The sequence below is a fragment of the Carcharhinus amblyrhynchos genome, chromosome 34, assembly GCF_965287045.1.
Source record: "Carcharhinus amblyrhynchos chromosome 34, sCarAmb.v2.hapA, whole genome shotgun sequence".
In the NCBI taxonomy this organism is placed as follows: Eukaryota; Metazoa; Chordata; class Chondrichthyes; order Carcharhiniformes; family Carcharhinidae; genus Carcharhinus; species Carcharhinus amblyrhynchos.
In genome coordinates this window covers 16,529,835-16,601,319 of record NC_137357.1, presented here as the reverse complement: position 1 = coordinate 16,601,319, position 71,485 = coordinate 16,529,835, and the positions used below count along the sequence as shown (strand labels likewise).

At 47.7% G+C, this 71,485-nt stretch overlaps 2 protein-coding genes across 5 annotated transcripts in view; one reads left to right on the top strand and one right to left on the bottom strand.

Moving 5' to 3' along the window:
* Nucleotides 1-37,904: 37,904 nt before the first annotated feature.
* LOC145361272 (matrix metalloproteinase-21-like) lies at nucleotides 37,905-48,309 on the bottom strand. The gene is made up of 6 exons (XM_080216903.1): nucleotides 47,694-48,309; nucleotides 46,492-46,631; nucleotides 43,345-43,486; nucleotides 41,445-41,702; nucleotides 40,252-40,424; nucleotides 37,905-38,201 (listed from the first exon to the last, which is right to left on the bottom strand). Exons 1-6 carry the CDS (start codon nucleotides 48,307-48,309, stop codon nucleotides 37,905-37,907), a joined length of 1,626 nt encoding a protein of 541 aa, XP_080073029.1.
* A 15,341-nt stretch (nucleotides 48,310-63,650) lies between these two features.
* Nucleotides 63,651-71,485, top strand: part of LOC145361361 (triacylglycerol hydrolase DDHD2-like) — a 28,038-nt gene continuing 20,203 nt past the window's right edge. Inside the window, exons 1-3 of one of the 4 annotated variants that reach the window (XM_080217043.1) lie at nucleotides 63,654-63,714; nucleotides 65,301-65,395; nucleotides 69,310-69,650. In XM_080217043.1, coding sequence (XP_080073169.1) covers nucleotides 69,327-69,650 — 324 coding nt within the window. In that variant the 5' untranslated portion in view covers nucleotides 63,654-63,714; nucleotides 65,301-65,395; nucleotides 69,310-69,326. Of the gene's footprint in view, nucleotides 63,715-64,177; nucleotides 64,341-65,300; nucleotides 65,396-69,309; nucleotides 69,651-71,485 lie in introns of those variants that run through there. The other 3 variants (XM_080217042.1, XM_080217045.1, XM_080217044.1) reach the window with 3 other exon arrangements.

Genomic DNA, 71,485 nt, shown 5'->3' with positions numbered 1-71,485 from the left:
ATGGCGGAGCAGGCTCGAGGGGCCAGATGGCCGACTCCTGCTCCTAGTTCTTGTGTTCTTCGATGTCCTTCACAGCTACAGCTCACTGGGTAGCATTCTAATAGGGTTCAGAATAATTTAAGATCCAAGTTTATAACCAATGTAGAACCGGGAGAACAACAACAGAAAATGCTGGAAAAACTCAACCTGACTGACAGCATCTGTGGAGAGAGAATAGAGCCAGCGTTTCAAGTCTGGATGACATTGTCAGAGTTCAAGGCAAAGAAAATAGGACAAGATTTGTACTACATGGGCGGGTGGGGAGGTGGTGGTGCTGTCATTAGACAAAGGGAATGTAGATGGTAAAGGCGGAGAACAGTGCGAATAGCATCCAGTAAATGATCCAAATGTTTGAATAGCAGAACAAAGGAGCAGATTGACAACCTGAGGAATGTGGGAGTGGTCCCTGGGAGGGGAGTTCAGAGACCAGATGGAGAGTGAGATTTCAGAAGTGGTCAAAATGGATGAATGAGATGAAAAGAAGAAATAAAATAAATGGAAATGGGGAGAAGGGAGAATTGTCACTCTGAAATTGTTGTACTCAGTGTTCAGTCCAGAAGGCTGTCAAGTGTCCAATCGGAAGATAGAAGGTGTTCTGAGGGAGTGAAGCAGGGTCGGGAGGGGAGGAATATTCTGGAACACATTAAACTAATATTAAGAGATCCTCAAGAGGTGTGATCATGACACAGTGGTAAGCACTGCTCCGGGTTTGATTGCCAGCTTGGGTCGCTGTGTGTGTGGAGTTGGCACGTTATCCTCAAGTCTGCGTGGGTTTCCTCTGGGTATTCCAATTTCTGGGTTAGGCTGACTGGCCATGCTAAAATTGCCCTTAGTGTCCTGAGATGTGTAGGTTAGAGAGATTAGTGGGTAAACATGGAGAGATATGGGGGGGTAGGGCCTGGGTGGGATTGTGGTCAGTGCAGACTCAATGGGCCAAATGGCCTCTTTGTGTACTGTAGGGATTCTATTCTATGACATGATAGAATTTCACATTCAGTTTGAGGGTGGGAAGAGTGGGTTTGAAACGAGTGTCTTATGCTTGGAATTGCCTTCAACCAACTCCATCTTCATCAACTTCAATAACGCAGATTGAGAACTTAGGTTTGAAGGGAAGATGACCAGGGGACAATGGCAGGTATATTTCAGCAGCTATTTCATAAACCCTGAGCAAAGATATGTTTTATTCAGAAAGAAGTACTCTGTGAGAAGGCTGCACCATCTGCAGCGAACTCAGGAAGTTCAGGATGGTATCAACTTGAAAGGGACAATTCTGCAACGATTAGTGCAGGCCAGAAAATTGGAAATTGAGCCAAGGATGACTTGAACAAAAGCAGGAGGGTGAGAAATTTTAGTGTGAGAGGGAAAAAATGAGCAAGAATTATACAAATAGACGATTACAGCTTTGACAAGAGAATATTTCTCCCTTTAGAGGAGGAGACTGGGTGATTGCTAATGGGGAACCAGGAAATGGCAGAGATTTTGAACAAGTATTTAATATCTGCTTCACAGCAGAAGACACAGATTCCAGAATTTGGGGCAGAAAGGAGATGAAAATAACCATAATCACGAGAGAAAACGTACTCTGGAAACTAAAGGCTGATAAGTTCCCTACACCTGATGACATGATCATCATTGGATCTTAAAACCCGCGAGGCATGCCAAGTGGTATTATCATGAGACTATTACTCCAGAAACTCAGCTAATGTGCTGGGGACCCGGGTTCAAATCCTGCCACAGCAGTTGGTGGAATTTGAATTCGATTAAAATAAAATTTGGAATTAAGAATCTACTGATGACCATGAAACCATTGTCGATTGTCAGAAAAACCCATCTAGTTTCACTCGTGTCCTTCAGGGAAGGAAATCTGTTGTCCTTACCTTGCCTGGTCTGCATGTGACTCCAGAGCCACAGCAATGTGGTTGACTCTCAACTGCCCTCAGGTGACTAGGGATGGGCAATGAATGGCGACAAGCTGGCACAGTGGCACTGCTGCCTCACAGCACCAGGGACCCGGGTTCGATTCCAGGCTTGGGTCATCTGTCTTTGTGGACTTGGCACATTCTCACTGTGTCTGCGTGGGTTTCCTCCAGATGCTCCAGTTTCCTCCCACAGTCCAAAGATGTGTGGGTTCAGTGGATTAGCCATGCTGAATTGCCCCTTAGTGTCAGGAGGATGAGCTATGGGGTTACAGATGCAGACTCAATGAGCTGAATGGCTGCCTTCTGCACTGCAGGATTCTATTATTCTAAGATTGTATGCAACACCCATGTCCAATAAATAAAAGTGGCTGCAGAGACACTGAATGCATTAGTGTCACAAGTCGTGTTACGTTATCACTGCAATGAAGTCACTGTGAAAATCCCCTAGTCACCACACTCCGGCGCCTGTTTGGGTACATTGAGAGAGAATTTAGCGTGACCAATCCATCCAACCAGCCTGTCTTTGGTACTGTGGGAGGAAACGGGAGAAACGGTGGGGGGGGGAATGTGGAAACTCCACACAGTGACCCAAGCCAGGAATCAAACCCGGGTCCCTGGTGTGTGAGGCAACAGTGCTAACCTGCTGTGCCGCCTCTGTTCCACGCAGTGATGTCTGAATGTTCCTTGTCCTCTCGGTATCAACGAAGGTGAATTTGACGTGAGACAGAGACAGAGTCCCAGCCGTGATATTAAATTTACTGTCCTGCCAGATTGTCTGTGATCTGACCCTGTCTCTGGAAACAGAATGGCGCTCAGGTGAATGGAGATGAATGTTTGATGTCTGAAGTGGAGTCTGGAGGATTTGGCCATTAATGGCAGTGAGTGTCTCAGCTGTTTACTCAGCTGGTCACGTTTCATTAACAGCAGGCTGACAGAGCAATCTCTCTCTCTCTCTGACACACAGTCTGCTGAAGTGTGTGTCCCGTCCCCCTGCAATCGGAGCCTTCAAACTGACCTGTCACCTGGTGTGTGTCTGCTGTGACTGAGTGAGTGGCATCCCTGCTGCTGAGTCAGAGGGTTCAAATCCAACTCCACAAAGAGAAGAATCTCCACCCACGCAGCATCTGCTGTGACCTCGGGATGTGTCAGAGAGCTCGGTGGCACTGTGGTTAGCGCTGCTGCCTCTCAGCGCCGGGGACTCAGGTTCGATTCCCACCTCGGGTCACTGTCTGGGCAGAGTACGCACGTTCTCCCCATGTCTGCGTGGGTTTCGTCCAGGTGCTCCGGTTTCCTCCCACAGTCCAGGAAACAGGCTGGCTATGTTGACCATGCTAAATTGCCCCTAAGAGGGAGACGAGGGGTAAATACGTGGAGTGACAGGGATAGGCCCTGGGTGGGATTGCTGTCTGTGCAGACTTGATGGGCTGAATGGCCTCCTTCTATACAGTAGGCATTCAATGAAGTTGTTCTTTTTTCTTCTTTCAATCACTTTTATTGCCTGTTCTCTCTCTCTCTCTCTCTCTCTCTTCCCCCCACACCACCACACCCCCTCAGTTTCGACCCCCCACACACTCTCTCTCCCCCACCCCCCACACTCACTTACTCTCTGTTGGAAAAGCCCAGCCTGTGTGGAGAGAGAATCACCATTTCATTTCCACTGACTCCCCTTCTGAATTAAAGAGAGTTTGTATCTCGGATTTTATTTCATGAAAAGCTGAAGTCAGCTCCATCCCTGTCTCGATACAAGACCTGATGTCCCACAGTCAAGTTGTTTCCTTAGCTGAAGGGAGGGCCTCGGGATTGCAGAGGTTCGTCAGTAGCTGTGATGGCTCCTGCAGTTGATCTCCTCGGAGGTTGTCTTCAGGCAGGCTTGAAGACAGGGCAGGTTAGTGTTCCACGTGCTGGGGCATGATGAGAATGGGTCAGGTGAGATGGGACTCGAGCTCCACCTGGGTGGAACTAGCCAGATTTGTGCTAAAGAATATGATGTGTGAATAAACAGTTGCAGTTAGCTGACCTCATGGCCTTTAACTCATCTCGATATCAGACCTGCTATATAATAGTTTGACGAGTGAGGGGGGGGGGGCCAGTTTCTCTTCCAGAATACTGCAGCAAGTTAGTTTGTTGCGTTGCTTGCAGTGGTGGTCGTTGCCTTTCAGACCCTCCTTTCCCTGACGGAATTCTGTACGTGACTCCAAAGATGGCTCTGAGGAACAGTTTGAGGTCTATATCATTAAGATGGCCACTGGATCAAGCATCCCTCCCTCAGAGTCATGCCATGGTCTCAAATAAAGGATTGCGGTCATGCAATTGGCAGTCAGCTATCTTCCCCTCCACGAATTTCTTCCAGGCATTTTATTAACTTTTTAAAATGTATTTATTAGTGTCACAAGTAAGGCCGACATTAACACTGCAATGAAGCAACTGTGAAATTTCTCTCATCGCCACACTCCAGCACCTGTTAGGGTCAACGTACCGAACCAACACGTCTTTCGGACTGTGGGAGGAAACCCACGCAGACACGGGGAGAATGTGCAGACTCCACACAGACAGTGACCCAAGCCAGGAATCGAACCCACGTCCCTGGTGCTGTGAGGCAGCAGTGCTAACCCACTGTGCCACCCCATAGGTTTTGGATTTGACAGGACGTCTTTGCATTTTTAATGATGATGTTGATGGAGTTTTGTTTAATCTCCTGATTAAAAAACCACATTGAGTCAATAACAGCAAACGTCTCCTTGTCCTCTTTTGTCCTCCTCCAACAATAAAAAGTGTCCACTCCCTCTCGGGAGCCGCCTTGTGTTCCAGCCTTGGATATTTTTAAAACGTCGTCTTATAAAACTTTAACTATCATTAACAACTTTAACAACTTTAACAACGTCATGAGCCCTCTCACTGCAGAGAAGAAATCTTCCTCGTCTTATCTCTCTTTGAGCACTGCCCATTTCCATAAGACGAAGGATATTGGAGTAAATTAGGCCATTCAGCCCATTGAGTCTGCTCTGCCGGTCAATCATGGCTGATAAGTTTCTCATCCCCATCCTCCTGCCTTTTCCCATAACCCCTGATCCCCTTACCAATCAATAATCTATCTACCTCTGTCTTAAAGACACTCAGTGACCCGGCCTCCACAGCCTTCTGCGGCTAAAAGTTCCATGGATTCACCGCTCTCTGGCTGAAGGAATTCCTTCTCATCTCCGTTCATTGTGGTTTGCTGTGAATTTGAGGGAAGGAGGTTTCCATCGGTGAAATTTGAATGTGGAGGCAATGGCGTAGGGGTTTTTTTCACAAGACTATTAATTCCGGAAACTCTGCTAATGTTCTGCGGACCCTGGTTCAAATCCCACCGTGTCAGATGGTGGAATTTGAATTCAATAAAAAATATCTGGAATTCAAGATCCACTGATGACCATGAAACCATTGTCGGGAAAACCCATCTGTCCTTCAGAAAAGGAAATCTGCCGTCCTTACCCCAGTCTGGCCGACATGTGACTCCAGAGCCACAGCAATGTGGTTGACTCTTAACAGCCCTCCAAGGGCAACTAGGGATGGGCAATAAATGCTGGCCCAGCCAGTGATATCCATGTCCCAGGAATGAATAAAACAAATCCTACAATTGACAGATCCGGTCGAACTCTGTCCTCGGATAACGGGCTCTGGAAATCACATGGAGATGAAGAGGGATATTTTCAGAGAGAGTTGGATTGGATGTCCAAAGATGTGCAGTTAAGGTGGATTGGCCACGCTAAATTGACCCAAGCACGAGGGGATGAGCAGGGTAAATATGTGGCGTTACGGGAATACGGCCTGGGTGGGGTTGTGGTCGGTGCAGACTCAATGGGCCAAATGGCCTCCTGTACAATGGGGATTTTATGAATATACTCTCATTGGTGCTATCAATGTTGCCGGGTCATTGCTTTCAACTCTGAAATGAAGACAGAAAGTGCTGGAAATACTCAGCAATATTTCAGATAGCATCTGTGGCGGAGGAAACAGGCCCCATGGTTTGAATCTAACCTGAGTCTCTACGGGACCTGAACCACAGTCATGTGCTATTGGAAATGTCTGCTCCCTTTCTCTCCACACACAGAGCCAGACTGGAGTTTTTCCAGGATCTTGCATTTTTATCTTAGTTTTCCAGGATCTGTTGTATTTCACTCTTATTTCCAACTCCGATACTGCAAATTTGTCAGATGGAGGAAAAGTCTGGAAAATAATCAGCAGAAAGTCATTGTCACAGGATAGGATAAGAGGAAGAAAGCTTCAAGTGGTTAGAGCCGTGGGCAAGGGCAATAATAAACCGAGGAGATCAGAAATTCAGGAGAAACACCTCTCCCCAGGAAGTGGGGAGAATGTGGGACTCATAAGAACATAAGAACATAAGAAATAGGAGCAGGAGTAGGCCATCTAGCCCTTCGAGCCTGCCCCGCCATTCAATAAGATCATGGCTGATCTGTCGTGGCTCAGTTCCACTTTCCCGCCCTCTCCCCATAACCCTTAATCCCCTCTCTTATCAAAAACCCATCAACCCGCGTCTTAAAAATATTTAGCGAGGTAGCCTCCACCACTTCAACGGGCAGAGAATTCCAGAGATTCACCACCCTTTGCGTGAAGAAGTTCCTCCTCAACTCTGTTCTAAACCACCCCCCCCTTTATCTTGAGGCTGTGCCCCCTAGTCCTACTGCCCTTTCTGAGCGGGAAGAGTCTCTCCACCTCTATCCTATCCATCCCATTCATCATCTTATATGTCTCAATGAGATCTCCGCTCATTCTTCTAAACTCTAACGAGTACAAGTCCCGTTTATTCAGCCTCTCCTCATAGCTCAACCCCCTCAACTCCAGAATCAGCCTAGTAAACCTCCTCTGCACTCCCTCCAAGGCCAAAATATCCTTGCGTAAGTTCGGCGCCCAAAACTGCACACAGTACTCCAGCTGCGGCCTCACCAATGCCCTATACAGCCGCAGCAAGACCTCCCTACTTTTATATTCAATCCCCCTCGCTATGAAGGCCAGCATCCCCTTCGCCTTCCTGACCACCTGCTGCACCTGCAGGCTGGGTTTTTGCGATTCATGCACAAGGACCCCAAGGTCCCTCTGCACCGTCGCCTGCTGCAGTTTTTCGCCACGTAAGTGATAATCCTTCCTACCATTATTCCTACCAAAGTGGACCACCTCGCACTTGCCAACATTAAATTCCATTTGCCATTTCCTGGCCCATTCGCCCAGCCTATCTAGATCCTTCTGTAGACTCTCCACACTCTCCGCACAATTTGCCTTTCCTCCAATCTTGGTGTCGTCAGCAAATTTCGACAAAAGAGTATGGGACTCGCTCTCATGTGGGAGCGAGGTGGAGGGTGGAGACTTGCTCCCACGAGCAACATCCAAGCCGCAAATATCAACCAGCAAGCAACACACCACCCTGGGCCCTGTTACTGCTGCTGTATCCCCACTGCTGGTAAATCAAGCATCCACCTTCCTTCCAAACAGAATGTGTGGAGAATGAGGGGAGATCTCATTGAGACGTATAAGATGATGAATGGGATGGATAGGATAGAGGTGGAGAGACTCTTCCCGCTCAGAAAGGACAGTAGGACTAGGGGGCACAGCCTCAAGATAAAGGGGGGGCGGTTTAGAACGGAGTTGAGGAGGAACTTCTTCACTCAAAGGGTGGTGAATCTCTGGAATTCTCTGCCCGTTGAAGTGGTGGAGGCTGCCTCGCTAAATATTTTTAAGACGCGGGTTGATGGGTTTTTGATAAGAGAGGGGATTAAGGGTTATGGGGAGAGGGCGGGAATGTGGAGCTGAGCCACGACAGATCAGCCATGATCTTATTGACTGGCGGGGCAGGCTCGAAGGGCTAGATGGCCTACTCCTGCTCCTATTTCTTATGTTCTTATGTGTGTGAGTAGAGAATGAAGGAAGAGCTTGATGGCGCAGTGTATTTGTGAGATGTAATTCTTTTGAAGTGTTATTAGAATGGGGTTAATAATGCATTGCAGCACAGATAATGAATATGGAATTATGATAATATCGGGGCTGTCTGCTTTTCCAGTTTCACCAGTACTGTTTTTTAACAACCCAGCACTGCAGTCTTACAATGACGCACCAGTCTTTTTTTTATATAGACTGCAGCCCTAGTTCTTCTGTACGATTGATGGGACTCTTGCCTGTCCTGGTCTGCAAGCTCTGAGCCAAACGTGCAATTGCTGAGATCAGCAAAGGGTTGAACTGACCGTGGATGGGAGCTGCAGCTGCCTGGGTCACTAATGGAGCTTTTGTTTCCTTCCCCCTGGGGAGATGATGTTTAATTTGATTGAACGCCCTGCCCCGCTTTGCAGCTCCTGCTTTTTTTTTTCCTGATGTATATCTGTCTCTTAAACAGCTTCTCCAGAGCTCCTAGCCAGATCCATTAGCATTAAATATTGGCAGCAGGACCTTGGAAAGACTGCAGTAATTGTCTTTAGTAAGCAGACGTGATGCTGAGGGAGGCAGCTTTGCTTAACCTTAATGGAAGTGAAATCGTGAATAATTATATTTGATGCCACAGCTTGGGCAATTTGAGAAAGCGCTCAGTCTCTGTCTCATATCCCCCAGCTTGTAATTCTGCCCTGATTAAGATGATTTCAGACTGGTGAGTAGGTGGAGTGTCAGCGGTCAATCTCTCTCTAATTTCAGGATATATCTGGACAGTTTGAATTCGATGAAATGCAGAGGAAGATGGAAGGAAGGGTGGGGGCAGGGGGTGGGGGGGTGACCATGCCATGAGACCATCTTGTAAAATACAAGCGAATTTACACCTTTTTCCCCGTGGCCCCCTGCAATCCAAGTATCATTGGCTTTGTCCTCCACTACAGATGAGGTGTCTGAAGACTGGAGGGTAACAAATGTTGTGCTTTTGTTTAAGAAGGGCTGCAGGGAAAAGTCTGGGAACTACAGGCCGGTGAGACTCATATCTGTGGTGGGTAAGTTGTTGGATGGTATTCTGAGAGACAGGATCTGTAGTTGTTTAGAGACACAAGGACTGATTAGAGACAGTCAGCATAGCTTTGTGAGTGGAAAATCATGTCTGACAAATTTGATTGAGTTTTCTGAGGAGGTAACCAAGAAGGTAGATGAGGGTTGAGCAATCAATGTCATCTACATGGGCTTTCAGAAGGCTTTCGACAAGGTACCGCATGGTAGGTTGTTGCATAAGGTTAAATCTCAAGGGACCCAGGGTGAGGTAGCCAATTGGATACAATATTGCCTTGATGACAGAAGCCAGAGGGTGGTTGTAGAGGACTGCGTTTCAAACTGGAGGCCTGTGACCAGCGGTGTGCCTCAGGGATCAGTGCTGGGCCCACTGTTATTTGTCATTGATATCAATGATTTGGATGAGAATTTAGGAAGCGCGGTTTGTCAATCTGCAGATGGCACCAAGATTGGTGGCATTGTGGACAGTGAAGAAAGTTATTGAGGATTATAATGGAATTTTTATTTAATATTCATCTGTGGGACATGGGCATCGCTGGCTGGCCAGCATTTCTTGCCCATCCCTAGTTGCCCTTAGAGGGCAGTTGAGAGTCAACCACATTGCTGTGGCTCTGGAGCTACATGTAGGCCAAACTGGGTAAAGACGGCAGATTTCCTTCCTTAAAGAGACTAAGTGAACCAGATGGGTTTTTCCAACAATTGACAATGGTTTCATGGTCATCAGTAGATTTTTAATTCCAGATATTGTTTCACTGAATTCAAATTCCACCATCTGTCATGGTGGGACTCGAACCTGGGTCTCCAGAACATTAGCTGAGTCTCTGGATAAACTGCCATCACTTCCCCTAAATTGGGCCAATGGCCCAATGAATGGCAGATGGAGTTTAATTTAGATCAATGTGAGGTGATGCATTTTGGTAGATCGAATCGGGGCTGGACTTAGTCAGTTCATGGTCGGGCACTTGTGAAAGTTATAAAACCAAGAGGTCTTGGGGTACAGGTTCACAGCTCCTTGAAAGCGGAGTCCCAAGTGGATAGGGTGGTGAAGAAGGCATTCAGCATGCTTGGTTTCATTGGTTAGAACGTTGAATACAGGAGTTGGAATGCCTTGTTGAAGCTGTATGTGACATTGGTAAGGTCATACTTGGAATACTGTGTACAGTTCTGGTCATAAGAACATAAGAAATAGGAGCAGGAGTAGGCCATCTAGCCCCTCGAGCCTGCCCCGCCATTCAATAAGATCATGGCTGATCTGTCGTGGCTCAGTTCCACATTCCCACCCTCTCCCCATAACCCTTAATCCCCTCTCTTATCAAAAACCCATCAACCCGCGTCTTAAAAATATTTAGCGAGGCAGCCTCCACCACTTCAACGGGCAGAGAATTCCAGAGATTCGCCACCCTTTGAGTGAAGAAGTTCCTCCTCAACTCCGTTCTAAACCGCCCCCCCTTTATCCTGAGGCTGTGCCTTCTAGTCCGACTGTCCTTTCTGAGCGGGAAGAGCCTCTCCACCTCTATCCTATCCATCCCATTCAACACCTTATACGTCTCAATGAGATCTCCCCTCATTCTTCTAAACTCTAACGAGTACAAGCCTAGTTTATTCAGCCTCTCCTCATAGCTCAACCCCCTCAACTCCGGAATCAGCCTAGTAAACCTCCTCTGCACTCCCTCCAAGGCCAAAACATCCTTGCGTAAGTACGGCGACCAAAACTGCACACAGTACTCCAGCTGCGGCCTCATCAGCGCCCTGTACAGCTGCAGCAAGACCTCCCTACTTTTATATTCAATCCCCCTTGCTGTGGTCACCCTATGACATAAAGGATATTATTAAACTGGAAGGCATGCAGAAGAGATTTACTCGGATGCTACTGGGACTTGATGGTTTGAGTTATAAGGAGAGACCGAATAGACTGGCACCTTTTTCCCTGGAGTGTAAAGCAATCTAATAGATGTCCATAAAATAATGATATGATAATAATAGATGAGGTAGATAGTCAACATCTTTTCCCAAAGATAGGGGAGTCTAAAACTAGACGGCATAGGTTTCAGGTGAGAGGGGAGATACAGAAGTGTCCAGAGGGGCAATTTTTTCACACTGAGAGTGGTGAGTGTCTGGAACAAGCTGCCAGAGGTAGTCCTAGAGGCGGGTACAATTTTGTCTTTTAAAAAACATTTTGACGGTTACATGGGTACGATGGGTATAGAGGGATACAGGCCAAATGCAGGCAATTGGGATTAGCTTCAGGATTTAAAAAAAATGGGCAGCATGGACAAGTTGGGCTGAAGGGCCTGTTTCCATGCTGTAAACCTCAATGGCTCTATCTCATCCTGCACCAGGTCTTTGTGTCAACTTCATGCCAGCTCTTCAGTAATTTCAGCTGCTCTGGACTCCAAGAATCACTTTAGCAGAGGGAGCGTCTTTCTGGTGTGGCTCTGGGTGACATTCCTCTATGTAATCGCAGCACTGAACACTAAATCACTCCTAATCCACCTTCTCAGCATGTTTATGAGGGAGATATCTGTGCCTCCCCCACCCCTCCTCTGCCCCTTCCCCTCTCCATCTCTCTCTCTCTTCCCCCCCATGTCTCCTCCCACCCTCCACCTCTCTCCCCCGTGCCTCTTCTCCCCCGCCCCCCCTCCCACCCCCACTCCGACAGCAGAGACCTGTATGTTCCCCTTCAGCTGGTCAGCCACTCTTGACACAGAATGGTTCCTGTCTTCACTTGTCTCCAGGGGCAGTGAGTGGGAGACAGCTGTGCTGCGGTTTAGGGAGTTGACCCTACTTCTTCGGACACTGCAGTCAGGAAGAGAGAGAGAGACACACACACAAGCTGGGAATCAGCTCGAACACTTGTCCATTTTATTTTCCGAGCATACATCATCCCCCGCCCCCTTACCCCTCCCCGATCATTGGTCACTGGCACTGCTCCTCAGCCAACCCCACCCCACCCAAGTGCCCCTGACTTCAGAAGAGGTGAGGGTGCGGGGGATACATCTTTCCCCGCCCTCTTTCCCAAAATTTCAGGGCAATCTATTTGTCTTTCAATGACAGACGGCACAATTCTTATTGCTGCACAATAATTCTCTCATATCTTTCCCCTTCAGCGATTCCCTGTCCTGCTCCTGGTTTTAACACTCCAGTATTGATGGATTTGATAAGAATCGTGGCGCTGTAATCATTTTCCAGCATATTGTCCCATATAATTTACCGGTGGTGACAATTTACAGCAGCGCCAGCCCCTGAGTGACAGAAGGAGGACACTCAGCACTCTCAGCCTGTCGCTCCATTCAGTGAGACCTTGGTTGATTTGTGTCTTAACTCCATCTAATCCCCTCAGCATCATCGCCCCTGATGTTAGAGCATTAAAGGAAAATAAGGGTGTTAAATATGCCTCATGAAGTTTAAGGTTAAGTTAAAAGTTTATTTATTCATCACAAGTAGGCTTACATTAACACTGCAATGTGAAAATCCCCTCGCTGCCACACTCCAGCGCCTGTTCGGGTACACCTGAGGGAGTATTTAGCACGGCCAATGCACCTAAACAGCACGTCTTTCAGACTGAGAGAGGAAACCTTTGACGAGGCAGGTTGGAATTTGCTCGCGCAAGATGTTCGAAATGCCCCCGCTTCTTAATTTTCAATTTTCTAGTCAGAGATTTGACAGGGATGAGAATGACTCAGTGTTGGGAGTTGACTCTGGGTTTCATTGGGGATTGCAGACGGGGCCATATTGAGTGTGTTCCACCGGGAACTGGCTTTGTGCCCTGTCCACAGAGTGCTGCAGTGCCCCTCAGTGTCGGCTCCAACTGGTTGCAGACACCGTACAGTTTTGGCTAACTGACGCACGACAACAATAGGGGAGGCGATGGCCTGGTGATGGTATCACTGGACTATTAACCCAGAAACTTGGCTAATATTCTGGGGGACCCAGGTTCGAAACCCACCACAGCAGCTGCGATGTGAATGAGATAAACCCATATCTGGGATTCAAAATCTGACCACAAAACCATTGTCAAGTGTTGGAAAAACCCATCTGGTTCACTAATGTTCTTGAGGGAAGGAAATCTGCCGTCCTTACCCGGTCTGGCCTACATGTGATTCCAGAGCCACAGCAATGTGGTTAACTCTCAACTGCCCTCTGAAAAAGGCCAAGACAACTTGGGAAAGCCAAAACGCCCAAGTCCCAAGAACGAATAAAGAAAAATAAATCACATCAGGACAACTATCCCAGCTCTTTCTCAACAACGGAAACATCTGATTGGTTTCATTTTGACACCCCTGCCCCCGCCTTCTATTTTTTTAACTCGATACTGATTCCAAAATAAGGGCCTCACTTTATGCAGCACAGAATCATAGAATCCCTACAGTGCAGAAGGAAGCCATTTGGCCCATCAAATCTGACTACAATCCACCCAGGCCTTATCCCCATAACCCCATGCATTTACCCTAGCAAGTCCCCCTAATACCAAGGGGCAATTTAGCATGGCCAGTGCACCCGAACCAGCACATCTTTCGGACTGTGGGAGGAAACCAGAGCACCCGGAGGAAATCCACGCAGACACAGGGAGAGTGTGCAAACTCCACACAGGCGGTGACCCAAGACAGGAATCGAACTCGAATCCCTGGCACTGTGAGGCAGCAGTGCTAACCCACCGTGCTGTTGACCCAAAATATCAGCAATCATTTATCACCGTGCGCCATGGAAGCCGAGGGGAATTTCTTTAGTTCGATGTCTCAGCAGAGGTGACCTGAACATGACTGCAGCTTCCTCTTGGTGAAGAGGCCACTTCCTGTTGGCATTGGGGTGTCCCGGGAAGGAGGGGGCTGATTGCACCAGACTGTGGGATCATTCTGTTGTCTTTGAAGAGTTGCACAGTGACATTTATTCTAAGGAGCCAAAAAATACCCACCCAAATGCTTGGTCATATCCCCTTCCAGGGGAACTGGGCTCCTTGAGACTTCCAACCCATTCTGCTCCAGCGGATTCCGAGAAAGGATCAAGGAATTTCATGGGGTTAAAATCACAAGTGATTTAAAAGGGAGGAGCCCTGTTTCAAGTCTGAGAACACTAGAAAACAGATAAGTCAGCTTCAAAAAGGATCAGCAAAGTCACCAAACCAAAGGAAGGATGTGCTGACCTTGGAGGGGGTCCAGGGGGAGTTCACAAGAATGATCCCTGCAATGAAGGGGTTTTTGTATGAGGAATGGTTGAGGACTCTGGGTCTGTACTCAATGGAGTTCAGAAGGATGAGGGTGGGGAGATCTTATTGAAACTCACAGAATACTGAGTGACCGAGATAGAGTGGACGTGGAGAGGATGTTTCCACTCGTGGGAGAGACTAGAACTCGAGGGTACAATCTCAGTGAAGGGACACTCCTTTAAAGCTGAGATGAGGGGGAATTTCTACAGCCAGAGGGTGGTGAACCTGTGAAAGTCATTGCGACAGAAGGCTGGGACATTGAGTGTCTTTTTAAGACTGAGAGAGCTCGGTTCTCGATCAACAAGAGGTTCAAGAATTGTGGGGAGAAGGCAGGAGAATGGGGATGACAATCACATCAGCCATGATTGAATGGCAGAGCAGTGTTGATGGGCCGAGTGGCCTAATTGTGCTCCAATATCTTATGATCTTATGAGAAGATGAAGTTGCCATTGTCCCAGGTGACCAGAGGCTAATTTCCTCTTTGAGGGAAAGAACTGACTGGTGAGCGATTTAACCTGAGGATCACGACACCTCAGGAGAGCAGGGAAAGTTGAGAAGGTGGGACCTTCATGAGTAATCCCAGCCGATACGGCAACTGAACCCATGCCATTGGTCTTGCTCTGTGTCATGAGCCAGCCATCTTGCCAACTGAGCTAAAGCCACTCCCCAAAACAAGTTTAAAAAGACTGGGACAGAAGACAAAGTCAATCAAAGTCTTCAGATGAAGCAAGCCTTCAGTCCGAGGCAGCAGGATTGCTGAGATTGAAGGGGGTTAGATGACTCAAAATGACTTTGGGACTTTAGTATTGGGTATGTTTCCAAGGTGAAGGGAGGTTTGATAAAGATATCTGAGATTATGAAGAGCTTTGATCGTGTCATGAAGAGGAACTGTTTCCACTGGCAGTGGAATCAGTTGCAAGATGACACAGGCTCAGGCGAGGCAATGTGAACATGTGGAATGTTCTTCCTGTGAGGTCGGTGGAGACGGAACCAGATGTAAGTTGCAAAAGAGAACTTGTGAGAGGAAGGAGTTGAGGGAAAGTGAGGTTCATTGTGAAATAACCTCCTTCCTGTTTCCAGCATCCACAGTATTTTGCTTTTATCTTGGATTTTTTTTAATTCATTCCTGGGACATGGGCATCGCTGGCTGGGCCAGCATTTATTGCTCATCCCTAGTTGCCCGAGGGCAGTTGAGAGTCAACCACATTGCTGTGGTTTTGGAGTCACATGTAGGCCAGACCGGGTAAGGACAGCAGATTTCCTTCCCTAAAGGACATTAGTGAACCAGATGGGTTTTTCCGACAATCGGCAATGGTTTCATGGTCATCAGTAGATTCTTTCTTCCAGATATCCCGGGGTGCAGGGGACCCTCGGCATCCCGGGGCGTGGGGGACCCTGGGTGTCCTGGGGTGCAGTATGTTGAGCCTTGTGGACTGGATTGTCACCAATTCTACAACATTCCTGAGTGATTTGGAGAAATGCTCTCAGATACAGGCCGTATTTGAGCAGAATTCTAACAACTGTGGTTTGAAAAGTGGCTGAAAGGAGCAAATGTATGTCATTCTGAGTAAAAAGTTACTGCACCCAGTTCTTCCTCTCCATTTCTCTCTGTTCCCTCTTCCCCTCTCCCCCTCCCTCTCTCTCTCTCTCTGCCCCCCTGTACCCCCCGCTCTCTGTCCCTCTCTCTCTCGCCCTCTGTCCCTCTCTCTCAAGATCTCTCTCCTATTGAGTTATACGAGAGCTCCCTCCCATGGCCAGTGCTTGGAATTCCCACTGCCTGTTCGGTTTGCAGAGGACGTGTCTTGGTGTGTTTAATAATGCAGTTCCTTTGCTGTTCATTCTTGCCTCATTTCCACTTGAGAGTGTTCAAATTCTGAGACACTCGCCAGCATCCAACGAACAATGGGACAATGTGATTCCCAAATCGTGGCGAGGTACCAGTGCCGGTCATTTGGAAACGAGGACAAGTTCCAATCTCAGCCAGCAACGGTTCCGCACCACTGTGGAGGGGCAGATTGTCAAGGGCAGAGAGTTGCATCATCCATCCGATATCCCAATCAGTGTTCTCTGAAAAGTGTGTATCTTCAAGACCCCAGATTCTGTATCTTTTTCTCCAAAGATGTGCAGGTCAGGTCATGTTCAATTGCCCCTTAGCATCAGGGGGTGAGCAGGGTAAATGCGTGAGGTTATAGGGATAGGGCCTGGTTGGGATTGTTGTTGGTGCAGACTCGATGGGCCGAATGGACTCCTATTGCACTGCAGATATTCTGTAACTCTAATCCCATCCAGGCCCTATCCCCGTAACCCCATAAATTTACCCCACATATATCCGCCTGACAATGGGGGCAATTTAGCACGGCCAATCCACCCAACAATCACACCTTTGGAGTGTGCAAGTCATTATTCGATACATTGTCATCAAAGTGCTGATTGTGGGTCAGTCTATCACAAGATTTGGAGGGGGGGGTTCGATGATGACTGGGGTGGGGGGGGTGGTGGTTATCTGCTTGGGCCAGAAGCCCCAGCCCCTGGTATGGCCAGAATGCCTCGAGAACAAGAGGCCCATCATTGTCATTGCAACCTGGTTGGCCAATTCCACTGAGTTGCTGGAATCTGATTCAGTGACTGCACCAATTTGATGTCAACCTCATTTCGCTTGCCTGCTCTCTGAAGGGTTGACTGTTGGTTTGAATGATGAGTTAATGTCATGCATTTGAAAGCTAATACATCAATATTATTCGCTGATAAGTGCATGAAATTGGCTGCGATCATTTCTAAATGTAATTGTAACTTTTTTTCTTCTCCAGAAGCTTAACAGTACTTTCCAAACTGAACTGCAAAGCTTTGTTGTCACATCTGATTTTCCTCATTGATCTTAGAAGAACATAAGAACGAGGAGTAGGAGTTGGCCATCTGGCCCCTCGAGCCTGCTCTGTCATTCAATAACATCAGGGGTGATCTTTTCGTGGACTCAGATCCACCCACTCACCATAACCCTTAATTCCTTTACTGGTCAAAAATTTATCTATCCTTGCCTTAAAAGCACTCAATGAGGCAGCCTCAACTGCTTCACTGGGCAGGGAATTCCACAGATTCACACCCCTTTGTGTGAAGAAGTTCCTCCTCAACTCAGTCCTAAATCTGCTCTCCCTTATTTTGAGGCGATGCCCCCAACTTAGAGTTTCACCTGCCAGTGGAAACAACTTCTCTGCTTCTATCTTAGCTATTCCCTTCGTAATCTTATATGTTGCTATAAGATTTCCCCTCATTCTTCTGAATTCCAATGAGTAGAGTCCCACTCTACTCAGTCTGTCTTCATAAGCCAACCCTCTCAACACGCCAAGGTCCCCTTGTTCTTGGGAACTTACCAGTATCAGAGCTTTCAAATTACTCCTTCCAAACCTCTCACTTTTCAGGGTTAAATTCCATTTGTCACTTATCCACCCACTTGACCATCTCGTCTTTCTCTTCCTGTAACCCAAGGCACTCAACCTCACTGTTAAACACCCAGCCAATTCTTGTGTCATTGGCAAACTTACTGATCCTGCCCCACATAGTCATCTACGTCATGTATATAAATGACGAACAATAGGGGGCCCAGCACGGTTCCCTGTGGTACGCCTCCAGTCACTAAAGCAGCTGGAATCAACTGAGTGAATCTCCTCTGCATCCCCTCCAGTGCCAGTATATCCTTTTCTTGCAGAGGAAATCTGCCCTTGTTCACCTCGACGTGCAGTGATGACGTGGCAGGCTTTGCGGGTCAATTCCTAACTCAGATTGGGTTGTTTCGAGGACAAGTGGACTTGCAATAATATGTTCAATTCTGTTATGAGGAGAGGTTGGAGAAACTTGGTTTGTTCTCACTGGGACAATGGAGGTTGAGGGGCGAACTGATGGAAGCCTACAAGATTATGAGAGGCAAAGACAAAGTGGATAGTCAGAAGCTTTTTCCCAGAGTGGAAGAATCAATTACTTGGCGGCACAGGTTTAAGGTGCGAGGAACAGGGTTTAAAGGAGATGTACAAGGCAGGTACGAGGGTGATGGGTGCCTGGAACTTGCTGCCTGGGGAGGTAGTGGAAGCAGATACAACAGTGACTTTTGAGGGGCATCTTGACAAATGCATGAAAAGGATGGGAATAGAAGGATATGGTCCCCGGAAGGGTAGGAGGTTTGAGTTGAGTCAGGCAGCATGGTCGGTGCAGGCTTGGAGGGCCGAAGGGCCTGTTCCTGTGCTGTAATTTTCTTTGTTGTTATTTGTTCTTTGTAAAAAGGGGGATAAAGCACCAAGGAGCATGCAGCAATGGAAGCTATCAGGAGAAGGTTACCTCACTCAGCAAACCTTACAACATCCATGAAGATTTGAGAAAATCACAAGCCTTTGGACTTTGAAGAACAGGAACTTGTTAACACTCTCTCTCTCTCATTCCTGTTGGAGAAAAACCCGGGGCAGAATTCTCCTGTCCCATCAGGAAGGACATAATATTGCTATGAAGTGGAGATTGATCCCCTGTCTGCAAAATAAAGCTTAACAACTCAAACAGGAGTACCGCACTTTATAATCTGTTAAAGTGAGTGTGAGAAGGGGGAATATCTGCACTTCAGCAACTTTTACTGGCTAAATCAAAATAACTACCTGAGACTATCTCTGCAAAATCGACAAGTAACTAACTAAATCTAACAACCTGTTCACTGTTAGTTAAACTAAACTAGTAACAAAGCCAATAAAACACTGTTCTAATGGAATGCTGTTTAGATAAATACAATTCCCACTTATTGACAATAAAATAAAATTTTGAGTCACTCTCTAAACTAGAACCAGGTTTGGTGTCTTCTGGAATCTTCTGTCTTCTTTGCTTTCTAGATGAGGCTCTCTTCTAAGACATAGATGAATTATGGCAGAGGACAGTTGCTGTCTCTGTTTATTGCCCCACTGCCTGTTCTTTTCTACTTCTGATGACACATCCATATCCCCTACAATATGATTTGTTCACAGGAGACCAAAATATCAATTTCAAATCTAGTAAGTTGCTGGTAGCTAAGTGCCTAGCTTAAGATGATTGGCTGAAATTCAAAAACAGCCTGTTGTCTTGGCAACACTACTATTTGGCCTTTGATACAATGTTTTAGTCTGGATACTACATGTGTACTTGCACTTTTTTTTTCAAACTCGAAGTACAAAAAAAAGCACTAGTTTTTCAAAGGAATCGTGCAATAATGTCACTCTTAACATTTGGCAATTTTTTGGATAACTTTACAAATGGTAAGTTTGCAACAATATTTCTGGGGAGAATGCAGAGGACATCTCCAAGAATGTTGCCAGAGCTTGAAAATTGCAGCTACGCGAAGAGATTAGATGGACTGGTGTTGATTGCCTTAGAACAGAGCAGGCTAAGAGGTGCCCTAATTGAGGTGGATAAAATTATGAGGGGCATAGTTAGAGCAGATAGACTTTGTTTCTCCGAGCTGAGGGGTCAGTTACCGGGAGGAAAGGGGGCATAAATTGAAGGGGATTGTTCAAATGATGGGAGGGAACATAAGGACCAACTTCCTCACCCAGAAGGTGGTGGGTGTCTGGAATTGACTGCCTAAATTGGTCGTTGAGGCTTAAACACTGAACTCATTTTACAAAGGTCCCTGGATCTGGATCTGAAGAGCTTGAACTGGCAAGGCTGCAGACAAGGTGTTGGAAAGAGCAATTGAAGTGAGTGGCTCGTTTCTGTTCTTGGTCAGCAAAGATAGGCTCAATGGCCTCTTTCTGCCAAATATCTTTTCCATGGGTCCAAGCGCAGGGTGTCACCACTCTGGGCAACAAGTACTCTGGGCATGGCACCGTGATTAGCACTGCTGCCTCACAGTGCCAGGGACCTGGGTTTCATTCCCAGTGTGGCTCACTGTCGATGTAAAGTTTGCACGTTCTCCCTGTGCCTGCATGGGTTTCTTCTGGATGCTCCGGTTCCCTCCCACAGTCCAAAAGACGTGTTGGTTAGGGTGCATTGGCCATGCTAAATTCTCCCTCAGTGTACCCGAACAGGCACTGGAGTGTGGCGACTGTGGGATTTTCACAGTAACTTTGTTGCAGTGTTAATGTAAGCCCACTTTTAATCATAGAAAACCCTCTCTTGCAGAAAGAGACCATTCAGCCCATCAAGTCTGCACCAACCACATTCCTGTAACCCCATGTATTTACCCTGCTAATCCCCTGGCACAAGGAGCGATTTAGCACTGCCAATCAACGTTACCTTCACATTTGTGGACTGTGGGAGGAAACTGGAGCACCCAGAGAAAACCCATGCAGACACGGAGAGAGCGTGCAGACTCCGCATAGACAGTGAACCGAGGCTGGTATTGAACCCGGGTCCCTGGCGCTGTGAGACAGCAGTGCTAACCACTGTGCCACGGTGCTGCCAATTTGTGACTCACGAATCTCCACATTACTTGTTGTCACTGAAGGTAATTAATTTCTCCGATAAGCACAGAGCCCACACTCTCAGCTCTCGGTGTTTGAATCTCGACTTTTCTAAGGACCGTGCCCTCTGAGTCGAGGGTCAGGGAGTGATGGCTGAGTGGACAGTGGGAGGTGGGGCAGAAACCTCCAGAGCTTCAGAATGCCTCTTGGCACAAGGATGGTCTGGAACTGACTGGCCATGCTAATTTCGCTGCAGCGAGGCACAGGTTCAAAAAGGTCAGCAGTAATTTTACTTGGGTTTTTGTTTTGAACGAAAAGCAATGATTATTTTTCTGCTTCATTTAAGTCCAGTCAAGCACAAGCAGGGAAGCTGTGTGAGATGGGGGGGGGGGGGGGGGTGCGGTGCGGTGGTGGTGGTGGGAGGGAGCCGGTGGTGGTGGTGGGAGGGAGCCGGTGGGGGTGGGGTGGGGGCGAGCATCTTGTCTGAAAGGCACATTCAGGGCTGCATGAATCATCTCTTTCTTCATGGTCACGTATCATCAGCCTGTTCAAACGAGCCTGAATCTCAGGGATCCTGGTTAACAAGTGGCTTCAGTCACCTTGGGGAAGCTGTGCAGCGCGACAGCTGGTAAGTGTGTAACACAACACCATCTTATTGAGGGCGTATCGCAGATGCTGAACACTGAAGGAAATCGGCCTGAACCTGTCTGCAACCCTCATCAAGTCAAGTCTGAAGACAGAGAGCGGTGGAGGTGCTTATTACTGTCAGTTGTGGTATCATAGAAACCCTACAGCGCACAAGGAGGCCATTCAGCCCATCCACTCTGCACCGACAATCATCCCACGCCAGGCCCTATCCTCACAACCCCACACATCTATCCCGCTAATCCCTCGAACCTACACATCCAGGGACACTGAGGGTCAATTTAGCATGGCCAATCAATCTAACCCGCACATCTTTGGACTGTGGGGGGAAACCGGAGCACCCGGAGGAAACCCACGCAGACATGGGGAGAACGTGCAGACTCCACACAGACAAGTGACCCAAGCCGGGAATTGAACCCAGGTCCCTGGAGCTGTGAGGCAGCAGTGCTAACCACTGTGCTGCCCCATATGGAATCGGGTACAAGAACAAGGAGGTAATGTTGGAGTTGTACAGAGCATTGGTTCGGCCACTATTGTATGCAGTTCTGGTCGTCTCACTGTCAGAAGGATGTGATTACACAGGAGGGGGTACAGAGAAGGTTCACCAGGTTGTTGCCTGGGGTGGAGCATTTGAGCTATAAGGGAGAGACTGGGTAGGCTTGGATTGTTTTCTCTAGAGCAGGGAAGGCTGAGAGGGGACATGACTGAGATGTATAAGATGATGAGGGGGGTGGACAGAGTGCGAAGGGAGCAGCTTGTTCCCCTGAGTTGAGGGGTCAATCACAAGGGGGCAGAGTTTTCGAGGGGATTTGAGAAAATCCCCTGTAATTTTCCACTCAGAGGGTGGAGGGAATCAGGAATACCTGGGAAGAGAGTGGAGGCCGGAAACCTCACAACCATTCGGATGAGCACTTGAAATATCATAACATTGAGGGATATGGGACAAGTGCAGGAAAATGGGATTAGCGTGACTTTAGCAGTAATTATTGTCAGTGCAGACTCGATGGGCCGAAGGGCCTTTTCTGTGTTGTATGATTCTGAGACTACCATTCAACTATCTCTTTCAAAAACTTGGTTGGTTCAGGCGCATGTATAATTTCACAACTTTTTTTCAGAACTAAGACCTCAAAGGGAGAATAGGAGCTGCTGCACCCTTCGAATCTACTTGGCCTTTCAATAAAATTCAGGCTGATAATTTACTCTGCTCCACTTTGCTGCCCTATCCCTCTGTCCAAACATCCATCAGTCCTGGTCCCCAATGTCAGTAGACAGCTCGGAGGGGCTCAGAGTTCCCAAGCTTCTCAATCTGGCCTCCGAGTGCAGACGTTTCTCCTGAGCTCAGTCCGCAATGACCAAGCCCTCATCCTCACTCACCATGACCTTCACCAACACCCCAACCTCCCCAATCCCCAGCCCCAGAGATATGGACACGAGGGGAACACTCTCTCAACACCTCCAACGCCAAGCTTTGTCACAATGTCAAACATTCCAACAGCATCACCTCTCACTTGGCAGAACACAGAGGCAGGAGTTGAGGGACCTGTTCCCAGAATCTCAGCAATGTTTTTGGGCATTCCCCAGGAATAGTGTGGGAAGAGCAATGTGAGCTGTGAAGATGCCGCACTGCCTTTGTTGAAATGCCGGTGGAATTAATTGCAGGTTTGATGTTTTTTCTGGTGAATTATGTTCCTCTCCATTTCCAAAGGGCTTGTAGTACAGTGGGTAGAGTACACAAGACGTAATATACAGATGTAGAAGCAGAATTAGGCCATTTGGCCCATCTAGTCTGTCCCACCATTCAATCATGGCTCATATAATTCTCATCCCCATTCTCCGATCTGTTCCCTGCAACCCCTGATCCCCTTATTAATGTAGAACCTATCTAGCTCTGTCTTAAATGCACTGAATGACTTGGCCTCCACAGCCCTCCGTCACAATGAGTTCCACAGATTCACCACCCTCTTGCTCAAGAAATTCGTCCTCATCCCAGTTTTAAAGGATCGCCCCTTCACTCTGAGGTTGTGTCCTCGAGTTCAAGTTTCTGCCATTAGGGGAAACATCCTCTCCACATCCACTCTATTCAGCTTCCTCAGTATTCTGTAAGTTTCAATTAGATCCCCCCTCATCCCTTGCCAGAAGCTCCAGGTTCAAGTCCCACCCCAGGATTTGATGACAAAGGAAGGTGTGTCCATAAAATGGCCAAACATGTCAGATCTGTAATTCCTTCCAACACAAAACAATAGTAGCAATAAGACCAGTAAGGACTGCTGGTCAGCTGTTGACCACGCAAAGAAAGTTGGAACCTGTGGCATCAATGTCCATTGCTACCGACTGGAACATTCAGAGTTTCACTGAAACTCAGACTCCCTGAATGAAGTGGAACACACATATGCATTTTTTTTACTCGTTCATGCGACATGGGTGTCGCTAGCTAGGCCAGCATTTATTACCCATCCCTAGTTACTCGGAGGGCAGTTGAGAGTCAACCACATTGCTGTGGCTCTGGAGTCACATGTAGGCCAGACCGGGTAAGGACAGCAGATTTCCTTCCCATTGGTGGACATTCGTGAACCAGATGGGTTTTTCTGACAATCGACAATCGTTTCATGGTCATCTCAATTTCAGATTTTTTTTTCAAATATTGAATTCAAATTCCACCATCTGTTGTGGCGGGTTTGAACCCGGGTCCCCAGAACGTGAGCTGAGTTTCTGGATGAATAGCCCAGCAATAATATCGCAAGGCCATTGCCTCCCCTCAATTATAAACTCATAATGTCAGGCAAGTCAAAGCAATCAATGGTTGCTGTTTCCAGTGTGGAGTTCAACCATTCTTAGAAGCATTTGTTGCACCCTGAGTGATACCCCAAAATCTTTCTCCCAGAACTGGGGTCGGCGGGGGTTGGGGGTTAGGGGTGGTGGGGAAAGAAAAGCACTTCAGGGAGTGCAGCACCTCTGGCTGGTCCATGTCTAGATGATGCGCTGTACTTCTAAAGCCCGGTGGCTTTGGGAGATGTGGGGATGTTGGCCAGATGTGGAGCAGGAGGTGAATGATCCAGCGTCGCAGCTCCAACCAGGAGCAGCAGATGTGTAAAGTGGAACGGAGGGAGAATGTGGGGAGTCCACCAGCTGCAGAAATAGTGAGATAGCTCTGCGTGTGGGTCTGGGATGAAGTAATGACAGCTGATACCACAGCCAATGTTCTGTCTCTTACTCCTGACTGATTGTAAAGTACATATCAATATAGTGCTCAGCAGAAAAAATAAGCCAGATCTTGTTGAGTTGACTCTCTGTGTAAGCATTTATCTCCATTCATTTTAACCTTTTACTCTCTGCATTCATTATATTGATTTCTGTTTGGAGCAGTGCTGGCATCTTCAGGAAAATGATGAGTGTGTATAAACTCAGGAATATACTCACTCCAATCTGAAATCCAGCTGGGCCACATGGGAAATAGATACTCAAATGCACCAACATTTTTATGTCCCAGCACAGCCACTGTTGGGACAGCAGAGAGAGTTGAGGGATAATTCAGAGGGAATTTCCCTGTGGAGATACAGGTTCCTTTCCATCTGTCTTGGCTAACCTGAGTCCAAGGATGTCTTCGAGTGCACATGTGTTGCCATGTTCCTTTATGAAACTGGAAATCTTGTATGATTCAATTCTCCACCTCGCTGTTAGTTTCAGGCTGTCCACAATTTCATAGAATCATAGAATCCCTACACTGGCGAAGGAGACCATTTGGCCCATCGAGCCTGCACTGACAATATAAGAACATAAGAACTAGGAGCAGGAGTCGGCCATCTGGCCCCTCGAGCCTGCTCCGCCATTCAATAAGATCATGGCTGATCTTTTTTGTGGACTCAGCTCCACTTACCCACCCGCTCACCATAACCCTTAATTCCTTTACTGTTCAAAAAAGTATCTGTTCTTGCCTTAAAAATATTCAATGAGGGAGCCTCAACTGCTTCACTAGGCAGGGAATTCCACAGATTCACAACCCTTTGTGTGAAGAAGTTCCTCCTCAACTCAGTCCTAAATCTGCTTCCTCTTATTTTGAGGCAATGTCCCCTAGTTCTAGTTTCACCCACCAGTGGAAACAACTTCCCTGTCTTGATTGTATCTATTCCCTTCATAATCTTATATGTTTCTATAAGATCTCCCCTCATTCTTCTGAATTCCAATGAGTATAGCCCCAGTCTACTCAGTTTCTCCTCATCAGCCAACCCTCTGAACTCCGGAATCAACCCAGTGAATCTCCTCTGCATCCCCTGCAGTGCCAGTCTATCCTTTCTCAAGTACTCACCAGCACCTTAGACAGCTGCAATATAACCTTGCTGTTTTGAAGCTCCATCCCACAATCCCACCCAGGCCCAATCCCCACAGTCCCCAGATTTGTTTTGATGTATCACTGTCACATCGATTGGTACAGAGTGAAAAGTATTGTTTCTTGCGTGCTATACAGACAAAGCAGAATGTTCATAGAGAAGGAAAGGAATGTAGTGTTACAGTCATAGCTAGGATGTAGACAAAGATCAACTTAATGCGAGGTAGGTCCATTCAAAAGTCTGATCGCAGCAGGGAAGAAGCTGTTCTTGAGTCGGTTCGTGACGTGACCTCAGACTTTTGTGTGTTTTTCCCGATGGAAGAAGGCGGAAGAGAGAATGTGTGGGGTCCTAAATTACGCTCATTGCTTTGCTGAGGCAGCGGGGAGTGTAGACAGAGCCAATGGATGGGAGGCTGGTTTGATTGATGAACTGGGCTTCGTTCACAACCCTCTGTAGTTCCTTGTGGTCTCTTCTGAGAAAGTGGAGGCCAGTCTCCCTGACACTAAAGGTCAATTTAGCATAGCCAGTCAACCTAACCTGCCTGTCTTTGGACTGTGGGAGGAAACTGGAGCACCCAGTGCAAACCCATGCAGACACGGAGAGAATGTGCAGACTCCACACAGACAGTGACCCGAGGCTGGAATCGAACCTGGGTCCCTGGCACTGTGAGGCAGCTGTGCCAGCCACTCCAGTGACCCCCAGCTAAAAAGAGTTCATGTCTCTGCCTTGTCAGTCAGGTACACTTTATTGGCTTTGAATATGAGTGTAGGACACAGTGTTCCCAGATGTGTCTCACTGTCAAATGGTTCTGACCCAGACTGTAATGGGACTTCTACCTGAAAGTGTTGTGATCATCAGTGAAGCTGCCCTTGTGCTGAGAAATCATTGTCCTTGTGTGTGTGGCGTGGAAAGCTGAGACCTAACCGTGTGGGGAATTTAGCCCGGCACCACAGAATAACACAGCAGCAAATCCAGCCTCAGCTCAAATTGGGTCATTGGCTGGCATTGTGGGAGAGGAAAAATGAGCTCAGCAGGGGGTCAGCCAGGGGGACAGGAAAATTAGCAGCACCCTCACTGTTGACTGGCTATCTCTACTTATACATGAAATAGACAGCGCAGACAAAAGTTGGATGTTTTACTATTAATCTAGCAACAGGACACAGCTGGATGTCCTTGCTAATGGCACCAAAACTGCAATAAAGACATGATTAAGTGACCATTGTCTGAACAGACAATCCATCCTATACCACTAAAGGTGATGACATTACCAATGGGACCTGATTAAACAGCTATTGTTTCAGGCCTACTTCTTTGTCTCAAATCTGCATAATTTACCGGTGTGTCTGAGTAGAAGCCAATATCTTTATGAGAAGTTGTGCCCTATAAAAAAGCTGACTGTACACAATTGGGCAAAGCAAATTGAAGAAGACTTCTTCAGTTCTTCTCTACTTGTCGATAAGAAGGCAATAAAGGACCCATGACTCGCAAATGCTGTGCCCGAATATTATGTTGGCTCCGACAGTACTCAGAATGCCATGGTCACTAACACTCCAAGGTCAGATCAGTTGCTGACACTGGCAGGTATTGCTGCTCATCTGTTGAGAGCATGTGGCAGTCTCCTTCAGTGAAATCTCTTGTGTGTTTTCCAGTGACATGTAAGAGATGGAGAGATGATGAGCTCAAGGTTCACAGCTGGCTGTCCACCAATCTCCCAAGACTGCTTTCCATCCTTGGAGTGACTGGGACTCTGTGAGTCCACTCACATCCTCAAACAAGTGTCCTGACCTGCTTGGCCTGAGAAATTCCACGGGAAATAAGGGGAGAGAGAGAGAGAGAGAAGCAGTACTCAGTCTCTCGCACCCTGCTGTGACCCCTGGATTTTTGGGAATTCTCTTCCAAATTGGGACAGACAATGACTTGTTTCTTCACTTACCACATTTCCAGATCTGGTGGGTCTGAGGTGACAGGTTGAGTAGAGGACTGGGGCCTACGCCAGGGCAGGTACCTCAGGGATGCTGCCGAGGCAGGAGGGGATAATCCGTGCCTGTGTGGAGTTTGCATGTTCTCCTCGTGTCTGCGTAGTTTTCCCCTGGGTGCTCCGGTTTCCTCCCACACTCCAAAGATGTGTGGGTTCGGTGGATTCACCGTGCTAAATAGTCAGGGTGATTAGTGGGTAAAATCATTGGGATTGTGAGGATCGGACCTGGGTGGGATTGTTGTTGTTGCAGGCTCGATGGGCTGAATGGCCTCGACTGCACTGTCGGGATTCAACAATTTTATTTGTCTTGTGATGACTTTGGATGGTAGTAAGTTCTATATTCTCTGTGTCAAGAAGTTTTTTTTCCATTGGAGAGATCAGGATCAGAATAATCACCAATTAGTCGAAACATCTTCTTGTCATCTCGTCGATCAAACCCTTTTGTTCTATTACACATCTTGGTTTAGCCCCCTCGGCCTTTTATGTTTCTGAAGAGAAGATCTTCCACCTCTTTGATCATTCCTGTTCAGTCTAATCTCTCAGATGTAGCGCAGTCTTTGTCAATCTTTCTACATCTCTCCAATGCCTCCCGATCTTTTTCATTGATATGATGGGGACCAGAGCTGTACAGGTGTTATTGGATGTATCGTGGCAACATATTTCAATCTGAGAGGTTTGCTTGCAGCAAATGAGCATTGTTCAAGGCAGGCCATTCAGCCCCTCAAGCCTGCTCCACCATTCAGCCACACCAGGGCTGACCAGACTGAAACACATCCCTTCCCCCAGATCCCTTGATATCTTGAATATCTGGCCATCTGTGTCTGGAATATACTCGATGACTCAGTCTCCATGGCCGTCTGTGGTAGAGAATTCCAAAGAAAGCCCACTGTCTGAGAGAAAAAATTGGTCCTCAGGCTGTGGAAGGATAATTCTGTCCAGCTCAGATGAATGAACCGGGGCAGGTGGAATGAAGCAGCACATGAGGTGAACTGAGTTTGCTTGGCAGAAGCAGCCAAGATGCTCAGAAACCCATTCTGACGTTATCCCTCAAGTCCCAGGACGCAGGGTTGGCAGATTGGAGCCAGCTCCTTCAGGAGTGAGGTTAAGAAGTATTTCTCCAAGCAAAGTGGGCTGGAAGTCTGGGGGGGGTGCCACCACCCCAAAGCAGTTGTGAAGATCGGAGATTCAACGTGTGGTAGATTTATTCGGGGACCTGAAGCTGAGGCAATGAATTGGAATGATGACACAAAGTTGAATGGGAGGATGGGGTGTGAGGAGGATGCAGAGATGTTTCAGTTTGGACAGGCTGAGTGTGTGGGCATCTGCATGGCAGATGCAGAATAATGTGGATAAATGTGAGGCTTTGGTAGCAATACTCGGAAGACAGATTATTACTTGTGTGGGTGTAAATTGAGAGAGGCTGATACTCACTGAGACCTTGGAGTCATTGTGCATCAGATGCTGAAACTAAGTGCACAGGTACAGCAGGCAGTAAAGAAGGCAAATGGTATGTTGGCCTTCAAAGCGAGAGGACTTAAGTGCAGGGATAGGGATATTTTGCTGCAATTGTACAGGGTGTCGGTGAGGCCACGCCTGGCGTATTGTGAGCAGTTTTGGTGTCCTTATCTGAGGAAGGATGTCCTTGCTATAGAGAGAGCACAGCGAGGGTTTACCAGGCTGATTCCTGGGATGGCAGATATGTCAGACTAGGAGAGACTTAAGTTGGTTCAGGTTATGTTAACTGGTGTTTAGTAGAGTGAGAGGGGCTCTCATAGAAACTTATAACATTCCAACAGGGTTAGACAGGGTAGATTGAGAAAGAATGTTCCCATTGGTGGGGAAGTCCAGAACTAGGGGTCGTAGTTTGAGGATAAGGGGATAAACATCTTAGAACTGAGGGGAGGAGAAATTTCTTCACCCTGAGGGTGGTGAATGTGTGGAATTCACTACTACAGAATGTAATTGAGGCTAAAATATTATGTAATTTCAAGAAGAAATTAGACATAGCTCTTGGGGCTAAAGGGATCGAGGGATATGGGGGGAAGGGGAGATCAGGATATGAGAACATAGAACAGTACAGACCCTTTGGCCCTCGATGTTGTGCTGAGCTATGTCCAATCCCAAGATCAAGCTATCCCACTCCCGATCATTCTGGTGTGCCTCATGTGCCTATCCAACAACCACTTGAAAGTTCCTAAAGTGTCCGACTCCACTATCACAGCAGGCAGTGCATTCCACACCCCAAACACCAATCACTCTGAGTGAAGAATGTACCTCGGACATCCCACCTATATCTCCCACCATGAACCTTATTGAATTTGATGATCAGCAGTGATCAAAATAAATGGCGGTGCAGGCTGGAAGGCCGAATGGCCTCCTCCTTTCCATGAAGAAACATGGTGGAACTAATTTAATTGAATAGTGTAGCAGAGTCCAGGGGCTGAATGTCTCCTCTTGGTCCTCCGAAATTGCAATATTTTGCGTTCTTTTAACAGATGAGGAAGGAAGTAATCAGCTGTCTCTTAGCTGTTATAATCGTAGAATCCCTGCTGCGCAGAAGGAGGCCATTCGGCCCATTGAGCCTGCACTGACTCCGAGGGAACCGGGCCAGTGGCAAGTTGAATGCGAACACAAGTGTCAGTGAATTCTGGCAGGCTTTCTGAGCTGGGAACAATAGGTAAATGTCTGGGCTTCCCTCCCCTCCGCTTCTCCGCAGCGGAGCGTCGCTCAACTCGAGTTGACAGTAATCTGGTCTGTCAACCGCAACAGTCACAGGGGCTGGAGGAGGAGTTCAGTGCACAGACAGGTGACCAGAGCTAGATACCATCCCCCTGGCCTCCCCCCTCCCATTACCCTCACTAATGGTGCAGTTGTATCCCATAATAGAGGAATTGGATTACATATCTTGAGATGAGCTCAGCATGTGAGGATAGAGTTACATAGGCTTTCAGATTCACTTGAGAAGCTTCATAATTAATAATCTTTCCTATTTTGTGCAAACTAAGTACCAGGTTACTGTGGAAGGTAAGATGTCTGACCTTGTCCTGCCCTAGATAAGATACTGAAGCCTGGACCTGAACAGGAGACTGCCTTCAGATGCTGTTCAGGACGGGGATGAAGGCAGAAGCTGCTGGAAGCAGTCAGGATGTGAAAGAGACAAGAGAGGCTGACTTAAAAAAGCAAAGAAAATTACAGCACAGGAACAGGCCCTTTGGCCCTCCAAGCCTGCACCGACAGTGCTGCCCGAGTGAATCGAAACCCCCTCCCCTTCCAGGGACCATATCCCTCTATTCCCATCCTATTCATGTACTTGTCAAGACGCCCCTTAAAAGTCGCTAACGTTTCCGCTTCCAAAACCTCCCCCAGCAATAAGTTCCAGGCACCCACCACCCTCCGGGTAAAAAATCTACCTCGTACATCTCCTTTAAACTTTGCACCTTGCACTTTAAACCTGTGCCCCCTCGTAATTGACTCTTCCACCCTGGGGAAAAGCTTCTGACTATCCACTCTGTCCATGCCTCTCATAACCTTGTAGACTTCTATCAGGTCACCCCCTCAACCTCCATCGTTCCAGTGAGAACAAACCGAGACTCTCCAACCTCTCCTGGTTATCATGAAGTGAATGGCCATGCTGTGTGTCGTCACTCTGCACAATCTGGCTGATTGCTGCAGTTTTAGCTTCTCATCCGCTACTTGATTGGTCAGGGGGAAAGGTTTGATTAGAAATAGAGGGAACTGGGGTGTGGGGGGGGTCACGTTACGGATGGAACGGCTGCCTTTTCGTGAGCTCTGATGTGTTGAATGCTGTCGTTTATCCTGACGCGCAGTCTGCTAAGTCTCTCATCTTGGAGTGAAAACTCTGGACTCTGTCCCTGGAAGATTTTTGGTTAAATGTTGAGGACCAAGTGCCAAGTAACATCATGAAAAACCTGAATGGAAAGAAGCAGTGGGAGCCCTCGATACGGTGATTCAGTCAGAGAGCAAGCTCCAGACCCAGCACCGTGAAGGCATTGTAGATGATGCCTTGCCAATATAAGAACATAAAAACTAGGAGCAGTTCTGACCCATCTGGCCCCTCGAGCCTGCTCCGCCATTCAATAAGATCATGGCTGATCTTTTTGTGGACTCAGCTCCACTTACCCACCCACTCACCATAACCCTTAATTCCTTCAACTGTTCAAAAATCTACCTATCCTTACCTTAAAAACATTCAATGAGGCAGCCTCAACTGCTTCACTGGGCAGGGAATTCCACAGATTCACAACCCTTCGTGTGAAGAAGTTCCTCCTCATCTCAGTCCTAAATCTGCTCCCCCTTATTTTGAGGCCATGTTCGCTAGTTGTAGTTTTACCCACCAGTGGAAACAACTTCCCTGCTTCGATCTTATCTATTCCCTTCCTAATCTTATATGTTTCTATGAGATCTCCCCACATTCTTCTGAATTCCAATGAGTATAGCCCCAGTCTACTCAGTCTTTCCTCATAAACCAACCCTCTCAACTCCGGAATGAACCCAATGAATCTCCTCTGCACCCCCTCCAGTGCCAGTCTATCCTTTCTCAAGTAAGGAGACCAAAACTGTACACAGTACTCCAGGTGTGGCCTCACCAGCACCTTATACAGCTGCAACATAACCTCACTGTTTTTAAATTCCATCCCTCGAGCAATATGATTAAGGTTGTGGATGACACACCTGGCCATTTGGAACAGAGTTTTATATTGCTGAACTGCAGAGTTCCCATGAAAAAGTGAAGGAAAGAATCCTTATTGTCGAGAGTGCAGCTTCCTCAGCTGAGGTTCCGCATTCAATCCTTGGAAATCAAGCAGATGGTATGTCAGATATCCCTGAACGATCCGGGAAGTCTGGGCTGGAGGATGTGTCCATGTGACTGGCTCTCCAGAAGAAATCAAGGGCGAGCTCCCAGCTGAAGATTTTGATAACTTAGTGCCACCATGTTGTCTTTGTCTCGAAGGCTGGATATTTTAGTCCTGGAGAAGCCTATATCCTGTATCCTGTTCTTGAGGCCTGACCCCAGTCTGTAATCATGCCTTTTCGTATTTTCATTGGCCGAGGTTTCGATGAAGGTGGAAAGTTGTTTGAAAACGATGGGAACTTCAGTTTGCCCTGCTTTATCCTGCTACCCTGAGGGTGACATCTCCCGGATCCGTAACACTGTTCAACAATCCTGCTGAAGCTTTGATCTCTCAACTCCGTGGCTAGCAATAATTTGGAGTCCTAATCTGCAGTCCACCACTAATCCTGGACTTTTAGAGATGGTGTTTATCATTATAAATATATCAGTCCAAAGATGTGCGGGTTCGGTGCATTGGCCATGCTAAATTGACCCTTACTGTCAGGGGGATCAGCAAATTAAACGGCTTGGGTGGGAATGCAGTCGATACAGACTTGATGGGCCAAATGGCCTTCTTTCTGCACTGTAGGGATTGTATAATTATGACAGGATGATCTGGTATGTGAGCATGGAGGTTAATTTCACCTGTTATCCTTTGAAAACTGGGGACGCCCATTTGCTTAGGATGGAATGCATCCCCCTGCATCTTCCTCTAACTACTCCAAGCTTAAAGCACAGATTTGATCACCCGATATCTCCAGTTATGCCAAGGTGGGTCGGAGGACACCCTGCATTGCCTCTGATCCTGTGTCAAAATTCCTAATGGTTCAGTGTCATAAAAACATAGAAACGTAACAGTACAGGCCCTTCGCCCCTCGATGTCATGCCGAGCTTTGTCCAAAACCAAGACCAAGCTATCCCACTCCCTATCATTTTGGTGTGCTCCGCATGCCTGTCCAATAATCACTTGAAAGTTCCTAAACTCCACTATCACAGCAGGCAGTCCATTCCACGCCCCAACCACTCTGAGTAAAGAATCTACCTCGGACACCCCTCCTATATCTCCCACCACGAACCTTCTAGTTATGCGCCCTAGTAACAGCTACATCTACTCGAGGAAATAGTCTCTGCACGTCCATTCTATATATCCCCCTCGTCATCTTACAAACATCTGTTAAGTCGCCTCTCACCTTCCTCCACTCTAAAGAGAAAAGTCCCAGCTTCCTCAACCTTTCCTCATTCGACCTACCCTCCAAACCAGGCAGTATCCTGGTAAATCTCTTCTGCACTCTCTCCAATGCTTCCACATCCTTCTTACAGTGAGGTGACCAGAACTGCACACAATATTCCAAATGTGGTCTCACCACGGTCCTATATAGTTGCAGCATAACCCCACAGCTCTTAAACTCAAACCCCCTGTTAATAAACACTAACACCGTGTAGGCCTTCTTCACGGCTCTACCCACTTGAGTGGCAACCTTCAGAGATTTGTGGATATGAACCCCAAATTATCCTTAAAGAGCTTGAGAGGATTGGGGAATGCACTGGGTTGTGTGGCTCTGGGACTGTGTGATATTTATCCATCTTTTCTTGTCCTGGTACATACTATGTGGTATACTTTACTTTTGTCATGGGTGACACAGTGGTTAGCACTGCTGCCTCACAGCACCAGGACCCTGGTTCGATCTCCAGCTTGGGTCACTGTCTGTGCGTAGTCTGCACATTCTCCCCGTGTCTGTGTGGGTTTCCTCCGGGTGCTCCAGTTTCCTCCCACAGTCCAAAGATGTGCGGGTTAGGTGCATTGGCCATGCTAACTTGACCCTGAGTGTCATGGGGATTAGCGAGGGGGTAAATGTGTGGGGTTACGGGGATCGGGCCTGGATGGGATTGTGGTCGGTGCAGGCTCAATGGGCCAAATGGCCTCCTTCTGCACTGCAGAGATTCTATAATTCGAACATGAATGGTGCCGCTGTGGGGAGTGGATGGGTGGTTTGATGTAGAGGTTGCGGGTGTGGCCCAATGAGTCCTTTTAGCTGGTGAGGAAAACCCATGATGTGGAGATGCCAGTGTTGGACTGCGGTAAATCCAGTCAGAAGTCTCAACACCAGGTTCAAGTCCAATAGGTTTATTTGGTAGCAAAAGCCACGAGCTTTCAGAGCGCTCGCAATTGGTGTTGTTTAGTTTGTTTGTGTATTTTTGTAGTTTTGGGATTAAGACCCTCTGACGGATTTCTGTAAAGACAGAGACATATCCTGAGAAAATACCTTGTTCTGTATCAGTGATACCCTGATAGATCTGGAGATAGAATGTAACTGGTGATAACATTGGATCTGATGCAATGTGACCAATGGCAACAAGCTGTAAGGGTCAGCTGACCCAGTAAACCATGTAACCAGTGACGGAGTGATATGATGACCAGCTGACTCAGTATAAATAAGAAACTGTGGGAAGGTCTAATACAGATATGAAATGTACAATAAATGGCAGAACCCTTAAGGGTATTGATAGGCAGAGGGATCTGGGTGTACAGGTACACAGGTCACTGAAAGTGGCAATGCAGCTGCAGAAGGTAGTCAGGAAAGCATACGGCATGCTCGCCTTCATCAGCAGTGGCACTGAGTTTAAAAATTGCGAAGTTATATTGTAGCTTTATAGAACCTTAGTTAGGCTGCATTTGGAATATAATGTTCAGTTCTGGTCACCACACAACCAAAAGGATATGGAGCCTTTGGAGAGGGTACAAAAAAGATTTACCAGGATGTTGCCCGGTATGGAAGGCATTAGCTATGAGGAGACGTTGGAGAAACTTGGTTTGTTCTCACTGGAGCGACAGAAGTTGAGGGGCAACCTGACAGAAGTCGACAAGATTGAGGGGCACGGACAGAGTGGATAGTCAGAAGCTTTTTCCCAGGGTGGCAGAGTCAATTAGCATGGGGCACAGGTTTAAGGTGTGAAGAGCAAGGTTTAAAGGAGATGTACGAGGCAGATATCTTATACAGGGTGCTCGGTGTCTGGAACTCACTGCCGGCAGAGGTAGTGGAAGGGAGACAGTAGTGAGTTTTAAGGGACGTCTTGACAAATACATGAATAGGATGGGAATAGAGGGATATGGTCCCCAGAAGGTTAGGGGGTTTTAGATCAGTCGGTGCAGGCTTGGAGGGCTGAAGGGCCTGCTCCTGTGCTGTAATTTTCTTTGTTTTGTTGGGAATTGTAGGGAACTTGGGTGAGGCCTCAAGTCTGGAGTAATGAAGTTTTTTCATTAAACTTTTTCTCTGATTTATAAGTTGGAGTAAGTTTTGTTGTATTTTTTATTGTCTACTCTGGAAGATTTCATTCTGAATCAACAAAGGGGGCAGGTGGGAGGAAAGGACAAAGGAAAGAGTGCAATGGATGACTTGGTTCAAGAGCCAGACAAGTACAATGGGCCTTCCTGTTGTAAAATTATTTTCCTGCCTTTCCATCGATTCTTTTCCAAGATTAATATGTAAGTTCTCCCAGGTTTATTTAGTGTGTGGGCAGTATCCCTCTGACAAGAAATGTTCATGCCAGAACCACCCCCAGTGTATTGCAAAGTCAAAATTATTTCTGGTTGAAGCAGGATTGGAAACACCAAATAGTTCCTTGAGCTGCAGTAATCAGGCCAGTTCCATAACCATCGCAATGATGAGGACTTCCCTTCATGTGCTGGGACTGGGTGAAATTCTCCACAAGTGGAGTCCACTGGTAGGCGGCTCACAACAAGATCACACAATCAGCAAATCAATGAATAATCAGAGCGCTGGTTTTGACAGTGCTTCTATTTTAATGGAGGAATGTTGGCCAGGATTCTGGAACAGAGGAAGCGATCCCTGTTGTGGGGTTGGAAGTTGTGCATGTCACTGGGAACTTGTTGTGAAATTCGTGTTTGTAATATTATTTTAAAAACTTCTAAAATGTTGAGGGTTGTAAAATTGCAGGGTCTGTTAATAAGGGTAGTCTTTGTGCAATGTTTAGAGAGTTAAAAGAGATGCATGTGGATGTTGTACACAGAGAACACAGAGTGAAACATTGCATCGCGAGGCGAGGCAGTGGTGCTGCCGAGACAACAGGTTGTTTTTGGATTTTAACCAATCAGTTTAAACTAAGCATTTGAATAGCAGTAGCCTGTCAGATGTGAATTTGATGTTTAGATAACCTGGAAACCAATCCGATTGTGGGGATGCCAGTATTCTTCAGGGGTGTAAGAGCCACAGCTCCCAGCTCCAGAGAGCCAGACAGCCACTACCTCTGCCAGCCAGCTTCTGCTACAGTTCACAGCTTGAGAGAGAAAGAACGAGAGAGAGACAGCAAGCTACTGTCTCTAACAGCAGAAGAGGCACACTTACATCTTAAAAGAAAGCCTCATCTCAATCGCCAAGGTACCAACAGGAGATGGTGAATACATAAGATTTCAGAAGATAAAACTTTGTTATATTTTTGAGTGATCAGAAATTTTTTTTTGATAATGATTGGGAACTGTAATCATCTGAACAGCGTTCCATTAGAATAGTGTTTTATTCGGTTTGTTAACAGTTTAGTTAACCTGTTCACTGCTAGTTAAGTTATTACTTGTTGGCTTTGGAGAGTGTGTCAGGTAGTTATTTTGATTTAGCTACTAAAAGTTTCTGAAGCGCCGATCGTACTATTTCTCACACACTTGAACAGATCATGAGGCCAGACATTTCTCTTTGAGTGGTTGAGTGTTTAGTTTTAAGAGAGGGGATCAACCTACCCCTTTATAACAATCTCCTATGTTTGCTGAACTTGTGACTAACTGAGATCTCTTACCACTAGTCAACCGCACACAGTTGCAGTGTGAACAGATTAGGGGAAATGAGATTGCTGGAATCAAGGCAGAATTACAGAAGTTTTATTTCCCATTTGAACATGTCATTTCTGGTGATGTGTGTGTGTCTTTTCAAGATCTGAGTGTCCTAAGCCCCAGTGGTAATATTATTGAACAAGATGAGGGTATAAATTTACTTAAGCACTCACAATAACTCAGCATCTAATTAATGTGCATCATATCATCCACTTCATTCTTGTAAAATGCTGCCTCATGAGGTTTGAATGTCCTCACTAATGTATTAAAACTTGTGATTTAAAGATAAAATGTTCTTTTCTATTCAAAAATGTAATCAGTTGACTATTACAGAATGAAGCAAGCACTTCAACTCCCAGCTCTCACACAAATGTACAATTGGAACGCTGCGCGGGATATTAACAGTGAAGAATTGTCTGATCAGATGTTATTCAATATCTAACAAGTTAAATTCGTGGAAAACGCGGTCCTACTCTTTAAATAAAACACGAGCTGTGTGGCAGTTCCGTTTATCGAGATAAAGATTGGAATCAGAGTTACAGCTGTTTGACGTCCTGGAGTTTGCAGAGCTTAGGGTGATCCCCCTGGCCTACCCTGTTAGATCCCTGCCGAGATGAACAGGTCCCAAGTTGAGTCTGGTGTTTCCTCTGGACAATCTGACTCCCCCTCACACAAATCAGGTCTTGCGTGACGTTACCCTTCTGAGGAGTTGTACGCTTTGTCCTCATGTCATGGCGGAAGGGTGCACGTTGCAAATATCCAGCCAGTCCTCACTGACCTTGCGCTTGGCATGCAGACCATTGTAGGGGATGCTGGGGTTGGTGACCCTGTCGCGTCTGTTGGCCACCCTCCAGGAGTAAATGCCTTTGAACAAGAAGGTGGTTCTGTGAGTATAAGAAAAGTAGGCCGCATCCAGGTTGCTGATTGGATGGTCCCCTGGCACCAGAGGTGGGAAGACATCGATGATCCTCTTGGGGTATCCGGGTTGCCTCATGTTGGTGTTTACGTTAAATGCTGTGACCTGTTGAGGGACAAAGTTTAACCGTGATTTGAGAAGACTTGCACAAAAGACATGGTCACGCTGTAAACTAATGCCAACCCCACTAAAACTAGCGACTAAGCTAAACCTAATGGCCAGCTCCTTAGGGGAGACAGTGGCATTATTCATTGTCACCAGACCAGTAATCCAGAGAGCCAGAGTAATGCTCTGGGGACCCGGGTTCGAATCCCACCCTGGCTGGGAGTGAAATATGAATCGAATAAAAAAAAAGTCTGAATGAAAATGAAACAATCGCCATGCAAACATTGTCAATTGTCATTGGAACCCATCTGGTTAACGAATTTTTCTCCGGGTGCTCCAGTTTCCTCTCTCGGTCCGAAAGACGTGCTGGTTAGAGTGCATTGGCTGTGCTAAATTCTCCCTCCATGTACCCGAACAGGCACCGGAATGTGGCGACTAGGGAGATTTTCACAATAACTTCACTGCAGTGTTAATGTAAGCCTTACTTGTGGCATTAATAAACAAACTTTGAACTTCAGTTTTCTTCAGGGGAGGAAATCTGCCAGCCTTGCACAGTCTGGCCTACATTTGACCCTCGAGCCACAGCAATGTGGTTGAGTCTTAACTGCTGTTCAGGGCAATTAGGGATGGGCGATAAATGTTGGCCCAGCCACTGACACCCAGCTCCAATGAGTGAATAAAAAAAAAATCACCATTCCAATTGGATAAGTGATCTTTTTTATGTAATTGCTCAAATTAATCAACTTTATTTGTAAACGGTAATGACAGCTTGTGTTTAGGGTTAATGTTTAAGATTTATTTTAATTTCTTCAGGTGAAATATTCCTCATCTTTGCTGTGTTTAGCTTCCTGACATTCACTCCCACCTATGTTCAGTGCTTTGGTCATTGTCCAGACATCCTACTTGAATGGCCACTTTGGATGTATCAGCATTGATATAATCCGCCCCTCTGCAGCTTCTGAATGGTTTCAGTTGCAGTGCACAGTGCAAATACAGAATGGCGCATTGTGTGAGTTGTGTCAGCTGCTTTTAACACTGAGCTTGGTGCCAGCAGTTGTGGAAGATGTGTTCTGAATTGTTACTACTGGTCAGCATTTTTGAAATTTACACTTCTTTGATTTATTCTTCCTTTTTGGTGGCACAGTGGTTCGCGCTGCTGCCTCTCACAGTGCCAGGGAACTGGGTTCGATTCCTGGCTTGGGTCACTGTCTGTGTGGAGTTTGCATGTTCTCCTTGTGTCTGCGTGGGTTTCCTCCGGGTGCTGCGGTTTCCTCCCACAGTCCGAAAGATGTGCAGGTGAGGGTGCATTGGCCATGCTACATTCTCTCTCAGTGTACCCGAACAGGTGCCCAAGTGTGGTGACGAGGGGGTTTTCACAATAACTTCATTGCAGTCTTAATGTCAGCCCACTAGTGACACCAATAAAATAAAGTTTAAACTTTTTTTCAACTGTTTCCACTGCTAACTTTTAACTATATTTATTTGCGTCACAATGAAGTTAGTGTGAAAATCCCCTCATTGCCTTTTTGGGTGCACTGAGGGAGAATTTAACATGGCCAGTGCACCTAACCAACATGCCTTTCGAACTGTGGGAGGAAACCAGAGCACTGAGAGGAAACCCACGCAGACACAGGGAGAATGTGCAGACTCTGCGCAGAAAATGGCCCAAGCTGGGAATCAAACCCAGGTCCCTGGTGCTGTGAGACAGTAGTGCAAACCGCTGTGCCACTGTGCTATTCTGAGAACTTCCTGATCCAGTGGGATGGGGGATGCTGCAGTTTGAGGAATGGAATCGGGGTGTTTCCACATGGGGAAATCTGATGGTTGTACCAGCCAAGTGTGTGCTGCAATGCAGTGATGTCTGAATTGCCTCAGATGATTCATCAGCCTTGAGTACGACACACAAGTGCCTACCTGAGACAGCCTGCTTTTGGCTTGAATTCAAGCAAGGCCCAGTCCCTGGAGCTGGCGAGGTAGAGGGATCAAACACAAATTGTGGCTCCTGGGAGGGAACAGAGAGTGAGGACAGGACAGGAGAATAAGGACTCACCGTGCTTCCCTTGAAGAAGTAGACACACTGGTCACGTTTGTCAAAGAAGGCGGCATTAATCGGTCCAGAGATCCCAGGGAATCCACTGGAGATGAGTTTGGGATATCTGATGCCACGTGGATCCTCCGTGTAGGCACGGTCATTGACGTTGTCATATCTCCAGTACTGAGTTCCTATTGGACAAACACAGCAACGTGACACCGACTGACACCTAAAAGTATCTTGAGAAGGTACATACTTCCTGTCTGCTGAGATCCTGATTGACTCTGTTACCTTCAGTAGGCGCGGGCTGCGTTTCTGAAGTTAGGATGGTGATGATGAGTAAGGCGCTATCTCAATGCATGTGCTGCCTTTACCAATGGAAATAGAGAGCTGACGTGGGTTTTACTTGCCACAGATTCTGGGAGATGGAATTCCTCTTTCTTCACACACTCTGCTCCCATTTCAGGTTCTGCTTCCAGTTCCTGCCCTAGTTACAATCGCCAGGACCTAACCCTGGGTTTTCCCTGGTTACTATCGACTGTTCGATGAGCTATGAGAGTGAGAATGTCAGACCGTTACTCCGCAGTCCCCTTCAAGCCTGCTCTGCCATTCATTACCATCACGGCTGATCATCCAACTCAATAATCCTGCTTTCTCCCCATAACCTTGGACCCCATTTGCTCCAAACTGCTGTATCCAGCTGCCTCTTGAATACATTCAACGTTTGGGCATCCACTACTTCCTGCAGATAGAGTGAATCCTTGAATGTGAATGTGGAAATTTTATAATGGAGCAGTACAGTGGTGTGAGTGAGGTCTCCAGGTGTGGTAGCACAGTGGCACAGCGGTCAGCGCTGCTGCCTCACAGCACCAGGGACCCGGGTTCAATTCCCAGTTTGGGTTATTGTCTGTGCGGATTCTGCACATCCTCCCTGTGCCTGCATGGGTTTCCCCCCACAGTCCGGGAAACGTGCGGATTAGGTGGATTGGCCGTGCTAAATTCTCCCTTGGTGTACCCGAAGAGGCGCCGGAGTGTGGGGATTTTCACAGTAACTTCATTGCAGTGTTAACGGGGATTTTTCGCGGTAACTTCATTGCAGTGTTCACGTAAGCTACTTGTGACACGGAAAAAATAAACGTTTCAAAAAAACTGATCAAAACCGATGGTGAATGAAGTGGGAAAATCTCCAGTGCTTCCGGATCGCCTGTTACCTTTGAAGAAGTACGCAGCATCTTTGGACCAGGTGCAGATGTGGACAAAGGCATCTATTCCTGCCGTGGGGATGCCCCGCCAGCCCCTACAGATGGGCAGGGGGTCGCCGTAGCGGGTGCGGTTGTTCCGGTTCTCGTACATCCAGTACCAGCTGTCTCGGAAGAAGTAGGAGTTGAAACCCATGAGCACTCTGCCATCTGGACCCCTCTCCCTTCGCACCCAGTCAAAGACAGTGTCAAACGGCCCCTCGCACACCCCTGCCCAGGAACAGAAGAAGTTACACAATGAAGACATCACAAATGCTTCGAGGACAGACACCAGAGAAAGGTTAAACTTATTATAATTTTCTCCTCCTTAATTTCAGGCTGACGGTTTAATTTCAGACAGAGAACCCGGACGTGGTTTCGATCTACCAGTTGAGATGTGTCGGCTGAAACTTGAGGTTGCGTTTGGGAAGATCTAACCCAGAAATACTCATCTACCTCTGCCCCACTTGCTGAAAGATACACTTGGCCATTTCCAATACCCTTTGTCCCCACGGGATTTGGGCAGGATTTTCCAGCTACGTTCGCCCCAAGACCGGAAAGTCCCATCCAAGGTCAACAAACCTTGGCGTGGTCTGCCCACTTTCTTGTCCCGTCCAGTCTGATTCCCGTGCAGGACGGGAAACTTCTACCCGATATTTCTCTGAATCCAGCAAATATCAAAGCTGGCAACTGATCAGCCTTGAAAGAAACAGTCAGTAGCCTCAGTTAACGTTGTGAGACTCCTTCCCCTGCCTGCACCGGCAACTCCACATCCTGAAAGGAACATGGCACTGACCTGAGTTGGATGTCCCGTCGAGGAGACATAAGCCCATGGGAAATAGGAACAGGAGGAGGCCATTCGGTTCTTGGAGCCTGCTCCAACATTCATTGGGTGGCACAGCGGTTAGCACGGCTGCCTCACAGTGCCGGGGATCCAGGTTCGATTCCCGGCTTGGGTCACTGTCTGTGTGGAGTCTCCCCATGTCTGCAGGGGTTTCCTCCAGGGTTCTCGGGTTTCCTCCCACAATCTGAAAGGCGTGCTGTTGAGGTGCATTGACCCAAACAGGCAGCGGACTGTGGCGACTCAGGGAATTTCACAGTAACTTCATTGTGGTGTTAATGTAAGCCTGACTTGCGATTTAAGAAATAAAGATCTCTGATTTATCGTTGTCTCAAGGAAATATCTCTAATGTGTTCCAACCAAAGCCAACATCCAGAACACAAAACCTTCTAAATAAGCACAATACAGCACAGGGTAATGCCCACTCATTACAAGAATCCAGCCACATTGTGGAATGTGCATTGCAGATGTTGTGTTTCTTGTTGTAATTGATACAAGTTCTAAGTGTACATACAAAGAACAACAAAGAACGATACAGCACAGGAAACAGGCCATTCAGCCCTCTAAGCCTGTGCCGCTCATTCACCCAATAGACCATTCGTTTGTATCCCTCTATTCCCAGTCTGTTCATGTGGCTATCGAGATCAGTCTTAAACAATCCCAGCGTGTCTGCCTCAACCACCTTGCTAAGCAGTGCATTCCAGGCCCCCACCACCCTCTGTGTAAAATACGCCCCCCCGCCATCTGTGTTGTCCATGTCAACAACACTCTTAATGAAATATTGTTTTTAATCAAAGCTCCTTGTGGGTGATACCTGGAGTGGAACCTCCCATGTTTGTCCCAGCCAGATTCAACATAAAACATTACAGGTCAGGCCAGCTTCTTAGAAGACCTTGAAGTATCTGACCCAACTTGCAACAGAATGAATATTGGCCCTGCTGGTGATGGATTAAGATGACAAAGAAGCAGAATTGAGAAGCAGGTGCCCCACGCTTGGATAGCTTCTCAAGATGTGCAAAGTGAGGTTCTTACCGTACAGCTGCTGAATAGCTTTGCGATCTGCCCAGTCCAGCTCTGTGCCTCTGTCCACTACACTGTAGTTGGGCTGCATTATTGAGCCTCTGCCATACATATGAGGCAAGCCCAGGACATGTCCTATCTCGTGCACAGCCACCTGCAAGTGGGGGAAATATACAGGCATGGTCACTCCAGGCGAAGTCAGGAACTTGTGCTCAGCATTACAGATTCACACAGTCCCCCTTAGGAGGCCATTCAGCCCATTGAGCCAATGCGAGCTTCCCAAGAAGTGGGAATTAATTCCAGATCCCCATTCCTTTCTCCGATGCTGCAAACCTTTCCTAAAGCGATATTTATCCACTGCCTTTTCAGATAGAATCTAATTCCACCAGCTTTTCAAGCAGAGCATTCGAGATCATCACACTTACATTGGGGATAAAAATGCCCACCACTTCTTTGGTTGTGTCGCAGTGATTTGATTTGTGCGTGCTGTGGTTCAGCGGATGGGAAATATTTCTCTCTCGCTGCTCTGCAAAAGCCCCCACTAACTGTGAATTCGATTATATTTCCCTTAACCTTTCTCTTCTGAGCCTCAGCCTGTCCAGCCTGTGTCCGTAACTGAAGTCCCCCATCCCCGCTGATAGGGTTTCCCTGGCCCCAAACTCTTGGCGTCGACTGCATTTTGGTGTGACCATATTTTTGGTTTTTGCACAGACTGCACACACAGCCAGCCAACTTGCATTGCAATAGCCAAGTCTGAGCTGGCTCTACTTTGAAAATGTTGTGTTGTTTTTCCATTTACAAATTCTCTCGCTTGCTGTTTCTTGAGTGTGAACACTCATGATGTCTACAATATAATAATTTATAGCTTTATTAACAAACATCAGAACACAGCAAAATAAAGGTTTGTTTGTTTTGAATGCATTTAGTTTTCTGATGTACAGATCAAGGACTGAGATGAGAATTTTGTCACTGCAAAGCATTGTGAATCTTTGGAATGCTACACCACTAAGGGTTGTGGAAGTTCCATTATTGATGGTGTTGAAGACTAAGCCTGATATATTTTGGAATTACATGAGTAATAGGTGCAGGGGTAGACTATTATATCTTGAAGGAACTGCATGATCGCTTTAAGAGCCAATCACATTCAGGGCAATGTCATTAGGGTGTTACACAGCACCAGGGACCCGGGTTCAATTCCAGCCTTGGATCACTGTCTGTGTGGAGTTTGCACATTCTCCCTGTATCTGTGTGGGATTCCTCCCGGTGCTCTGGTTTCCTCTCACAGTCCAAAGATGTGTGGGTGAGGTTGATTGGCCATGCTAAATTGCCCCTGAGTGTTAGAGGGATTAACAGGGTTACGGCAATGGGGCCTGGGTGGGGTTGTGGTCGGTACAGACTCGATGGCCTGAATGGCCTCCTTCTGCACTTTCGGGATCTGATGATTCTATGACTGAGGGTTTCAACTCCATTGTTGCGCACTGTCTCCAAATTGTTTAATTCCAAGAGTCCAATATCCAACTATCCCAGCCTCAAATATCCTCAACGATCAAACATCCATCCACTGCCAGGGTAGAGAATTCCAAAGAGTCAGAACCCTCTGAGTGATGTGATTTCTCCCCAACTCAGTCCTAAATGATTGGTCCCTTACCCTGAGACTGTGTCCAACACCACACACACACACACACACACACACACACACCCCGATTCTGTGTTCAAACCCACGAAATCTGGAAATGCACAAGAGGGCAGGATTGGGGGAGTGTCGACATCTCAAAGGGTTTAAGTTTATTTCTCAGTGTTACAAGTAGGCCTACATTAACACTGCAGTTAAGCCACTGTGAAAATCCCCTCATCGCCACGCTCCAGCGCCTATTTGGGTACACTGAGGGAGAATTTAACACAGACAATGCATCCAACCAGCACTCTGGGAAGAAACCAGGGAGAGCGTGCAGACTTTGTACAGACAAGCCAGGAATTGAACCCCGGTCCCTGGCGCTGAGAGGCATGAGTGCTCACAACTGTGCAGCATTGCTGCACGGGTTAAGGAGTTAGAGGAGATTACAAGGATGGGGGAGCGGGGTGGGCAGCGTGAGGGATTTGATCGGGGGTCAAAAGTTGATAGGGAGTTGGATGTGGAGTGAGTTAAGTCACAGGCAATAGAACTGTGCATGACCTGAAGTCGAAGGAGGGTGGAATGTGGGAGGCGGGGCTGGGATGTGCTGGAATTGTCACATCTGAAGCCAGACAGATGTGAATCAGGGTTTCAGCAGCAGACGAGTTGAGATGGGGATGACACAGGGCTCTGTTACGGGGGAGAAATGGACAGTCTTAGCGATCGGGTATAAGGTCACGGTAGCACAATGGGTCACACTGCTGCTCCACAGTGCCAGGGACCGAGGTTCGATTCCCAGCCTTGGGTCACTGTCTGTGTGGAGTTTGCACATTCTCCCCATGTCTGCGTGGGTTTCCCCTGGTTTCTTCCCACAGCCCCAAAGACGTGCTGGTTGGATGCATTGGCCGTGCTGAATTGTCCCTTAGTGTACCTGAACAGGCGCCAGAGTGTGGCGGCTAGGGGAATTTCACAGTAACTTCATTGCAGTGTTAACGTAAGCCTGAATTGTGACACTAATAAATAAACACAAAAAAAAAAGTGAATCTCGCGGACACGGGTGACACCAAGATAGAAGCAAAGTACTGCAGATGCTGCAATCTGAAACCAAAGGAGAAAATGCTGGAAAATCTCAGCAGGTCTGGCAGCATCCATAAGGAGAGAAAAGAGCTGGGCTTTGATAAGGATCATCTGGACTCGAAACATCAGCTCTTTTCTCTCCTTATGGATGCTGCCAGACCTGCTGAGATTTTTCAGCATTTTGTCTTTGGCTGTGTGACACCCCCACGCTTGTGAGCAAAGTGGCCGAACCTCAGACTGTTGCCAGGGGATGGAGTGAGTCACTGGGGAGTGGGAGCTGATTCTCATCGGGTTCCTGCCCCCCTGATTGAATTTGGACCACTCCATTCAGTCTGCCACCCTCCAGCCCAATGCTCCTGTACCCCGCACTGTGCTGCCCTCTGAGCAACATGTCACAGCGCTGGAACCCTTTGCGATGAACCCTTTCCCACTGGCAGACTGAGCAGCCTGGCTTTTGGATTGTTGCTTACCCGGAGCAGGCTGATTCCCTGGGTGCTGCTCGCTGCTGTGAAATGCTCATCGTCATCGAAGTGGATGGCACCGTTCTGCCAGGAATGTGCCACCTCTTGCCCAGCTCCATCGAATGCCTGTGAACAGCCTAAGTGGCGTCCTGAGGAACAAAGGAAGGTTTAAATCTATTTGCTGACGTTCTTTTCCTTCATTGATTTGATTTGATTTATTATTGTCGCATGTATTACCAGACAGTGAAATGTATTGTTTCTTGTGTGCTATACAGACAAAGCATACCATTCATAGAGAAGGAAAGGAGAGAGTGCAGAATGTAGTGTTACAGTCATAACTAGGTGTGGAGAAAGATCAACTTAATGCGAGGTCGGTCCATTCAAAACTCTGACAGCAGCAGGGAAGAAACTGTTCTTGAGTCGGTTGGTACGTGACCTCAGACTTTTGGATCTTTTTTCCTGAAGGAAGAAGATGGAAGAGAGAATGTCCGGGGTGTATGGGGTCCTTAATTATGCTGGGTCCAGAGATGCGTAGATTAGAGGGATTGGCCGTGCTAAAATTGACCCTTAGCGTCAGGCGGATTAGCAGTGTAAATTTGTGAGGGTGACGGGGATAGGGTGTTGGTGGGATTGTTGTCGGCGCTGACTCGATGGGCTGAATGGCCACCTTGTGTACTATAGGGATTCTCTGATTTCTATGATGGACTTGTCCCATTCCCATTCTCTGAGGCTTTGCGTGAATGAATCCTTTTCTCATCCCACCCTCTCACAGACCTTCCCTCTCGTTCCTTATCCCACACTTCCAACTTTCACTTGCCGAAAACCTGTTACTTTTTTAATCTTTTGCCAGCTCTGATGAGAGGTCATCAGCCTGAACCCCTAACCTTCTTTGTCTCTCTGTCTCTCTCTCTTTCTCCCCCCACCCACCCCTGCCACCCTTCTGTCCCCCTCCTCTTTCTTTCTCTCTGTGCACAGAACCTAGCAGAGGTGCTGAGTATTTTGAGTATGACCTTTGTTTTTATTATCATAGAACCACTACAGTGCAGAAGGAGGCCATTCAGCCCATCGAGTATGCACCGACAGCAGTCCCACCCTGGCCCTCTTCTCTTAACCCATGCACTTACCCTAGCTAGTCCCCCGACACGAAAGGATAATTTAGCATGGCCGGTCCACCTAACCCACACATCTTTGGAGTGTCAGCGTGTTGTTACCTGTTCCGAAGGCTAGTGTAATATCCACGTCTGATGCCGATGGTCTCAGCTCCTCTTCGAAGACAATTGGCGTCACCTCGCTCCACAGCCGGAATGCCAGCCGAATGGCAGTTCTCTGCTCCAGCACCGACAGCTGGGAGCTGTAACCCTCGCTCAACAAGCGCCACTTGAGTTTCAGTTTGCTAAAGACCAGGCCAGGGACGAAACCACCCACAACCTCCCTCCTCCTCCCTCTCCACCTCCGACCGCGGAAGAGCCGATGCAGAAATCGCTTCTTGCGCACCAGACCACTTCTTGTGGTGTTAACTTGGGCTGCCTGGTTGGTCCGCGCCGTGTCATTGACGGACAGTGTTGGGTTGAGGGGCGGCTGAAGGTGAGGAATGGATTTTTGATCTGGCACCCCACATCTGGGTGTGTTCATCGCCTCTCTGGTGGCTGGGTCAAAGCGGCCGGTTACTGCCAATCCGTTGGACTCTTGGAATGATTTCAGAGCCTGGGTAAAAGTTGGACTTTGTGCCTCTTCTCTTGTTGAAGGATCAGTCTGCGTTGACTCTTCCAAGTCTTCCCTGATGAGGCTGATTAAGTCTGGAGGAGCTGGATCTTCATCACTGACCATTGCTACACCTTGGTGGGAGATTTCTTCCCAATGAACAGGTTTAGTCCATCCATACCTGGCCAGGAATTTCTGATTGGGACAGAGAGGGAAAGTCTGTGAGCATGGAAAAATAGCTTGTTTCAAGCTAATACTGACACCTTTCTCTTTTTAGTCTGTTTATTGGATATGGGCATCCTTGGTTGGGCCAGCATTGATTGCCCACCCCTCATTGCCCCTTGAAAAGGTGATGGTGGGCTGCCTTCTTGAACCGCTGCAGCTTTTCAAACGAAGGCCTGAGCAGAGAGATTGGATGTGACTTGTACTTAACCCTTGTGTGTGAGCTCGTCTTGGCCATTTGCCCAATGCCCTAGCCTTCACACTGCATGTGCTTGCCTTGCCCTATTTTCACAAATCAGGACTGAGTGAGGATTTAGTGATTCTAACGTCCATAGATTCATACAGCAATACAGCATGGAAACAGGCCCTTCGGCCCAACCAGTCCATGCTGACCATAGTACCCTCCCAGCTTGTCCCAATTGCCCACCTTTGGCCCATATCCTTCCAATCCTTTCCCATCCATGGACTTAAACCAAATGATTTTTAAATGTTGCTATTGAGCCCGCCTCGACCACTTTCTCTGGCAGTTCATTCCATACACGCACCACCCTCTGCGTGAGGACGTCTGTCTTGGGATTTAAACGGGAGAAAGAAGCCTGTGTGAGGGATTATAAACAGACTGTGCAACTCCAGGCCTTGTGACTCTCTGATTCAGGAGAAAGTAGAATTAATTTCCAGCTGGCATGGGAAAGGAACAAGAAAATGAGGTCACAAGGGATGCGTAAAACCTGTCAACTTGGCAATGAGGAACTTGCTTTCCGACCGATTAAGATTGGAGGGTGGATGGAGATTGAGTCAGTCCCTTACCTGGGCAGAACGCTGAGCATTGATGGGGGAAGCTCGATGAGCCGCTCTGAGATCGGAGCGGTCTCTGGTGTGGAAGACTCTCTCTGCTGTGGCCAATCTGCAGAGCATCCAAATAATGATGGGTGAAGGAATGGGAAAGATCATTTCTGAGTCTTTCAGCATGCAGACGGGATCCTGCAGGACTGGGAGGAGTGTTCCAACTCACTCCGTTTTATCTTGCTGCTTTGTGGTTAGACTCCACCTCGGAACCATTGAGTCGATCAGAGCACTTTGCTGCCAGCTAATCTTCGGAGCAGAAGAATGCACAAACTTGTCATGCCTGGCCAGTACACTTAAACGGAAGATTTCTCTCCTGTAATTGGCCAGTGCATGACGCTGACATGAATTTGCAGTGATGAACACTGTTGTGGGTGAGGGGTCTCAGTTACAATAATTAAACTCCCACATCGAGAGTCACTTGGATGAAATATCCTTCAATTCTCTCTCTCAGCAAGGAAGTGGCTCTCCACAAGACCAGAAACCAAGGCTCATCAAGAAATCTTTACATTGAGAGACAGGCCAAAAGACTCCATTAGTCGGGGGCAAAAATAAGAACAAATCACAGCAGATGCTGGAATCTGAAACCAAAAGAGAAAACGCTGGAAAATCTCAGCAGGTCTGTCAGGAAAGAAAAGAGCTGACATTTCCAGTCCAGCTGACCCTTTGTCAAAGCTCAAAGGCAGAGAAAGTGGGAAATATTTATAGTGAAAGATGAGTCAGAGCCACAGAAACCAGGGGAAAGCTTGCTAATGGCAGCCCATCGAGAGAATAGAAGGTGTGAATGACCAAGTGGCAGAGAAACTAAAATCAGAGGGTAAACTGTGACAGATGAAGATGTTGGGGGAGGGGGGAGATGGGTGGGAAAGAGGTAAAATTGAGAAAAAGGAGAATACTCGGGGGTATAAGTTGAAGGTGCGAGGGGCAAGGTTAAAGGAATTGGATGAGGTAAGTTGTTTCCACAAAGGGTGATGGGTGCCTGGAACTCACTGCCAGATACGATGCTGGGCTTTAAGGGGCATCTTGACATGAATCGGATGGGAATAGAGGGATGTGGCCCCCGGAAGGGTAGGGGCTTTCGGGCAGGATGGTCGGTGCAGGCTTGGATGGCCAAAAGGCCTGCTCCTGTGCTGTAATTTCCTTTGTTCTTTGCAAAACACTTGACAAGAGTGTCATCAAACAACATTTCACAGTGAGTTACAGAGTCACCGGACAGCCCAGGTATTAGGACAGGTGACCAACAGCTGAGACAAAGAATAAACTTGATTTGATTTATTATTGTCATATGTATTAGTATATGTTGTTTCTTGCGAACCACACAGACAAAGCTTACCATTCATGGAGAAGGAAAGGGGAGAGTGCAGAATGTAGTGTTACAGTCACAGCTAGGGTGGAGAGAAAGATCAACTTCATGCGAGGTAAGTCCATTCAAAAGTCTGATGGCAGCAGGGAAGAAGCTGTTCGTGAGTCGGTTGGTACGTGACCTCAGACTTCTGTATATTTTTCCCAATGGAAGAAGATGGAAGGGAGAATGTTTGGGGTGTGTGGGGTCCTTAATAATGCTGGCTGCTTTGCCGAGGCAGTGGGAAGTGTAGACAGAGTCAATGGATGGGAGGCTGGTTTGTGTGATGGATTGGGCTACATTCACATCCTTTTGTAGTTCCTTGCGGTCTTGGGCAGAGCAGGAGCCCATACCAAGCTGTTATACAACCAGAAAGAATGCTTTCTATGATGCATCTGTAAATGTTGGCGAGGGTTGTAGCTGACATGCTGAATTTCCTGAGTCTTCTGAGAAAGTAGAAGCATTGGTGGGCTTTCTTAACTATAGTGTTGGCGTGGGAGGGACCAGGACAGGCTGTTAGTGATCTAAATACCGAAAAACCTGACGCTCTCGACCCTTTCGACTTCATCCCCATTGATGGCTATGAAGCCTACCTTTCTCAAATTCAATGGGAGTGCTCACTCTGAGGAAGATGCCTGTTAGAGGAGACAGAGAGAGGGGAGAGCAAGGCCATAGAGAGATGTGGAAACAGGGAATGAGTTTAAAATGAACTTGGGCAACATTGGACTTAGACCAGAAGCTAAAAACTATCAACAGACACGAGGTGAATATGCACATTGTTTCTCCAGCATGGAGCTTTGTCCCTCATCCAACATCAGCAGTGAGCACTTGTGCACACAGGTTAGTTTGGAGATGTCAGGTGTGGGAACCATGAGGTACCACACTCCTGCCAATCTGGCTCCTCTCCCCACATCGACTCATTGAATACCTACAGTACAGAAGGAGGCCATTTGGCCCATCAAGTCTGCACCAACTTTTACCCAGGCCTTACCCTCACATATTTATCCTGCCAATCCCTGGAACTATTTTTTTAATTGATTTGTGGGACCTGGGCATCACTGGCTGAGCCAGCATTTATTACCCATCCCTCGTGGCCCTTGAAACTGAATGTCTTGAAAGGCCATTTCAAAGAGCAGTTGAGAGTCAACCTCATTGCTGTGGCTCTGGAGCTGTACATATATATTAAAAAAAATGTATATCCTGAGGCAATAAGGGACAACTTAACATGGACAATCCACTCAGTAAGTGTCTTTGGAGTAGCGGAGAAAACCCACGCAGACATGGGGGGAACATGCAGACTCCGCACAGAGAGTGACCCGAGGTCGGAATCGAACCTGGGTCCCTGGTGCTGTGAGGCAGCAGTGCTAACCACTGTGCCACCGTGCTGCCCGATATGTCTTCTCTCAGTTTTAAAGCAGAAAAAAAACACACCAAAGGAAATTGCCTGAAGTGTAGCGACCTCTTTTAAAAGGGTGACCACCTGGAAAGGGAAATTGGATCGCACTGTTTGAGATGATTGTGTGTTCTGATAGAGCATGAACTGATCCTGCATCTGATGACCATCATTCGGTGTTACTGGACCATTTACATCGCAACAAATTACCAAAGCTCAGTCAAACACTGGGTTCAGAATGCAGGTCAGCAAGCAGTTAGTGCCTGTAATAATATGTTGCTGGGCTTGTGTAAGCGCCACAGCTCATCCCTCAGCGTTCTGCAACCTGATTAATCCCTTTCCATTCAATTCAGCTTCTGAAAGAAACTAATTTTCTCCAAAATGTTTTGTCCCTTTGCTTTCTGAGCCTTGTCTTGTTGCTCTCCAGCTCCATTTCTTTGCAAGGAGTTTTCCTGGCTGTTTGGGAGTGGGAATTGGAACTCCTGGGAATGCCATTTCACTGAACAATGATAGATTTGCCATTGAAGTGGAATCACTGGATCCCCACAGTTCAGAAGAGGCCATTCGGCCCATCGAGTCTGCACCAACTCTCTGACTGAGTATCTCACCCCAACCCTGTCACCCTGTCCTCTCAACATAACCCCACATATTTTCTTTGGCTAATCCGTCCAACTCACACACCTTGGGACACTAAGGGTCAATTTAGCATAACCATTCCACCTGAACTGCACATCTTTTGAGTGTGGGAGGAAATCTTTTTTTTAAACAGTGCAATGACATGACAGTGAAAATCCCCGAGCCCCCACACTCTGGTGCCTGTTTGGGTACACTGAGGGAGAATTTAGCATGGCCAATGCACCCTAACCAGCGCATCATTCAGATTGTGGGAGGAAATTGGAGCACCTGGAGGAAACCCACGCAGACACGGGGGAGAATGTGCAAACTCCACACAGACAATCACCCGAGGCCAGAATTGAACCCGTGTCCCTGGCGCTATGAGGCAGCAATGCTCATCACCGTGCCACCCCAATGTCACTGTCCTGCCCTGATCCTCAGCTCCTGCCCTTGTGCGTGGAGTCAAGTGCATTTCTGCAGCAATCTTGTACAAAGCATGTTTACAAATCTGTTCCTCCATTGCTAAACATTGTGAAGAAGCAACACAGGCTCGATGGGCTGAATGGTCAATTTCCATGCTGTATAATCTGATGTCACCAGAGAATTCTTGTTTTTGTATTCAAAGCATGTTTTATGTTTCATTTTCCCAAAGCAATCTTCCTTCTAAAGTCCAGCATTGTACGTAGACTGACTGCTGGCAGGTCTATCATATGAGAACAGACTAAGTCAGGAAGGATTATATTCACTGGAGTTTAGAAGACTGAGAGGGGATCTCACAGCAACTTACAAAATTCTAACAGGGTTGGACAGAGTAGATACAGAAACAATGTTCCCACTGGTGAGGGGATCCAGAACCAGGAGTCATAGTTTGAGGACAAGGGGATAAACCTTTCAGGACTGAGGTGAGGAGAAATTTCTTCACCCGGAGGGTGGTGAACGTGTGGATTTCACTACCACAGAAAGTAGTTTCGGCCACACCATTGTGTGATTTCAAGAAGAAATTAGATGTCGCTCTTGGGGCTAAAGGGATTAAGGAACACGGGGTGAATCAGGATATTGAATTCGATGATCAGCCATGATCAAAATGAACGGCGGAGCAGTCTCGAAGGGCCAAATGGCCTCCTCCTGCTTCTGGTTTCTATGAACTGGCGACTGATCTGTTTCATTCATTCGTGGGACATGGGCGTCGCTGGCTGGGCCAGCATGTTTTCTCCATTCCTAATTGCCCCTGGAGAAGGTGGTGGTGAGCTGCCTTCTTGGACCCGCTGCAGCCCCTGCGCTGTAGGTACACCCACTGTGCTGTTAGGGAGGGAGTTCCAGGATTTTGACCCAGCGACAATGAAGGAAAGGCCGACATGTTTCCAAGTCGGGGGGGGGGGGGGGGGGGGGCAGCGTGGCTTGGAGAGGGAACGAAACCGTGTTGTTTTTAACATCAAAGCCGGTGTTTTAAGATCATTCCTTGCCACAAATTCATCCACAGTGAGAGCCACGTGAGAAATTTTAAGCTGGCATTTTCTATTATCGAAGGTGAACTGAGGGGTTGATAATTGAAACATTTTTTTTTAATAAAACGATGTCACATCGAGCTTCAAACAAAAGGAAATGTTGGAGGAAAGTGGGTTTCATTCAGGAGCTGAGTTAATGAGAAGGAATGAATGAATTATAGAAGACTGAAGCATTAGCTGTGCAGTCGCACACCTTAGTGCACACATTATTACTTTGCACTAATACGCACTGACCTGCTTTCTGACCACAGTGGTTGACTGAGGGAGAAGTGAATGATCTGTGCTTTAATTATCTCGTTCTCTCCCCACCCCTCCAGGGAAAGTAAAGTAAAATTTATTGATTTAGTCACAACCAAGGCTTACATTAACACTGCAATGAAGTTACTGTGAAATTCCCCGAGTTGCCAGGCTCCGGCGCCTCTTCGGGTCAATGCGCCCTAACCAGCACGTCTTTCGCACTGTGGGAGGAAACCCACGCAGACACGGGGAGAACATGCAAACTCCGCACAGTCAGTGACCCAAGCCGGGAATCTAACCCAGGTCCCTGGCACTGTAAGGCAGCAGCGCTAATCGCTGTGCCAGTGTGCTGCCCATTTTATTGTTTCTTGAGCACAGTACAGATAAAACGTACCATTTAGAGAGTACATTGGGGAGAAGGAAAGGAACTAATATGGAAAACTAATCTAGCTGTGACAGTAACACTTCCTTCTGCACCCTCTCCTTTCCTTTTCCTTTATGTATGTTTTTTGAATGGACCTACCTCGCACTAAGTTGATCTTTCTCTACACCCCAGCTATGCCTGTAACACTACATTCTGCACCCTCTCTTTTCCTTCTCCACGAACTGTGTGCTTTGTCTGTATAACGTGCAAGAAACAATATTTTTCACTGCATCCCAATATGTGACAATAAGAAATCAAATCAAAAAAGTTCACTATTACCTGAAAATTAATCTAGTCTTATCCCACCTTGTGCATGAGATGGAATGGTCACGCACTGAATTAACTCTCACATTACAGTCGATGTTTCATCATATCTGCAGTTTCACGCAGCGACCACGCGATGGAATTCAAAAGACCCAGAATGTGCTGGTGGTCCCCTGTACAATTTTAAACTTTCATTCACGGGAGGTGGACATTGTTGGCTGGGCCTTGCATTTGGCATACTGGCCTTTATCAATTGGGGTATAGATTATAAAAGCAGAGAGGTCAGGATGCAGTTGTGTAGGACTTTGGTCAGGCCACAGCTGGAGTAGTGTGTGCAGTTCTGGTCATCACATTGGAGGAAGGATGTGCTTGGATTGGAAGGGGTGCAGAGGAGATTCACCAAGATGCTGCCTGGGATGGAATATTTATAACATAAAGAGAGGTTGGATAGGCTTGGGTTGTTTTCTCTGGAGCAGAGAAGACTGAGGGGGGGACCTGATTGAGGTGTACAAGATTATGAGGGACGTGGACAGAGTGGATAAAGAGCAGCTGTTCCCCTTAGTTGAAGGGTCAGTTAGAAAGGGACACAGGTTAAATGTGAGGGGTGGGAGGTTCAGGGAGGATTTGAGGAAAAATATTTTTACCCAGATGGTCTGGAATGCGCTGCCTGGGAGGGTGGTGGAGGCAGGATACTTCACACCCTTTAAAAAAGAACCTGGATAAGTACTTGGCACGCCATAACATTCAGGGCTATGGACCAAGTGCTGGCAAGTGGGATTAGGTGGGCAGGTCAGGGACTTTGATGAGTCAGTGCAGACTCGATGGGCCGAAGGGCCTCTTCTGCACTGTAGTATCCTGTGATTTATTGCCCATCCCTAACTGCCCTCCATTTCAGAGGGCATTTTAGAGTAACAGCATTGCTGTGGGACTGGAGTCTCATGTAGGCCAGACCAGGTCAGGACTGCAGATTTCCTTCCCTAAAGGACATTCATGAGCCAGAAGGGTTTTTCTGACTTTAATTTCCAGATTTTTATTGAACTCAAATTTCACCATCCGCCAAGGTGGGATTTGAACTTGGGTCCCCAGAGTCGTACCTGGGTCTCTGGATGACTGGTCCAGTAACAATACCACCACCCCACTGTCCCCCCATACCTGTACCTTTGCCTGTATGGTCACAAATGCTCTCACAGAAAAATCAGCTTAGTCCTGACTTTGTGCGGGGAGAGCTTGAACTCTGTCACAAATCTTCACCCCTTCTTCCCTCCTCCTCCCCCACCCCCCACCCCTTCAGATTGTACATTCTGAGAAATAAAGCCCAGACATTTCTCTCGCTCACAACTGAAACATGCTGAGTTGTGACAGGATCGCAATATTGATCAGTTGTGGCTCAGTGGGTTCCATTCTTACCCTGGGGGGGGGTGGGGGTGGGGGAGGGTGTGTAGCTTCAAGCCCCAGATAGTGAACACATCCAAGGCTGCCCCCGCCTCCTCTCCCCCTCCCCACAGTGCAGTGCTGAGGGAGTGCTGCACTGTTGGAGGAGCTGTTTGTGGTTCAGATCAGGTGTTAAAGCTGAACACTGCCCATTCTTCCAGCTGGGCACTGAGTGCTATTCTTTTACCTGACAACCAGTGTCAAGACTTATTTTGTTTGTTTCTATTTAGAATGGTGTCTTTGTCACTGGAACGCCGTGGGATGGGGAGCATTACCAAGATTGGTTTTGTGAGCACCCGCAGGATTGAATTATTTTTTGAAATCCAGCACAATAACGGGATTAATTTTTACAGTGTTTTGCTGAATGTCAAGAGAAGGGGAAGGCAAGAGACTGGTGCATGATGTAACATCATGGCTATATCATTTGTTCCTTTGACCCTGATCTCCAGCTTGTGCTTTTCAAATAAAGCGATTGTTTAGTTGACGCCAAACCCAGTTTGTCCAGTGATATGAAGAACTGGTTCATTCTGTTCTGGGGAGTTTGATGCAATTTAATGAGATGACAGAAGTGTTTGGTATGTGTGCCACTCACTTCACTCAAACTCTCAACAGAACTTTCATCCCAGTTTGGCCCACATCATGGGTCTTTTGGACAATTATAAAATCCCTACAGTGCAGAAGGAGGCCATTCAGCCCATCAAGCCTGTGCCGATAACAATCCCACCCAGGGTGCTATCCCTGTAACCCGACACATTCACCCTGCCAGTCTCCCTGACACTAAGGACAATCTAACATGGCCAATGCACCAAAACACCATGTCTTTCAGATTGTGGGAGGAAACCAGAGCACCCAGCGGAAACTCTCACAGACACGGCGAGAATGTGACAACTCCACACAGACACTGACCCGAGGCCGGAATCAAACCCAGGTCCCTGGCGCTGTGAGGCAGCAGTGCTAACCACTGTGCCACCACATTGCCCTATATCGGACTACTTCACATGTAAATTTAATGAAATGCCACTCATAGGGTCTGTGTGAGAATTGGTTTCACGTTTTATTTGCCTTACTATCTGCAATAAGTCAATGAGGCACCTGAGAACAAGGCCTTTGAGCGTTAAGTTTACTCACATGCTAATGAATGTTCATCAGGTCGATTGAGGGAACTATTCCAAAGTTGCTCTGTTTCCTGGTACTTGTTGAGAAGATACCACAGTTTTGGGTGTAATCAGAAACCATTATCAATAATGGTCGTTACCCAATTCTGGACTGACTCCATTTCCATTTGCCAGAGTCCTTGCTGCTGAGTGTCCTGCTGGGATTCTCTTTGTTTTCAATTCCATGCCAAGTAAATCTGATCAAATAATTTTAGCCTGTGGCCGCTGGCCTGGTGGTGTGTTCTTCCCTGACTCAGTGGGAGTGTGTGTGTTGGGGCTGGTCATCACCCTATGTCATCGGCATTGGAGTGAGTGGGGCAATGATAAGTTAATCAGGCAACTTGTGCAGTTAGCCACATGGACCCTGGCGTTGCTGAGTGGAGTTAGTGAGGTTGGAATTTGATGTTGGGTAAAGATGTAAAGAGTGTAAAAATGCTGGAGAGAGAAAAAACATTGTGTATTTCCTTGAAAGGCTGGTGTTTTGTTTCACTACTTGGGGTTTAAAATGCAGGTGCATTTGGGATCTCAAACTGAAACATTGGTATCCAAGGTCAGGCAACAGGATTCCTTTAGTAACAGGCTTCAGGGATTTGAATATTCTTGAATTGAATTCAGTGTCGGAGAATTAGCTAGGGTCAATGCATGGGGTTATAGGGATAGGTCCTGTGTGGGGTTATTGTCAGTACAGACTCGATGGTCTGAATCACCTCCTCCTGCCCTGCAGGGATTCTGTGATCAAGCCTTTGTCTAGGTCCTATTTGGAAGTTGTTCTTGTAACTGCTCTCACCCATCAGATCCATTCCAGGTCCGAACAAGTCACTCCAACATGCTGCATCCATTGGAACTGGGCAGAATTTGAGACATGAACATTCCTCCCCTCCACTACACAACAGAGGATAGTTTTTACATGACTTCAGATAGACGGGGTAACCACAACTTAATACTATTGTCTCTCCAAAGGAAGTATCTCATTTCTGTAGCACTTCACTCAGGGCCCTCCCATTAATGTAACTCAATGCGGGAGAGAACTTGGTCAGGATCCCTGTGTGTGTATTAATGTCTCTGCTCATGTTACAGAGACTTCCCTGCCTCGACCTTGATTTGTGAAGGAATGTATGGTTTCTCTGGACACTTTCAGCCCCTTCAGAGGGGAAATTGCCTCTGAAACTCGACCTTGCAAAAGTAGCAGCACGGAAGGCAGTGTCGCACCCAGCAGAGAAATGAATGCAAGAAGACATTGATATCTCTCTCTCTCTCTCTCTCTCTTTCCCTGTAAGCTTCTGGTGGCACAGTGGTTAATGTTGCTGCCTCACAGCGCCAGGGATCCAGGTTCAATTCCCAGCCTCAGGTCACTGTCGGTGTGGAGTTTGTACATTCTCCCTGTGTCTGCCTGGGTTTCCTCTGGGTGCTCTGGTTTCCTCCCACACTCTGAAGATGTCTCGGTTTGGTGATTTGGCCATGGTGACTTGGCCATGGTGACTTGCCCATTAGTGTCGGGGGATTAGCAGCGTAAATACTAATTCTTCAGAAGGAACTCTACAAAATGCAGCTGATGAAAATAGAAAAAAAACGACTCCAACTGACAAATCAAAGAAAGGGTTGAATGGAGAAACATTGTTACTCCAAACTTGGGGCCTTACCCTGGGCCAATACAAGCTCCCCACACTTCGACATAGTTCCTTCTTTATAGTGGGTCAGCTGGCCAGCTGACAATTACATCCCTCTGTAATTGGTTCTGTGGTTTCCTGGGTCAGCTGACCCTTACATCTTGTTCCCATTGGTCACATTACATCCAATACAAAGTTGTCACGGGTTCCATTCTAACAAATACATGCTGTTACAGAGAGCAGGATTGTGGTCAGTGCAGGCTCGATGGGCTGAATGGCCTCTTTCTGTACGTAGGGATTCAGTGATTTTTAAGATGTGAGTCCTGCTGTTCTGACTGACTGGGTGAAGACTTCAAGGCACCTTCTCTCACTTTGTGAAGCTTTGAACTCCAAAGGTTGGCTCCCAGCATCATCACAGAGCTGTTCCACCAAGTACTGCAAATGTTGATTTATCCAGTCTGGTGTACAGGAGCGTTGTAAGCCTTGTGTTTGCTGACTGTTTGGAGTGTTGCACTTGTGATGTGTCAAGACCAGCTTTGCATTTGATTTTAACATGAGAGTGAGCATTGTGCGGCAGCGTGGCACAGTGGTTAGGACTGTTGTCTAACAGCGCCAGGGACCCAGGTTCGATTCCCGGCTTGGGTCACAGTCTGTGCAGATTCTGCACATTCTCCCCGTGTCTGCGTGGGTTTCCTCTGGGTGCTCCGGTTTCCTCCCACAGCCCAAAAGACATGCTGATTAGGGACTGTTTTGGGTGAAATAAAACCTCGAAGACTGTTAGTGAGTCAAAATACAGTGGTTTTTATCCAAAGCTTTGGGAGAAAACTGGTTCCGATTAAGGCTTACCAGACTTCTCCTCAAACACAAACACAAGGGGGCATTTATACAATCAGAGTCTTAGTGTCGCTCATGATACAAATCCTCAATTCCGGCCAGAAGTTCAGGTCTTCCTTCCTGTGTCGTGATGCAGGCCCAGGGTTAACCAGGAATCACAGTCCTGCAGTCAGGACTCAGGCTTAATCCAGTCACAACTCAAACTCTCTCTGCGGCAGTCCCTGCATCCCTGTCTTTGAAGTCACTTGTGCGCTCGCGGCTGTCCCAGCAGGAATCTTCCTGTTCAAAGCCGGTATCGCGATCTGCCATCAGCAGCTATTAACAGCCGGTATGGTAACTACCGTCTGTGTAACAATGTCCAGCTACTATAAACAGGGAAGATTTGCAAAGTCTACAAAATAACAATCACATTTAATTGTCTGCTGTTATAAAAACAAGAATTAAGGCATGCAAAACATGAACAAATAATTTACATTAATGCCAGGAGCAATTTCAGCCAGGGAAGATCAGCTATGATGAAGGGCTATGATAGACTTTAGGTACAAAATTTCATTAACTCTTTCCCCTCCTTCAGGTACACTGGCCATGCTAAATTGCCCCTTAGTGTCAAGGGGACAAGCAAGGGTAAATGCATGTGTTGTGGGAATAGGGCCTGGGTGGGATTGTGGTCAGTACAGATTCAATGGGCCGAATGGATTCCTTCTGCACTGTAGGATTCCATGATTCTTTCAGATGTTTGACTCCAGTATGAGTCAAGTGACCCATTCAGAAGCTTTTATCAAACAAACTTTATTTAAGAACACGGTGAAAATATAACAAAATTAATCAGCCTAACTATTACCAATTACAAGAATTAAACATTGCACAGCATTAATCCTTCACAGCCAGCATGCTTTTTATTTACTGCTTCAGTAATCATGAGAAGACACTGACTGCAGACAACATGACACCGACAAAATCCTGCTGAGAAACATGATTAACATGCATTTTTTTAAAGGCACAGAGTCATCACAGTCCACTCCCAGGTTTAACCGTCCTTTGCTGCCAGTGCAAAGCAAATTTCACACTCGCTTCCTCAAGTCCCGGGGGAAGGGGGGGCGGTGCAGCATGAGATGCAAACCATTGGCTTTTCCCCAGTTAGGTTGATCTCTGGATCTCTTATCCCCCATCTCCACCCACCTTTCTGAAGGTGCTCCCCCTTTTCAATGATTCTCAGTGTCGTTCCCAGTCTGAATTATTGTTGCCTTGGTTGAGGGTGGAAATGGAGCATAATCACAGGAATTACCCTGCACCTCGTTCATCTCCACACAGAGGCAGTGGCAATGGGCTGAGAGAAGGAAAGATCAGGCTTTGATGCAATTTGTATGGAAAGGATGTTTGATTTGTAATCATGCATGAGATGTGGACACAGTTGGCAAGAACCAGCCTCCGATCTGTTGACACTGTCTGTGCTTCCCGCTGCCTTGGAAAAGCAGCCAGCATAATCAAGGACCCACGCCTCCCTGACATTCTCTCTTCCACCACCTTCCGTCAGAAAAAAGATACAAAAATCTGAGATAATGTACCAACCGACTCAATAACAGCTTCTTCCTGGCTGAATAGACCTACCTTGCATTAAGTTGATCTTTCTCTACGCCCTAGCTATGACTGTAACACTACATTCTGCACTCTCTCCTTCCCTTCTCTTCGTATAGTATGCTTTGTCTGTATAGCACACCAGAAACAATACTTTTCTCTGTGTCCCAATACATATGACAATAATAAATCAAATCAAAAAATTGTTTGTGAGACAACCGTCATACCCTGGAGTGGGTGATGTGCTGCCTCACCGACTGAGTTGTGATGGTGATTCAGAGGGTAGCCAACCATCTTGCTGTGGTTCTGGAGTGATATGTAGGCCACACCAGGCAAGGACAGCAGATTTCCTTCCCGAAAGGACAAACGTGAGATGATGCATTTTGGACGGTCCAGTGAATGTAGGGATTATACAATGAATGATAGAACACTTAGGAGTATGGGAAGGCAGAGAGATCTGGGCCTACAAGTTGACCGATCACTGAGAGTGGCACCACAGGTGGATAAGGTAGTCAAGAAGGCATACAGTATGCGTGCCTTCATCGGTCAGGACATTGAGTTTAAAAATTGGCAGGTCATGCTGTAGAACTTCAGTTCGGTCTCATTTGAAAGATTGCTTACAATTCTGGTCGCCACACTACCAGGAGGATGTGGATGCTTTGGGGTGGGTACAGAAGAGGTTCACCAGCATGTTGCTTGGTCTGCAGGTTATTAGCTATGAAGAGAAGATGGATAAACTTGGTTTGTTCTCACTGGAATGATGCAGGTTGAGGGGTGACCTGATAGAGTTTAAAAGATTAAGTTTAAAGTTTTGTTTATTTGTGTCACAAATGGGCTTTCATTAATACTACAAAGGAGTTGCTGTGAAAATCCCCAAGTCGCCACACTCCGGCACCTGTTCAGGTTCACCGAGGGAGAATTTGGCATGATCAATGCACCTACAAAATGATTTTGAGTGGCATGGACAGACTGGATAGTCAGATGATCTTTCTTAGGATAGAAAAATCAAGTACAAGGGGACATTGGTTTAAGATGCGTGGGGAAAAGTTTACAGGAGATGTGCGAGGTAAGTTTTTTTTACATCGAGGGTGGTGAATGTCTGGAACACGCTGCCTGGGGAGATGGTGGGAGCAGGTACGATCGCGGCATTTAAAGGACGTCCAGACAAATACATGAGTAGGACGGGAATGGAAGGATTTGGACTCTGTGAATACATCTGGGTTTCGTTTAGGCAAGTATTCTGATCGGCGCAGACTTTGAGGGCCAAGGAGTCTGTTCCTGCACTGTAATTTGTTCTGTGCACCACAGGGGTTTTTCCAATGATCAATGAGAGTTCTCGTGCTTGCAATGACTGAGACCAGTTTCATTTCCCAGATGTTGGTGTGGGGACACATTGCACCAGGTTACCCGGTCCTGGGCTTTGGTGAGGCGATGATTTCTTTAATAACTGCGGGCGGCCCAGTGTTTAGTACTGCTGCCTCACAGCGCAGGGACCCGGGTTTGATTCCCGACCTTAGGTCACTGTCTGTGTGCAACCTTCACATTCTCCCCATGTCTGCGTGGGTTTCCTCTGTGTGCTGCAGTTTCCTCCCGCACTCCAAAGATGTGCAGGTCAGGTTGATTGGCCAGGCTAAATTGACCCGAGGTGTCAGGGAGATTAACAGGGTAAATATGAGGGGATATGGGAATCGGGCCTGGGTGAGATTGTGGTCCGTGCAGACATGATGGGCCGAATGGCATCCTTCTGCGCTGTAGGGATTGTCTGAACTGAATTTCAGTTAGCCTCGCAGTGGGATCTGAATGAAGCAACTGTGGCCTGTGTCAGCATTTCTCCAGGACTACTTTGCCCATGACCCCAGGGAGTGAAAGGAGGGGGCGAAAGTCCCATTCCCTGCTGCAGGAAAAGTAGTCCCAGTTAAATGCAGTGCACAGGCTTCCCTGCCCTCTGACGGACAATGGATGGGTGGGAGCGGATGGAGACAGATTGCAGGATGTTTATTTGCAAACTCCTCAATAGGGGCAGTATTTACACTTCAGGAATGTCCCAAATCCGGACTTTGGAGCATTGCAAGGGGATCAAACGCAGTTGAGTGGAGAATATTTAATTTTGCACTCAGTTGTCAGGTTGAATTGTGTTTTTTTTGGAGGGGAGGGTGTGGGGTGTTTCAAAAAAAGTCTTGGTGTTAAATCAGTTGCAGAGGAACAATTAATTTACTGTTGGCACAGATTTCCATGCCTTGTATGTAAGATCTGGAAGCAAAGTGGGCATTGCATTTGACAACGGCAATACTCTTGAGGCCAGAAGGAGGACAATTTTGGTTCGTTGAAGGGAGGGAGGGAGGCGGGGGGGCAGTCTGCAAACCCCCTTCCTACGAATGTGCTGAGGCCTGTTGCTTTCCGCTGGCTGACGTTGCAGTGCTGGAGGGGAGGAGAGAGTGGGGTGTGTGGGAGTCTTCCTGATCTCCCCCCTCTCACACACATATACACACACACAAAATACAGGAAGTGGCAGCTCCCTCTCCGGCCCCCCCGCTGCAACCCGCAGGCTGGCCGGCGCGTGCGCACCTCCTTTGGAACGTTGTCCTGGGAGTTTGTATCATTTCAAAGAGCCGCCACGTTCCATTTGCCGCTGTAACAATTTGAAATGGTTACAGTCGCCTCTCAGCTGTTACTGCACTCGCTGCAGACAGGACAACTTCCTGCTCACACAAGTAGGTTCCTGGGCTTCTCTCTCTCTCTCTCTCACTCTGTCTGTGTGGGAAGCAGGGAAAGGGTCGGGGGGTTGAAACCTGCTCCTCTTCCAATCCCAGCCACTCCTTCATGTGCAGCCGTCACTGGGAGAGGATTGGCGGTGCTGCCACACCATCCAGCTCTCCCTCTCTATCTTATTATCTCTCTCAAGAAGTCCCTGAGGGCTGATGGTGAATCTCGCCTTTCTCCCTGGCTGTGGTGTGTCAGTCATGGCTCGGGGGGGTGCGAGCACTCTTGCCTCCGAGTCAGAAGGTTCTAGCCCCCATTTGAGCATCTAATCCAGACATCTTGTGATATTGTTTTTAAAATAGCTTCCGTGTTTGGGAACACAGTCTCTCTCTCTCTGTCTATCCTTCCACCCCTCCGGGTGTCTCCCTCCTTGTCCTGGATTCCTGCATCGCCACCCCGCCCCCCCCCCCCCCCCCCCGCGCCCAAAACCAAAATTAAAAGCTGCAAATGCGAATTGAATAGGCCCTGGGCCTGAAGCAGGAGATCATGGAGGCAAACTCCCCTCTCAACCTGTTCAGTTGTGTCCACACACACACATACACAGCTGGGATTAGCAGACCGAGGATTCTGTATCCGAGGTTCAGGTCACCCTGTGGGAAATGTCAAAACCACAGTGTGTCCAGAGGCCGAAAGGCCCCCCCCCCCCCCCCAGGACTAAACTCAGTCAGACCTAATCTGGGATTGTCTCCTGCTGTCAGAGGAGGAATAGTTGGGAGGTTTCATAGTTGGCCTCCTCACCTCCAAGCCCTGGAAGTGGAAATCAGCCAGAGTTCCTCCTCCTCCTCCTCCCCCTCCCCTCAATAACAGCTCTGACCAAGGGTCATCCAGACTCGAAACGTTGGCTCTATTCTCTTCCCCACGGATGCTGTCAGCGCTTTGAGGTTCTCCAGCATTTTCTGTTTTTGTTTCAGATTCCGCTTTTATTTTTCCCTTCTCCTCCTGGATATCCCTGATTTCTTTTGAGAGACAGGTCGGGAGGCGGGTTCGTGACTGGAGGCAGAGCCAGGTAAGGAGTGTGTAGACCAGAGGTGAAAGGTTTCTACATTGGGTAAGGTTATACAAGAGGATTGTGCACTCAAGTCTCTGAGGCAGGGGGCAGAACAGGCACCATAAGTGTCAACCGTATCCACGAGAATTCTGAAGTTTGCAGATGTAACTGCAAGATAAGTCACAGAGCCTGTCGGGCGTGACTTAACTTCAGAGGCGGCACAGTGGTTAACACTGCTGCGTCACAGTGCCAGGGACCCAGGTTCGATTCTCAGCTTGGGTCACTGTGCGGAGTTTGCACATTCTCCACATATCTGTGTGGGTTTCTTCCGGGTGCTCCGGCTTCCTCCCCCACTCTGAAAGATGTGCAGGTTAAGTTGATTGACCATGCGAAAGAACAGGACGGCACAGGAACAGGCCCTTGGGCCCTCCAAGCCTGCCTCGAACATGATGCCTGCCTAAACTAAAACTGTGTGCACTTAGAGTCCATATCCTTCCATTCCCATCCTAGTCATGTATTTGTCACGCTGCCCCTCTAAATACTGCTATTGTACCAACTCCCACCACCTCCCCGGGCAGCGCGTTCCAGACATTCACCACCCTCTGTATCAAAACAAAACTTACCTCGCACATCTTCTCTCAACTTTTCCCCACACACCTTAAACCGATGTCCTGAATATGTCACTTTTCCACCTTGGAAAAGAGCATCTGACTATCCAGTCTGTCCATGCCCCTCCATCTTGTAAACCCCTATCAGATCACCCCTGCTCCTTAGTGTCCCTAGGTACCTAGGTTAGGGGGATTAGTGGATTAAATTAAATTGGATAATTAAGGCGGCAAATGGAATTTTGTCTTTCGTTGTGACAGGAATGGAGTTTCAAAACAGTGAGGTTATGTTGCACCTGTATAAGGTGCTGGTGAGGCCACACCTAGAGTACTGTGTACAGTTTTGGTCTCCTTCCTTGAGAAAGGATATACTGGCACTGGACGGGGTGCAGACGAGATTCACTCGGTTGATTCTGGAGTTCAGGAGGTTGGTTTACGAGGACAGACTGAGTAGACTGGGACTATACTCATTGGAATTCAGAAGAATCAGGGAAGATCTTATGGAAACATATAAGATTATGAAGGGAATAGATAAGATCAAAGCAGGGAAGTTGTTTCCAGTGGCGGGTGAAACTAGAACGAGGGGGCAAGGCTTCAAAATAAGAGGAAGCAGATTTAGGACTGAGTTAAAGAGGAACTTCTTGACCTAAAAGGTTGTGAATCAGGGAGTTCCCTGATTTGGATTTGATTTCATTTGTTGTCACATGTATGAGGATACAGTGAAAGGTATTGTTTCTCACGCACTATGCAGACAAAGCATACTGTTCGTAGAGAAGGAATAGAGAGGGTGCAGAATGTAGTTTTGCAGTCACAGCTCAGATGTAGAGGTCCAGTGAAGCAGTTGAGTCGACCTCATTGAATATTTTTATGGCAAAGATATAGATTTTTGAACAGTTAAGGAATTAAGGGTTGTGGTGAGCAGGCAGGTCAGTAAAGTTTATTTATTCGTCACAAGTAAGGCTGACATTAACACTGCAATGTAATTCCCCTAATCGCCACACTCCAGCATCTGTTCAGGTCACTGTACCCAGCCAGCACGCCTTTCGGACTGTGGGAGGAAACCGGAGGAAACCCACGCAGATATGGGGAGAACGTACAAACTCTACACAGACCGTGACCCAAGGCCGGGAATTGAACCCGGGCGCCTGTCGCTGTGAGGCAGCACTGCGAACCACTGTGCTACTGTGCCGTGGAGCTGAGTCAACGAAAAGATCAGCCTGATCTTATTGTGTGGCAGAGCAGGCCTCGGGTGAGATGGCTGACTCCTGCTCCTAATTCTTAGCTTAAATGTGAGAGATAACAGGGTAAACCTGGGTAACCGTCGGTGCAGGTGTGATAGGCAGAAAGGCCTCCTGCATGTCGGGATTGTATGATTCTATAGTCAGGGTTCTACGACACTTTTCCTTTCCAGCAAGTGGCAAACAGAGAAGATAGAGGCAGGAGGAGGCCATTCGGCCCGTCAAGCCTGCTCCACCATTCATTATAATCATGTCTGATCATCCAACTCAATAGCCTAATCCTGCTCTCTCTCCATAACCTTTGATCCCATTCACCCCAAGTCCTATATCCAGCTGCCTCTTGAATACATTCAATGTTTTGGCATCCCACAGGCTCACCACTCTTTGGGTGAAGAAATGTCTCCTCACCTCCATCCTGAATGGTTTCCCCCGAATTCTCAGTCTGTGACCCCTGGTTCTCCCACCGTCGGGAACAAGTGAGAAGCAGGGATCCCATCCAAGGATCTTGTTTCTCCTTTTGCAAGAGGCAGGCAAAAGCTCTGTCCTCACAAAAGCCAAATACTGCGGATGCTGGAAATCTGAAAGAAGAGATTGGTGTGTGAAATTAAAGGACATGGGGTTGTAGCGAGCGTATTGAGATGGATAGAAAACTGGATGGCAGAGAGGAAACAAAGAGTAGGAATCAATGAGTCTTTTGCTGAATGACAGGCAGCAAGCAGTGGGGTTCCACAGGGATCTGCGCGAGGATCTCAACTGTTCACATTACATATTAATGATTTGGAAGAGGGAATTGAATGTACTATCTCTAAATTTGCAGAGGACACAAAGCTGGGTGAGAGGATGAGCTGTGAGGAGGATGCAGAGATACTTCGGTGTGAGTTGGACAGATTGAATGTGTGGACATCTGCGTGGCAGATGCAGGATAATGTGGATAAATGTGAGATTATCCACTTTGGTAGCAATACGAGGAAGATAGATTATTATTTGAATGGCTGTAAATTGGGAGAGGGAAGAGTGTGCAGAGGGACCTGGGTGTCCTTGTGCACCAGTCACTGAAGGTAAGCATGCAGATGCAGCAGGCGGTAAAGAAGGCAAACGATGTGTATGTTGGCTTTAATTGCAAGAGGTTTTGAGTACAGGATGTGTTGTTGCAATTATTCTTGGCCTTGGTGAGGCCACACGTCGAGTATTGTGTGCAGTTTTGTTCTCCTTATCTCAGGAAGGATGTTCTTGCTGTCGAGGGAGTGCACTGAAGGTTTACCAGACTGATTCCCGGGATGGCAGGACTTGCGTGCAAGGAGGGATTGAGTCGGTTTGGATTATACTCACTGGGCTTCAGAAGAACAAGGGGATCTTATGGAAATGGTAGATGCATGAAAGATATTCCCAATGCTGGGGTGGGGGGAGGCTGGGGGGGTGTGTCCAGAAGCAGGGGTCACAGTCTGACGATTCAGGGTGGATGGTTTGGGACAGAGAGGAGGAGAAATTTATTCACCCACAGAGTGGTCCAGTGTGGAATTCGCTACCACAGATAGAAGTTCAGGGAAAAACATTTCAATGATGTGGAGATGCCAGTATTGGACTGGGGTGGGCCCAGGAAGCAGTCTCACAACGCCAGGTTAAAGTCCAACAGGTTTATTTGGAATCACGAGCTTTCAGAGCGCTGCTCCTTCATTACCCTGATGCAATGCTCCAAAAGCTCGTGTGACCAAATACACCTGTTGGACTTGAACCTGATGTTGTGGGACTTGTTGCCGTGTTTTCAATGAGCTGGATGTAGCATTTGAGACTAAGGGGGATGAAAGGATTTGGGGGGGAAAGTGGGATGAGGCTCTTGAGTTGGATGATCAGCCATGATCATGATGAATGACAGAACAGGCTCAACGGGCTGAATGGCCACCTCCTGCTCCTATTTGCCATGTTACACGGGTGGTATTTAAGTCCGGGGTTACGTGATGGGGTAAAGTATTGAAAAGTGATACGGCAGACCGTTACAAAATGAAATGTAGATAATTGCATTGAAAACTGTGGCACTAATGTGTGGTTGTGTGTGCTTTCTTTCCCCTGGGGGGGGGGGGATGGGGTGCAGCTCCCTGAGTGAGGAACATGGACAGACCACCCTCTCCTGACACCAGCGACCGAGGGCAGGACGCCAGTGGGACTCTGGACCCTGACCTTGGGACGGGGCCACCGAAATCGTTAGCGTCGGCAACGTCGTGGACGTCGGCGCTCCCCCTGCCTGCCTCGTGGGTGAGAAACATCCCGCCGTTTGCCAGCGCGGTCTGCCAGGAGGCCAGCGGGCTAGAGGCTGGCCAAGCCGCCAGCCGCCAGGACGGGGAGCAGAGCGGCGAGTTCGGCAGCCCGCAGCGAGCCGGTTCCGAACAGCCGCAGCAGCAACCAGCCAGCCCCGAGACCGCTCGGCCCCACCAGGTGAGTGCAGCCCGATTCCACAGAGCTGTTGGGTTTGCTGGAGGCAGGGTTCGGCCTGGCAGGCACTGAATTCTGGGCGCGAGGGCAATTTCTTCACACGGAGGGTGGTGAGTGCCTGGAACGAGCTGGCAGCAGCAGAGGCGGCACAATTTTGTTACAAAATTTAGACAGTCAGGTGGGTAAGACAGGTAAAGAGGGATATGGGCCAGATGCGGGCAATTGGGACGAGCTTAGAGGTTTAAAAAAAAGGGCAGCATGGACAAGTTGGGCCGAAGGGCCTGCTTCCATTCAGTAAACCTCAATGATTCACCGGGGCACCGTGCCAGCCGGGAATGGCTGGGAACCAGGGTGTGGGCGGAGGGCGGATCACTGTCTCCCTCACCGTGCTGGTTCAAGGACACATGAGGACTTGCCACCCAAGCTGTCTGCCTCAGTGTTGGACACAACGGAAAGGTAATCCCTCTTCTCCCAGTGGGTCCTGGTCCCAGAATTATCACCCAGTCCCTGCAGTGCAAGAAGGAGGCCATTCAGCCCATCGCGCCTGAACCAACCACAATCCCACCCAGGCCCCATCCATGTATTTACTGAGCTAGTCCTCCTAACACTAAGGGGCACTTTAGCATGGCCAATTCACCGAACCAGCACGTCTTTCAGACCGTGACTGGAAACCGCAGCAGAAACCCATGCAGACACGGGGAGAATGTGCAGACTCGGCACAGACAGTGACACAAGCCGGGAATCGAACCCGGGTCCCTGACCTGTGAGGCAGCAGTGCTAACCACTGTGCTGCCCCATGCCGTCTCCCCTCTGGCCCCCAGAGTGAGAGTGTCTGTTTAGTGTGTTCATCTCGGAGCTGTTTTCCAGTGTGAGTCTGCATTCTCTCTCTCTCTCTCTGTTGAATGGAGAGTGACGAACCTCGATCCTTCCAGACACACAAACTGGGAATGCTGGACGTGCTCCAGCCGTGACCAAGGATTATCCAGACTGGAAACACCGGCTCTATTCTCTCCCCACACATGCTGCCAGACCCTCTGAGGTTTTCCAGCAGATTCCAGAAGCTGCGGTATTTTGCTTTTATCTTGGTTCTTCGAGGCTGGACAGGCTGTGGTTTTACCAGCTTCGGGTGAGACTTGGACTGCGAGAGTTCGAAGCTGGTACCACAGCTGAGGCACTTCCCTTCTCTGTCACACTGAATGAAATATCAAACTGTCGCTGAGGTTGAACACTCTCAGGCTTGGGCTCAAGTGTAGCTATTGCTCCCATGAGTCGGGAGTTGGCACAGTGGGTTAGCACTGCTGCCTCACAGCACCAGAGACCAGGGTTCGATTCCCGGCTTGGGTCACTGTCTGTACAGAGTCTGCACATTCTCCCCATGTCTGAGTGGGCTTCTTCCAGGTGCTCCGGTTTCCTCCCACAGTCCAAAGATGTGCAGGTTAGGTGGATTGGCCATGCGAAATTGCCCCACAGTGTCCAAAGATGTGCAGGTTAGGTGGATTGTCTGTGCACAGGCTGATGGGGATAGCGCAGAGGGTGGATCTGGTTAGTGCAGACTCGATGGGCCAAATGGCTATGGAAGTCTTGCTGTGATGTCTCCTGTAACTTGTTGCCTTTCGACACGTATTGTCCCAGTTCATTAGTAGTTGTAAACGTCTCCGACTGGATTCACAGGAGGCCTTTGTGCGAGGGCCAGTGCACTGAGGACACGAGAAGCAAACATTGTAAGGGACCGGTCCAGGATAAACCCAATCCTGATGGACCCAACAGCCTAGATCTCTGCACTGGATCTGTGTTGTCACATTCGGCTTGTTCTCTCATCGTTCCGTGTGTGTTGTGTC

What these genes read in the sequence shown, in the direction of transcription:
- LOC145361272 (XM_080216903.1), bottom strand. Translation starts at nt 48,309, where the DNA reads ATGGTCAGTGATGAAGATCCAGCTCCTCCAGACTTAATCAGCCTCATC. An exon ending in AGCTATTCAGCAGCTGTACG is followed by an intron (nt 41,703 to 43,344) that starts GTAAGAACCTCA and finishes GTTCCTGGGCAG; the next exon opens with GGGTGTGCGAGGGGCCGTTT. An exon ending in ACTTCTTCAAGGGAAGCACG is followed by an intron (nt 38,202 to 40,251) that starts GTGAGTCCTTAT and finishes GTCCCTCAACAG; the next exon opens with GTCACAGCATTTAACGTAAA.